This window comes from Arachis ipaensis, chromosome B9, assembly GCF_059453495.1.
Source record: "Arachis ipaensis isolate K30076 ecotype BB chromosome B9, ASM5945349v1, whole genome shotgun sequence".
NCBI classification, from domain to species: domain Eukaryota; kingdom Viridiplantae; phylum Streptophyta; class Magnoliopsida; order Fabales; family Fabaceae; genus Arachis; species Arachis ipaensis.
Window position 1 is genome coordinate 151,132,277 of NC_142444.1, and position 72,089 is coordinate 151,204,365.

Below are 72,089 nucleotides of genomic sequence, written 5' to 3' on the forward strand. Positions count from 1 at the left end.
GCATTTTTTTCTATGCCATTCTTCTTTCCCTTTTGTCACTCCTTTTATGCTTTTTTTTCCCTCACCGATTAGCCTATTTTCTCTGTCTTGTATTTTTTTTCGAGTTGAATGATCAAATACCATTGTCATCCGCTGCTTACCTATTCTCATGAAGAAATCATATAGTTTTCGCTCTCTTTCGGCAGTTCCGTCTGTGTTTTCTCGTGGCAGTTCCTTCTGCGTTTCGTCTGTGTTTCCTTGTGCCAGTTCCGTCTGCGTTTCGTTCCGGCAGTTCCGTCTGCACTTCCTTTAGACAAACGGCAGTTCCGTCTGCGCTTCCTTCAGACAAGCGGCAGTTCCGCCTGTGCTTCCTTCAGACAAGCGGCAGTTCCGTCTACGCTTCTTTCAGACAAGCGGCAGTTCCGTCTGCGCTTTCTTTCGTCAGTTCCGTCTGCACCCGTTTTAGAGAGTTTATGCATTTTTTTTTCTTTTTTCTCTTTATTTCGTTGTTTTAAATAAGTTTCACTTGAGTTTGAGGGAGGATGTTAGAATATAATTAGGATCAATTAGGGTTATTTAATATATCTGAATATTTATTATAGGAGATTACGTCTTTATTATTACGATTCTCTTAGTACCTATAAATATCCTTTTATATTGTATCATTCTAGACAATTCAAATAGACAACTTGAATAAATACACAAATTCTTTCTCCAATTTAATCTCTTATTTCTAACAGTTGTAACCAACTATTGTGCAGAACACGACGTCAAAGTTCAATTCATCCATGATTAACCTATTATCTAACTCTTCAATAGTGTCAAAACTTGAAAAAGGTATCCCGTCAAATTCTTTAAGTGATCTACCGGCGTGTTGGCCTATAATTTTTTCTCTATCTTTAAAAAAATTAGATTCATTATCTTGAATTTAGACATAAATTACTTGCATTTAATAAATTAGACACAGATGTAATAATTCAATAGTTTTAAAGTGATTTACAAATATTTTAAATTTGAATTTGATTAAAATTTTCGTCCAACACTTTTTCAATTTTTATTGTTTTATTAATTTTAATGATGTGTCACATGTTTATATCATATGAAGCTCCACTTATCAATTATATAAACGGCCACTTAAGGTGTGTTTGGCAAACGCGTTGGTGAAGAAAGAAGTGCGTTTGAGCTTCTTGAAAGTTTCATTTTTATGTTTGGCAATTTTTTTCTTTCTAAACGCAGAAACGATTCTGCCTCTAAACCCACGTTGAGAAAAAGCTAAAATTTGTAACTTCTGCGTTTCACGTTTATGGTTGCTGATTACCTTTAGAAAATTAGGTGAGAAAATTTTTTCTTTTTTACCAACCTTACCCTTCATTTTTAGTTCTCTGTAGTTCTTTCTACTTTTTCATAGTTATTCCTTCTATTTTTTTTCATCAAAATTGTTCAGATTTGTTTCAATCACTAGTAAATTGAATATTTTAATTTTTTTTATTATTTTTAGTACTCATTTTCATATTTTAATTTTTAATGTTACGATTTCTAATGTTATGTTTTTATGAGTTTTTTTATCATTTCCTACACTATTTTTTATATGTATATTTTTTATGAATTTTTTTATTTTTGTTTGACTTTGTTTATATAATTTTTTATTTATTTTATTGTATTTTTTTATTCATATGATAAATATTGTTGATTTTTTTTATTTTTTGTAGTGCTATAATTTTTCAGGTATTTTTATTAATTTTTATGATTTTTTAATTATTTTTTGTTCATATAAATTCTTTTTTTTTCTATCTTTTACTACATTGTATTTATGTTGTGTATGAAATTTTTATTATTTTTTATTTGTATGATTTTTTTTCTATTCTTTGATGTACTCTATCTTTGTTTTATATTAATTTTTTTATTTTGTATTTTGACTTTGTAAAATTTGTAATTGTAATTATTATATACTACGTTTATTATCAAAATTTTGTATAATATAAACTATGATCCTATAAAAAAGGACAAAATAAATAAAAAATTAATTATAAGTAACAATAGTGTCATAAATAATAAAAGTTTATAGTCCAAAATAATACTAAATTAAAGAATACGGGTAATATTAGAAAAATTATAGAATATTTTTTTTGTTTAATATTATAAAATTTATAGTACTCTCTTTTATATTTTTTTTATTATATTTATTTATTTATATAATAAATATTTTTTATATTATTTTTGTTAGGTTCTGTTTTTGCATGTATATAAAAAAAATAATTTAAATTGATGTCTCTTTTAGTAATTTTTCATCTAAAAGTGATTTTAAGTAGTATAATACAAACAACATCTATTTTGCTATAATCAATTTTGATACAAATATTGCCAAACATAAATCACATTAACTCAAACTTACTTTTCATCAAAATTAATTTTATAAAATCAATTTTATGCAAACTCACTTTTGCAAACTGAAATCCAAACTAGATAGATAGATTCTCTTTGTCCATATAACCTACCTGAGTTTATGTTTAATATTTTTCATATCATTCATTCGAATTCTTTGGATCTGTGGCTTCAATAATTGTAGATATGTGCTACTTAGAGAGTTTGTTGCAATATGATATATAGATTCTTTGCGATTTGAGTTACGTTATATTAGGTTGAGTTTTTTTTATTTTAATATAATTTTATTTAGCTAATTGTAATTTACATTGTATTGATGTTTTAACCTAGTCTGGTTTAAACTATTACGATATTAGATTGATTTTAATTATATCAAATCAAATTATATTTAAGAAATGCAAAAATATAGAGATCTAAAAATACATACATAAATAAATATGATATTTATTTTATTTATTTGACAAAAAATAATCCTCGTTACTATTCTAAATTTCTAATGGCAAAAGGGAGCATGTTCGGTCAAAGTGTCGGAAATATTCTACATGCATCTGCACAGACTGCACTAGCTTAATTACTAAGATTTAAAAATAATTTATTAATTTGAAGACTATGCTTAAAAAAGTAAATTATTTGTACAGTCAACGTCAATGAATGGAGTTGAATTCTTATCCTACTTTGTAATGTAACGTGCCTTCAATTATTTTCGTGTAAGCCGTGCTACTCATATTAGTTAAAAAAATTATTTAAAATTAAAAAATTAGTAAAAAAAGTAGTGAAAATTGTTGTGAAATAAAAGATATATATATATAATAGAGATGTATAAATAGAAGACTCTAGTATTAAAATAATTAGCTCAATAATAATTTATATATATATATAATAATATTATATGTTGTAATGTATATATATATACAAAGATAGAAAGAAGTATTAAAAATAAAGAGAGAGAGAATCGCATTTGTTTATTGTTACAATCTCAATATAATAAAGATGATTAATATTGCTATTAATATTATATGTAAAGAGTAATAGAAAATAGAATTTAAAATACTTATAAAATAAAAGAAGAGAAATAATTGTGGTAGAAATATAAGGAGAAGAGTATTTGATTGCAGCATAAAAGAGAGAAGTGATTTTATTATTACTTGCTTGTGTATGAAAAGAAAGGGAGAATGGTATTTTTGTTGTGTTACATTCACGGAGGTTCACCTCCTATTTATAGACTTATGGAAGGAAGATTGTCAACCTTCATTTATTTCATTCTCTTTTGAGAATGTAAACTTTATATAGGAAATGGGCATCTACATCCCATTCCTATCACAACAAAAATTTAATTATTATTATTATTATTATTATTATTATTATTATTATTATTATTATTATTATTATTATTGATTTTACAATTTATGTCTTGCGTAAATTTTACTATTTTAATTTAATAATAATTAGTATTTTTTTTTCATTTGATTGACTTTTTTATTTTAGAAAAATTTGATATATTATTATTATTATCCAAGATCACTACGCTACAAGGAATTGCTATATTCTTTTAAATATATAATTAATTATTAGATTGGTATATAACCATTGTGTTTTGATAAAATTATGAAAGAATAACAAAAAAAAATGAAGAATTTTATTGTATGTTGATTGATTGAATTATAAAGGTAAAACTAAATATATATAGAATATTATTTACAAAAGATAAAAATAAAGATAAGATAAGATAAGAAGATAAAATAAAGATAAGATAAGATAATAAAAGGCTAAAACTGTAATTGAATTTATGTATTCTGTTGGCCTGAATTTGTGGGCCGTGAGACTTTTTTATTGTTATCATGGGCTAAGGTGAAATAATGGTTTAATACACCCCGCAAGCTGGAGGATTAAAGATGTTAAAAACACCAAACTTATTGAGATTAAGATAGAATGGTTGATAAGACAAAGACTTGGTGAAGATGTCAGCTAGCTGAAATGGGAAGAAATTTCATCACTCCAACTTAAACTTTTTTGTCGAACCAAATGACAATCAACATCTAAATGTTTGGTCCGTTCATTAAAAACTAGGTTAGCAGCAATATGAAGAGCACTCTGATTATCACAATATAAAACTAGTGGGCGGATATGAGAGATGCGTAAAAATTGTAACATATTTAGTATCCATTGAAGTTCACAAGTTGTGTTAGCAAGTGCACGATATTCTGCTTCAATGGATGAGCGGGTAACGATAGTTTATTTTTTAGTCTTCTAAGAGACTAAAGAGTTGCCTAAGAAGAAACAATAGCCTGTTAAAGATCACCGAGTGTCAGGACATCCGGCTCAATCAGAGTCACTGAAGCCGAGAAGCTGAATTTCTTATTCTCTTGAAAAAAAAAAGTCATTTGCCTGAGCTAGTTTTCAGATATCGTAACACATGCTTGGCAGCTTGAAGATGAGATTTAGTAGGAGATGCCATAAATTGACATAATTGTTGAGTGGCATACATGATATCTGGTCGAGTAGTGGTAAGATAGTTAAGATGCTCAACCAAACAGTGATACACAAAAGGGTCAGATAGTAGGAGACTTTTGTCTTGATATAGTCTTATGGTACTATCTATTGGAACATATGCAAGTTTAGCACATAATAAGCCAAAATCTTCTAGAAGATCAAGATAATATTTTCTCTGAGATAAGCAAAATTTTCTTTGCTGATTGAGCCACCTCAATACCCAAAAAATATTTTAATAGACCCAAGTCTTTAATTTGAAAGTGTTGATGCAAAATAGACTTAATGGCAGCAAGTTCAGAAATAGGATTACCAGTGAGAATAATATCGTCAACATAGACTAGAAGGATAGAAATTTTAATACCAGTGAATTTAATAAATAGATTATAATCAGATAAGGTTTGCTGATATCCAGAAGATAGCAAAAGATGAAAAAGTTTGTCATACCACATACGACTAATTTTTCGTAAACCATATGGTGACTTTAGCAGCTTGCAGCATTGATTCGGTCGAGGAGATGTAAACCCGTGTGGCAAAGTCATATGAACATTCTCAGAAAAATCCCCATATAAGAAAGTATTATTGACATCCAACTGATGTATGGGCCAATGCTTCATAGAGGCCAGTGCCAAAACTAATCTGATGGTGGTAGGCTTGACAACAAGGGAGAAGGTTTTCAAGAAATCAACACCTTCAGTCTGAGTGAACCCTTTAGCCACAAGGCATGCTTTATATCGATCAACTGAACCATCAAGCTTGCGTTTGATGCAAAGACTCATTTACAGCCAATCGGCTTAACGCATGCAAGACAATCAACAAGACGTAAAGTTTTGTTCAAGTCAAGAGCATCCAACTCATCTTTCATACTACTACGCCAATTAGAGTGATGATGGGCATCTTTAAAAGACTTTGGCTCAATATTAGAATGTAGAGATAAAAGAAACTTATGATGAGAAGATGAAAGAGAAGAAAAAGACATAACTAAAGATAGAGGATAACAAAATTTTGAGGAAGAGAGATTTGTGGAGGTGAGAGAGGAATTACACAAGTAATTAGAGAGATATGCTGGAGGTCGGTGAGGTCGGTCGGAAGGACGAGGACGGGGTTGCTCAGGTCGCAAGGAAGGTGATGTGGGATGAAGAGGTGATGGTGGGTTAGTGTCTATCGCAGAAAGAAGGGAGGTTGTACGACTTGAAATAGATTCGGGGGTCATGGGTTCAAGTTGGTCAAGACACGATAGTGAGAAAGAAAGAGGGGTTGTTGGAGAAAAAAAAGAATTGGATGGAAGTGGGTCAATGGGTATGGGTAAGGGTTTAACTGGAAGACTAACTAAATCTTGTTTTTGAGAAGGCGTGTTTGGTAATGTAGGGATGAGTGTATGGAATTAGACATTTTTGGTGGCTAAGGGCAAGATCATTTCATAAAAAATCACATTCCTAGAAATTTCAATTTTTTTATCTTCTAAAACATAAATAATATATTCTTTAAAACCATGTTAAAAACCAATAAACACATCCTTTTTCGCTCTTGAATCAAATTTTGATATGTTTGCCATTAGGGTAGAAACAAAACATAAACATCCAAAAATTTTAAAATCATGATAATTTGGTGGATGATTAAATAAAATCTCAAATGGTGTTTTAAAATTAATTGTGGATGATGGAACTCTTTTAAGTAAATAAACAACATGTTTAACAGCATAAGACTAAAAAGGTGATGGTAAATTAGATTGAAATATAAGAGCACGAGTTATATTTAAAATATGTTGATCCTTATATTTTACCCTTCCATTTTGTTGAGGAGTTTCAACACAACTATACTGATGAATAATGCCCTTTGAATCATAAAAATCATATAAAATGAATTCTGGTCTATTATCGGAACGAATAGCTTTGACTTTAGAGTTGAATTATGTTTCAACTAAAGTAATAAAATTTTTTTATATGATTTTGTCCTTCTCCTTTTGATTTTAATAAAATAACCCATGTAAAGCGACTAAAATTATCAATAGTAAAAAAATATTTATGATTATGAATAGAATTTTGTCAAAATAGACCCAAATATCAAAATGTAATAAATCAAAACTTGCATTGGCTTTGTTAAAATTTTGAGAGAATGAAAGTTTCTTTTGCTTAAAAAGATAACAAATGTCACAAGTTTCATCATGATGCATAGAAATAAAAGGAAAATATTTATATAAATGATTAAGTCTTTGTCCAGAAATGTGTCCTAAACGAAAATGCCATATATTTGAAGGTGCAATGGGTGGGAATTGGATGGAATTTATGGAATGTGTAGTGGATAGATTTTTACCGAAATTAGATTCAAGGACATATAATCTATCTCTCATTCTGCCCAAATCAATCATCCCCAAATTGTTGCTCTGTAGAGTGTAAGAAGAAGATGAAAAAGTGAGTACACATTTGAGTGCTGAAGTAATTTTTGAAATGAAGATAATATTAAAGTTGAAATGAGGTAAATAAAGAACATCATGAAGAACTAAGAATGGTAAAAATTGAACTAGGGCTGCACATGAATCAGATAATATCCGCATATCCGGTAATTATCTGCATCCGATCCAAATTTTACGAATATTATCCGATCTGCAGAGCCATTGGATCGGATCCGCACTATGGTAGGATCGGATTGCGAATTTGGTAGTGATATCCGCGGATCCGATCCGCAGATCCGCATATCCGCAAGTCTCATATAAATAGCATAGTTTAAGAAAGTAAACCCTAATGTGATATGAATTTTAGTGTGTTGTTTTATGAATTTTATAATATCTTGTTTTTAATTTTTTATGGTGTACTTTAACTTAGAACAATTAAACTTAGATCTTGTGTTATTATTTTTCTTTTGTTATTCAAGATAACTTTTATTGATAATACTTTAGGAGTAAATAGGATTAAACAAGTGGAAAAATAGATTTTCTAGCACCGAAAAGGGCCTTAAAATAGTTTTTTTTTTTTAAAATTATGCGGATATACCCGATATCTGATCCGATCCGATCCGCACTTGCGGATCGGATCGGATCGGATCCAACTTGAAAAAACGCGAATATCGTATCCGATCTGATCCAATGAGTGCAGTGCGGATCGGATAGAATTATAGGCTATATCCGATCCGATCCGATCCGTGTGCAACCCTAAATTGAACAATGCCTTTATAAGAAATAGTAATTTGAGAACCATTTGATAAATAAACAATAATAGGAGAATTTTGTGTGTAAGAAATGAATCAAGACAAATTTGATGCAATGTAATTTGTGACACCAGAATCAATGATCCAGGTGTTCAAGAATGAATCTCGATTTGAAAATTTGTTAACAATAGAAAAAGTACTAAAAGAACAAAGATAATGAGTAGTTGGACTTGACAAAAGTCTAAGTTGATTTGAAGGATGAGTTTCTTTATTGGAAGAAAGTACCATGAAAGAAAAGTGTTGGGCTGACGAGAGGTCTAAAAGAGGCTCCTGATGAAGTTGTTGGTGTGTTCTTTCCGCTTGACCTAGGACAGAGTAGGGAGACAGTTCGGTAATTCGAAGAAGACCACTTTGAACTAAATTGGAAGGTACATTATTCATAGTGGAATGGGAGGTTGAAGAGATTTTAGGATCTGACTTGATTGGTTTATCAATGGATGTCAGCAGAGAAGAACTCTGATACCATAATAAAATTACGAAAGAATAAAAAAAATATGAAAAATTTTATTGTATGTTGATTGATTAAATTATAAAGGTAAAACTAAATGTATATATAGAACATTGTCTATGAAAAATAAAGATAAAGATAAAAAAGTAACATAAAGATGAGATAAGATAATAAAAGCTAAAATTGTAACTGAATTTATGTATTCTGTTGGGTTGAATTTGTGAGCCGTGAGACTTCTTTATTATTGTCATAAGTTAAGATGGAAGAATAACTTAATATGCTTTTTATTTAATTGTTAGAAACAAGAGACTAAACTGGAGAAAAAAATTGTGTATTATTGAGTGTATTCAAGTTGTCCATTCAAGTTGTGTATTCAAGTTGTCTATTCAAGTTATATAGAATGATACAATATATAAGCATATTTATAGATGCTAAGAGAATCGTAATAATAAAAACGTAATTTCCTATAATAAATATTCAGATATACTAAATAATTCTAATTGATCCTAATTGATCCTAATTATATTCTAACATCCCCCTCAAGTTTGAAACTTATTTAAAACAACGAAATAAAGAGAAAAAACTGCATAAAGTGATAAAACGGGTGCAGACGGGACTGCCGGAAGGAAGTGCAGATAGAACTGCCGCTAGTCTGAAGGAAGCGCAGACGGAACTGCCGCTTGTCTGAAGGAAGCGCAGACGAAACTGCCAGAAAGAAAACACCAGAGCTGCCACAAGAAAACACAGACGAAACACAGATGAAATTGCCACGAGAGAACACAAACGGAACTACTACGAGAGAACGCAGACGGAACTGCCACGAGAGAACGCAGACGGAACTGCCGAAAGAGAGCGAAAACTATATGATTTCTTCATGAGAATAGGTAAGCAGCGCATAACAACGGTGTTTGATCATTCGACTCGAAAAAAACACAAGACAGTGAAAATAGGCTAGCTGGTGAAGTGAAAAAGCATCAAAGGAGCGACAAAAGAGAAAGAAGAATGGCATAGAAAAAATGCAAAAACTACGGTGATTTCACTGCAAGGAAAACAACCTATCATCTTCAAAGAGGATACCATGGCTCTGATATCATGTTAGATACAAGAGACTAAACTGGAGAAAGAATTTGTGTATTATTGAGTGTATTCAAGTTGTCCATTCAAGTTGTCTATTCAAGTTATATAGAATGATACAATATAGAAGCATATTTATAGATGTTAAGAGAATCGTAATAATAAAAATGTAATTTCCTATAATAAATATTCAGATAGACTAAATAATTCTAATTGATTCTAATTATATTCTAACATTAATAATGTTAGTACTTAAAATCTGTTATTTACAGTATTAACCAAATATATTGACTCAAATTTATATGAAAAATTGAGAAAATTAAAATTTTATGTGAAATAAAAAACATAAAATAAATATACAAAATATAAATTTGTAATCATATTTAAATTGTAAAATTTTTAGATTTAATATTAATATTTTAAAATTAATTCATCTATTTAAAATTATAATATCAAAAGATTTTTAAAAATTGAATTGAGATTTTAACTAATATATTGATAATACACATCATGTAATAATATGAAGTTGAAAGCAGCAAAAATTTTAATAGGTTACATGATAGTTAATAACTTTGGAATACATAATTGTTATAGGAGAAATTGATACGTTTTAATTTAATATAGGTCAATTTTATGGTATTTATGAGTTGATGTTTAAATTTTATTTAACTTATTTTTTATAATAAATTTTAAATTTTTAAAAATTATTTATTTTATATTTGTAAATTGAATATTAATTTTTAATAAGTTAAATATCACCTTTTAAACACTATAGCAATTATTTTTAATATAAATGTTAAAAAAAAACGTATTTTGGAGTTCATACACGTCTTTTTTCCGTGTTGTAAATCATTGATGCATTTGCCAAAGAAATGATTTATTATTATTAGTATTGTTGTTGTTGTTGTACTAATAATAGACTGTGAATAATCATTAAAATATTATTAGAAGTTTCAATTTTGCAGTGTTTTGTTGTAACAAGTGTATTACTCATGAATCATGATCTTTTCCATTATTTCATAGTTTAAACTTTAAATGGATGCTTGAATTATTGGAGGAAGCATCACGTCCTTCTTCAGTTCAGTGAACATGCATTTTGCTTTTGACTATGGTGTTATTACATAAATTAACAAATAACAATTAGACCCTATCTTAGCACGTAAGATTATGGTTAACAGAAGTGAAAATAAAAAAATGTTGCGTGCATAGAACACTTGATTAAATTTCTGTATGTGGGGCACGCTGGACGCGTTCTTCAGATGTTTATTCTCTAAATAATGATAGAGAGTTTTAATTTATTTTTTAGTATTTAAATGAACAAAAATTAAATATATATGTTAATTTTTTAAATATCAAAATAATAAAAAATAAAAACTTTTTTTTAAAAAATTTAGAACATAATTAAAAAGATGAATTAAAATTTATAATTATCTTTTATTCTCAAATTCAGTAGTTCCTCATTGACAAGCTAATATACTTTGTTTTTCCCACAAAATTAAAATCATGTAACAAACCTAAAGATTCACCTTAATCTTTAATTTTAAAATAATATTTTTGTCTTTAATATTTATAAAAAAAATTAAAAAATATTTTTTCATCTCAATATCTAAAATATATTTTAGTTCTACTTTTAGTTTTATGCGATAATTTTGTATCCGTTTAATTAGAAATAATTTTAAAATACAAAATAAGGAATAAAAGATGTTACAAACTTTATGAGTTGGGGACAATTTAAATTATATTAACGGGCTTATCATTAACACATAAAAACAACTATAATTATATGCTGCAGCTGAAACTTAGCTCAAATAGTTATCCATGTATTTCTTAATAGGTTTAATTATTTTGTTAGTCCCTATAATTTCGTAAAATTTTCAATTAGGTCTCTATATTTTTTTTCTTTTTAATTGGGTCCTTGCACTAATTTTTTTTTTCAATTAAGTCCATCTTAGTAGTAATTGACTTAATTTTATAAGGACCCAATTAAAAAAAAAAGAATTGGTATAGAGACCTAAATAAAAAGAAAAAGAAGTGTAAGGACTCAATTAAAAAAAAATTTGGTACAAGAACTCAATTAAAAAAAAGTATAGGACCTAATTGAAAATTTCGCGAAACTATAGAGACCAACAAAATAATTAAACCTTCTTAATATGCTACATTCAGATTATTTAATCTATCTGACAAAAAAAACTATAATTATATGCTATTCAATCAATTTGAAAAAAAATGGTAAATTAGACTAATTCCAAATGGATAATTATATGCAAGTACTCTACTATGCTCTATGCAAAGTTGTGAAGATTAGAATATAAAAGAAATTAGTCTCTAAAATTATATTTGTGCTTTAATCTAATTTAAAAATTTTTAATTTATTTAATTTAGTTTTTTAATTTGACATTAATGATTTATTTTTGTCACACAATTATTAACGACATGTTAAGATAGATCCATAAATATTACATTATATTTTTTATCAATTATCTAATGTGTTAATTAAAACCTTTTACTTCAATTTAGTTAAAATAAGAGTTTTAAATGCTTCGTAAAAAACAAATTGAGATAAAAATAAAAATAGTTTCAAGTGTTTAAAAAATCTAGTAAAGTACTTGTCAATCCATTTTAGTGCTTCGTTGACGGTTTTACAATAAAAATAAGACTAGAAACTAATACAAATTATAAATGCTAAGTTGAGAGACCAAATCAAATAAATCAAAATTAAAATCAAACGAGTGTATGCAAGTTAATAATACTTTCTTAAAAAGAGCTCAGTAGAATTTATTTTTATAATAATATTATTTTAATAATAATATATTTTGATAATTAAAATAATATTTTATTAGCTAAAAAATAATATAATTAATTAATTAATAATATTATTTTTATATAAATATCAGAAGTATTTATTGTATTTTGTATAATGTATGAATGGTATTATTGAAATGTAAATTCTTGACACTATTTTCTTTGAAAGGGCAGCTCACACTGGTGACTGGTCGTTGCATCCAAAATAGTATAACTGTACGACCAATTTTTTATTTTTTATTTAAAATAAACCTACTTAAGTGGTAAAAAATAGAACTGAATAAATAATAATGACTTTCAACGGCTGAGATTCGATTGTTTTATGATCATATGAACAAGAATAAGACACGTGTGCCCACAGTTTCCTTTCTTTCCAGCTGCTAAAGCAAATGCCACTGTGTGTTTCAAAGAAAAAATAAAAATAAATAAAAAAAATGAAAGAAGGGTCAATAATTTTCATGTCTCCCAACACGTTTGCTATCTCTTTTGGTGGGAGAGAGAACGGTGTCAAAAAAACGAAAGACAACAAAAACGTCAGTGCAAATTTGAATTAAAAAAATTCAAACTTTGAAGATTTTTGGAATCTCACAACTGTCACTGCTGTTTATCCGCATAACAGATTAGGGTTCTAGATCTGATCGACGAATGTGCTTCTGAGAGTGGAGAAGGGCTTGTTTTCATTATCTGGGTTCTTCTGGTAAGCAAGTTCAAGATTCTGTTATGGGTTTCTCATGCATTGATTGAAAGTTTTATACTTTGTGTAGAACTTGTGGGAGGTTTTTCAATCTTTTTGAAATTTTCAGGTTGTGGCCATTTTCAGCAACCATGCTGCAGTGCTTGGTTTTTGTGGTTCTTATTTATTTATTTCTTTATCTGAAAAAAAATAAAGTATTTGAAGTTTTATGCTGAAAGTTTTTTTCTTCCTCTTGCAGGGTTTGAAGGAAACTAGCTTCAAATTCAAGATCTTTAGCTGTAAAATGCTGCTGTTGACTTGCTGAGCTTGTTTTTTGGGTTGGGTTGTTTTTGTTTGATATTGGATTATTGGTTTACTGGAGCTTTTAAATCTTCAATAATGGTTTTCTGGGAAGGTTATGTGAGTGATGAAGTGATGGGCACGTTTGCCCCTATTGTGGTTTATTGGTTATATGCTGGTTTCTATCAGTTACTTCCATCTTTGGATAAATATCGGTTGCATACTAAAGAAGAAGACAAGGAGAAGAATTTGGTGCCCTTTGGAGCTGTTGTGAAAGGTGTTCTTCTTCAGCAGCTTGTCCAAGCAATTGTTGCTCTCTTCTTGGTCAGTTATTCTACATTTGAAGTTGTTTATATTGATGATATTTGCTCAATTTATTCATATTATTTTTCTAGTGTCTAATTTTCTTGTTTCGTGTGTTCACATTTGTAGTTAACAGCATGTTTTGAATGAGACACTTTCCATTATTTTGATTTGTCTTTGATACTTTAGGATAAGTTGTAAGCTATACTCCTTGTTCATTGTGATCCCATTTTATCTTAGGTCTTTGCTTAAGGCCCCATACTATGAACTCTAAACTGATATGGCATCACTTCGGAAAGCTATAATTGAAGAATAATATTATCTGGAAAGAAAAAAGGAAGGCGAGGGTGCATTTCTGGGGAAGATAAAAAATTAATGTACACAATAAACTGAAAGATGGAATACAAAATGAGCAGAGATCCAAAGGGAAAACACCTGAGCTATAGTTGGATGAACTACGAAGAATAATGGAGGGAGTGGATCCTATCACTAAAAAGTGTCACTCAAACTCTCCAACATAGCATAGCTTGATCCACTTCACTCCTCCTCCTTGCCTTTCTGTTTGTTCTATAATCATCCAGTCCCTTTGATCTCCAATAAATCTCACAATCTTAGCCTTAAGTACCAATATCTAATAGATGCAAGGATCAAAAGATACACTCCAACCAAACTGCAAAACAACACACTGCCATAAAATAAGGGAGTTTCAACATGTTTCTGAGCTTGATGGTAGTTGGTATTCAGATGTTTTGTAGTGAACAAGACAAAATTAGTTGAGCTTACAACACACTTTATTTGCTTGCCATTCGGGAATCTGGTTAGTTTTGAGTTTACTAATGCACTTTCTATTATTAGATTAGTTGACCATGTGGAGAAGGGAATTTACTTATTTGAACTTTGAGATGTGTTCAATTTTTCTTTTGATCTATTCAAATGGAAAGTACAACTGTATTGAATAACCAAACTATGATGCGGGTTGATAACTGCTTTTTACAAGCATGACATAAACAAGATTGCTTACTTACTAGTCTTCCAGTCCAGTCAACAAGGTCGATCTTCATTTTGAAGTTTTTATTGGTCCTGAGAAACCAAGTCTGTAATTCACATCATTCGAATTTTCGTAGATATATGATTTATAATTTGTATAAATAAGGTTTGGTTGTTTTATTGGCTTTGCCATGGACCCAGGACTAATGTTAAAATGGCATTGTTTTATAATGCAAACAATCCTACCTTAGGAGAAAATAACTTCGTTGTTATCATCATTGTTTTACTACTACTTTAGCATTGTCAAATGCTAACATGTTTGCTTTGATTCTGTAGTTGACCACAACCTCAAACACACCTGAAGCGACGGTGCAGCCTTCTATTCCCAAGCAAGTTTTTCAGATCATTGCAGCGATGCTTGTCATGGATACATGGCAGTACTTTGTGCACCGCTACATGCATCAGAACAAGTTTTTATATCGCCATATCCACTCGCAGCATCATAGGCTGGTCGTCCCTTATGCAATAGGTGCACTTTACAATCACCCACTTGAGGGCCTTCTACTAGACACCGTCGGTGGAGCCATCTCCTTTCTTGCCTCTGGGATGACTTCAAGAACAGCAGTCACATTCTTCTGCTTTGCTGTGGTGAAAACTGTCGATGACCACTGTGGACTCTGGTTACCTGGCAACATCTTCCATTTATTTTTCCAGAATAATACAGCATATCATGACATTCACCATCAACTACAAGGCCTAAAATACAACTATTCACAACCGTTCTTTCCCTTATGGGACATGCTTCTTGGCACATACATGCCTTTCACTCTTGTAAAACGGCCGGAAGGGGGCCTTGAAGCAAGGCCGGCAAAGGACTAGTTAAGTGTCAAAGCCCTCGCATCCGATGGGACTGGTTTCCTGTTTCCTATGCCGGCAAATGCTTTCAGATGATATGTATATCAGAAGCTTTTATTGTGGACATTTCCAAAGTTGGTTGGAGCTCAATGGTGTTTGGTGGCTTGACAAATGACAATGTTTCTCAGTTCATATTGTCACAGATAGCGTTTTTGCCCAGCCTCCTTGTGTAGCATAGACTATGATATGGTTGAGGAACGTTTTCATAACCCGGATTGTTAATTATGATGTATTTAGAATTTTTTGAGATGTAAGTTGCTGAAAGAGTGCCATTTTTTTTCTGCCGATATTTATTTGTTATACTGATTTATTTTTTCTATTAAAATTGTGGATTAAAGTAACATGTATGATGTATTAGCCTTAGCCATGTATGCTCCAATTTACAACCTTCGAATTGTTAAAAAAAAAAAAATGCTAAAGGTTTAGCAGAATTTATTATTTTTGACTAGTAGTTAATTAATAATGTTTCAAAATATGGCTAAAAGTATATTATTGAATTATTAGACTAAAGATATTAGGTTGATAGCTAAAAGTGTTAGTTAAAAATAATAAATTTTGGCCCTTGAGTTTTTTTTTTTTTTTTTTGGGTTAAACTACCAATATAGAAGAAACGGAGAGAGAAATAAAATGGGCATTTAGACTTTCTATTATTGGGGTGTTAAGAACTTAAGATCATGAAATGAATCCATTTTGCAAAAAATATGAAGGCCTATTTGTCTCTTAAATTTATTTAGGGTAAGTTAATAAATTGTATTTGAAAATTTATATCTTTGACAAAATTTTTTAAAAAGATATTAATCATAAATAAGTCTCTAAATAATTTAAAAATATGATAAAAATAATATCATTTAAATTTATAAGTAGTAAAAGATTTATTCATTTGATCTAAATTTTTGTGTAAACATTTAAATAACTATTTAAGAAGTGTATACAAAAAATCAAAATAAAATTTAATTTTTAAGTTCTTAAAAAATATTTATTTTTTTTGTATTTAACAAAAAAAATAAAAAAATATTCAGTTAGCATAAATGATCAAATTTTAAGAATAAAATATATTTTTTTAAAAAAAATACTTGTAAATAATTGTATTAAAATTTCATTTTTAAAACCTATTTTTAAAATGTATATATAATATCTTACTATTTTTATTACATTTTAAAATATTTAAAAAATTTATTTATTATTTGTATTTTTTGAAATTATTTTCTTTTTTATACCATTTTTTTGGTGTCTAGTTTTTTATAGCATTTGAATTTGAATAGTTTACCTTTGGAACTATCATATTAGATAAGGATTAACCGAATTTCCTCATTTTAAATTTTAAAGTGGTGATTTCAAGGTCTATCTTTTTAATTAGTATTGAGATATTGGTGCTATATGAACGAAGCATTGCCGCAAAAAACACAGAATTGTAATCAACCCTTCTACTCTGCTTGCTGAGAAAAACCCACTGTCACTCTCTTGAGCTCTTCCTCTACATTTTCCACACAGAAATCAAACATGAGGTTCATTTTCTTCCCTTCATGTTGTTTGGTTCCCGAGAAAGTGCTTGAAAAACAACATTTATCAATTTATATATAAATGCTCTGTTTGCTTCATTCATCTATGCTATCTTCATCCTTTATTATTGTTATGAATTCCGTTGAGCTTCAACTTGTGTTTTTTCCCCCTCCTCCCACCTTATCGTTTCTTAAAAAATAAATTTAGGGTTTTAGGGGGATTTAGCTGGAGAGAATGCAACCTTTGATTTTTTATTTTTATTTTAAATCGTCGTGCAGGTTGTTTGTGGTGTTCATCAGTTGATTTTAGGGTTTAGGTTACCTTCCCACTCACCATTTTCTTTTTTGTTGATTTCATTTTAAAACCAGGGCCACTTTTACTTGAATGCTATTTTTGTTTGCTCTGCATGTATCATAGTAAAATTTTTATTTTGCACCGTTTTCAGTGTGTGTTTTAACAAAAGGTATCCTGAAGATGTTTACAGTTCTATCATAACTTTGATTTTCCTTTTATTTGAACTTTCAGCTATATAGTTGGTGTTGCAAATTAATTATCTGGCAGAGTGGTGGTGAATTATATAATCAGGGGAAAATCTAAAATCAATGTTGTTTCGGAGTAGAATTTCTGACCTAAATGTTGATCAGCATGTTTCTATTTTCTTTTCACACTTGAGTGCTATCATGTTTTATAGTTTTGCTTCACAATTTTGTGATTGTATTGAATATTTTCAGTATTGGTGCAATTTTGTATGACTGTTTTTACAGCTACTGTATCAATGCTGTATTGACCAAGTGATCTTTTGTTGGTGCCTGTTATTGGCATTTGATACTTGTATATTGTGTGAAGAACTGCATATCCTGTGTTCTTGTGGCAGCGGGGGCCTTGGGATCACTATACTGAGGGAAAATTAGTATTTTAGGTCCCTAAATTCCTTTGATATTTTAAAATGCAGCCGCCATCCTCCTGTCAAGTGGGCTCAGAGGTCTGATGAGGTATACATAACTGTTGAGTTGCCTGATGCCCAGGATGTGAAGCTTAAACTGGAGCCAGAAGGAAAGTTTTACTTCTCTGCGACCACTGGCGCAGAAAAGATACCTTACGAAATTGACATTGACCTGTTTGACAAGGTTGATGTAAATGTAAGAACTACCTATTCCTATAATTGTTCTGATAGAGTGATAGTCATATCTTTACACAATTGTGTATTAATTTTGTATTCATCTTTCTTTTCAGAATAGCAAGGTTAGTGCCGGCTCGAGAAATATCTTCTACTTAGTGGCAAAGGCTGAGGACAAATGGTGGGACAGATTGTTGAAGCAAGGAGGGAAACCTCCTGCCTTTTTGAAAGTTGATTGGGATAAGTGGGTGGATGAAGACGACGAGGTGGACGAAGACGGTAAAAGTAAGTGATTCTGCTAAAATTTCTCAGGATTCGAGTTCAATTTTTTTTTTAAATTTTCTGCCAATGTTCTCATTTGCATATTGTCTTTCAGTGGGAGCCGATATGGACTTTGGCAACTTCGATTTATCTGTATGTATCATAACTCAAGATAGTTTATTACTGTAGTACTTTTTTTTTCCTGTTTTGATGAGTTTCTAACTCGCTTATTAAATTGTTATCCAGAAATTGAGTATGGGTGGAGGTGAGGAACTGGATACCGAAGCGACCAACAATGCTGATGGTTAGAATATCTTGCTAAACCGGTTTAAACCCCATGAAATTGGTGGTGGCAAGCTCACTGTTGTTTTCGTGATTACTGCGCTTGTCTATCTCTTATATTGCCTTCAAATTGGTTTATGGTTTGGTTTAATTGGTCTTTTTTTAAACATAGGACATCATGAGATTGTTTGTTTTATGTTGCTGATTCCTCTTTGGGTCAAGGGTTAGTTGTTGATGTCGGAATTATGATTGATTTTCTTTTCAGATGATGAGAGCGACACCGAAGATGAGGTAACAGGACAAACATCAATTGATAATGAAGCTGACACAAAAGAGAAGGTGGATGGCAGTCCTAGTGCTGCACCTGAAGCTAAAGCTTAAAAATTAGGAGACGGGAACCTTGTCGTAGTAGCTTTCATTGTAAAGACTTGGGAGACTTCTTGTGATCTTAGGTTGCTGACATGTTTACTCTTTCAGCGTTTTGACATTTGGATTCTCATCAAGAGAAGCTAAGTATATAGGAATTGGCCATACATAGTATCTTCAGAGATCAGACAGTGTTATGTGTATTTGGGTTGGGGATGGTCGGTTTGGAAAAATTCTTCGTTTTTGGATAAAGTAGCTATAAGAACAAATATGTTTACGCATTGACCTTTATAGTTGATTTTTGAGCCAATCACACTGTTTTTATTCTGGTGCGGCACAATTTTGAATTACCTGATTTAATTGTGGAGCAGCACCTTGATTTATTTATGGCATACGAAAGAATTGAAGAAACAATTGGTCAAATGTATTTCTTCTCCAGCATCACTTAAATTTCTTGATTAATGACTATAAATGACCATGATATGGTTAATATACTTCAAATGTTGAAAGCTACTAACTTGGAATAAGCTAAAAATTACAGAAAACACCATATCAGTTATCAGTGATTCCATAGTCACCAGTTTTAGAAATTGAGTGTGTTGTGCGGGATCAATTACAGTATCAACCACAAACACAATACTAATTACAGAAACAATACAGCTCACACCAAAACAGCAATCACAACTGCCTCCTTCACAAAACTAAAGATATCCCTGATCTCCAGCACTTCTTGTGAACTGCAAATGCAAGACACAAATTGCCACCCCATAAGCTGTAACATATAAAGAAAAGATAGTCTCTCATCTGCATGTAGTGGCCATTAGCTCTCAGGCATCCTCAGCTGCACCACTTCAGATGGTGGTCTCAGTGTGCAAACCATTTCTCTTGTTTTTCCGAAGTATACCTGAAAAGATTGTTGACAAGATAAAGTATATTAAGGTTGCATTATGGATTGAAATTCTAAAGCAAAGGACACAACTCTTGAATTGAATAACTTCCTGTGATAATCTGAACAAGGAAAATAAAAGTAAGCTAAACTATTGAGTACAGCAAACATGCAGCTGAATTTTCTAAGCAGAAAGTACCTGATCTAGCGAGTTTCTCAGCTTACTCTCCATTTCTTCAATCATCCTTCCCATGTTAGAAAGATGTCCATCAGCAACTGATAGCCTCATATTCATCTAAAACGTAGGAGGAGAAAAGGCATGACTTCAGCAAAAAGCAAGGAAAGTGCATGTACACACAAAATTACACTTTTTGGATTAGAATTACTCGGGAAAATTCTCTTTGCAAAGATTTCCTATCATCATTGCTTCATTAAACAACAACCATGTAACTCTTAACTGGATCTAATCTAATGTTTAACATGAACAAGTTCTAATAGAAATTACCTGTCGCCTAATTGATCCAGACAAACTGAAAGTACCCGATGATTCATTATCTGTAGTCAAAGTCAGCATAACCGTACTGGTTAACCGATAATTTGTGTTTTCGTCCTCTGGTCCCACCTATATTAACATAATTAAGAGTGTGACTGAAACTACTAAAATCAACTTGCAATATATATAAAAACTAAAACTAGAATAAGAGTTTTTTTTTTTCAGTTTTCCACTGGTCATTAGACAACATCTATGAAAGCTTAGTCTTAGACCCAGCATTTTACCTCTATAACATGTATAGCATCCCATGCTCCTTCCTCTAGATAGCCCCGGCGACCTTGCCCTGTCTTCGAACCATCTTAAATAATGGAAACTTCATGTTAGAAAAAGATCAAAAGGATGAAAACTAGTCAACTATAGTCCATTAGAAATTAGAATGTAATCAAATAACAGGCTTACCTTTCTTTATCAGAAAGCAAGCCACGAAACCATCATTGTCATCTTCCCATACATAAACTGATGAAATGCCACCTTCATAATATCTATGACATTATCCATTAATGGTGCATGTTGTTTTAAAACAATATACATAATAAATAAGTAAATGATTACATTCAGATAAGTAGCATATTTCTTGGTTTTCTTTCACATGAAACAGAAGTATGGGAATAAGTTGCTAGATAGGAAAAAAAATCCTAACAAGACATCTTGAAAACACATAAACCAAAAAAGACGTGGTAAGTAAAGGACCTCACTGGTCACGATATATTGCAAAGATATCATTTGCTTCAATTTCAAGGTTCCTCAACTCTAACGAAGGGAGGGAGCCATCTTCAAGTGGTGGATGGTATTTGTTCGACCAAGGTGATCTGCAGAAAGGAACAGGATAAAATAAGTTTAGCATTGTCCTTAACCTTAACTAAAAACTATACAAATTAACAGAGAAAACAGAAAGGGAACACTTCATCAGAACCAAATTACAGATCTGCAATCTGAAGTGAACTCTTTAGCCATAACCATCTAATGAATTAGCTACTTGTATTGATCATTTGATCTCCATTTCAGGATTAAGTTGTGCATAAATATACTGGCCAAAAGATAACAAACTGAAACTGATTTTGCTCAAAGGAAATAAAATTCAAGATAAGAATACCAAAGAGAACGAAAGAAGCATGATTCACAACAAAAGACTTAAAAAACACAATGATAACAACACAAGCAACAAGCATAGAAAATCAACCTGTAAGAGTCAGCATCTCTATTATATTCACACAGGATGAATTCCTTCCCACAGTCCACATCACACATAACCTGCATTGCCATCAGAAATTTTAGAATAAATAAATAAAAATAAAAAATTTGAAAAACAAAATGGCCACACAAAAAGTTATGGATAAATAAATAAACTTTTAAAAAAAGACACTATTTTTGTCACCAAACCATTCTGCAAACTGATCAAAATCCCATTTCCCCTGTAATTTTCTGCACCTAATTCTCAGAATCTAGAGAGAGAGAGAGAGGGTTACCTGAAGGGGCTGATCAACTTGAGAGAGGAGATCGGAGGAGTGATGAGGCATTAGGCTGAGAAGCGCAGAGAGAGCCGTCTCTGTGTGCTTTGGCGGAATCCTCCTCATCAATCCCATAGCTGCGTCCATTTTCGGATTTCCCAACAACCACCACAAGCAACTTCTTCTTCTTCTTTCTCTCTCTTCGGTTTCTCTCTCTGAAGAGCGAGAACAATACGCAGTGCAGTGCAAAATCAGAATTTGGCGTTTTATGTTGGTTAAAGAGATTTTTGTTTGGAGCCTGGTGTTCTTTTCTGATCCGACTTTCCCTCCATCTATGCCTCTTTTCCCTTTTCCGCAAATCTTATATCCAAAAACAAATTAATATTCAAATGCAATGAAATTTACTAAATTATTAATTTAAAATTTATATTGCAGGTAGGTTAAATGTAATTTTTATTTTATTTTATTTTATTTAGAGGTTATGTTTTATCACAGAATTATTATTTAGAGATAGTCATTTTTAGTTCTCTCAATCCTCTGTTTTATTTTGAAGAATAACAAGAAATGACTAAGAAATAAAGGTTTAATTAATCTATTGATTTTTATAATTTTATTAAATTTTTAATTGAATTTTTATATTTTTTAATTGAATTATTATATTATTTTTAATTTTATAATTAAATTTTTTATGTTAAAATATTAAAATTAACAGAATATTTTTTAAAAAATATATATAGTTAAAAATTTAATTAGATTTTTAATAATAAATATATTCAATTTGTAAAAAAATATTCAACTAATTCTAATATTTTTGTATATTAAAAACGATCTAATTATAAAATTAAAAATAATATAAAAATTTAATTAAAAAATAAATAAATAGATCTAATTATAAATTTAGTAAAATTACAAAAAATTAGTGACCAACACAATAATAATAATAATAATAATAATAATAATAATAATAATAATAATAATAATAATAATAATAATAATAATGTGTATAGATTTTTCGTTCATTGATACGATTTGGCATCTCATATTAGGCCTTAAATTTAGCTATTCCTTTTCATTATCCAGAAAGCAGAAACCATAATAAGCCAGTTTGTAATATAGTAATTATTTTCAGAATCAATTATAAGGCACTAAGAAACCGCCATTCTTAATGCTTAATGCGAATAACTTTGAAGTGTGAACGGTCATGTCTTCAAATTTGTCTCAATGTGAAGCAGACGGTCTTTAAAAATTATATACTCAACAAAAAGATGTGAGAGAGAGACGGAGAGCGTGTGAGGAGGGGAAACACAGGGGGGGAAGATCCTAGGGTTTGGAATCATGCAGAGTATCTACAATTGGAGTTTGAGTCTTTCTCTCTGTTCGTCGATAATCTACCGAAAGATATATCAAAAAGAGAACTTTTTCATATGTTTAAGTGGACAGTTAGAATAATCGACATATACTTGTCGCGAAAGAACAAAAATGGACAGATCTATCTATTTGCGTTTGTGCCGTACACTACTAAAGGAAGAGCTTTAAAAGCTATTGCAGATATGAACGGTATGGTGTTGAGAGACAATATAGTGTTTGTCGGAGAAGCGAAGTACAGAAGGGGAGCGGTGAGCCAGAATACAAGGGGCAAAAAAGTAAAGGACACCACCAGGGATGATGATAGACGAAGCAACCCACAGACAAGGAGTGTGAAAGTAGCAGAATAGCGAATGGTAAGGCAGCAGGCTGATGGCAACCTCAAAGATCCAAATAAAAATGGATGGACAAAGAAGGTAGAAATACCTATAGTTAATGAGAATGTTGTTTGGCTACAAAGAAGTATCGTTGGAGGTACGAAGCTGGCGATCGATTTTAATGCACTGCAGCAAAAGATTCATAACATATTGCCAGGTGTAATACATGTAAGGGAACTGGGAGCATATAAAGCAATGATAACGTTTGACTTTGTGCTCAGTGCTGAAGAAGCTTACACCTTTAGAATGAACGATTTATTAAAGATGTTTTATGTGGTATGGAGATGGGACGAAATGGAGAGAAGTGAGTCTAGAAGAGTTTGGTTGGAGTGTTTTGGAGTCCCATTACATGCATGGTCAACAGTCACTTTTCGCAGGATTGGGGAGCAATGGGGCGAGGTGGTGGAGTGCGATAAACTGACAGAATCATGTAAATCATTTAGCGTGGGCCGAGTACTGATTGATACGTGTGTCTTTGATATGATTAACGAATGGATATACATTACAATAGGTGCAAGTGGATTTGACATCCTTGCAAGAAAAGTGGGGGGAGAGGTATATCAAGAGGAATGCTTTCGGAAGAGTGAGCATGTGACAGCGGATAGGTATATAGCAGATAGAGGAGGGTTGCAGAATCAAGAGCTTGGTGGCACTCTGACCAAGAGTCATAAACGACCGGAGGTGGCTTGGGACCAGGTGGCAGTACTGATATCGGTGGACAATAGGTCCGTTGAAGAAGAAAAGGGCAGATTGGTAAATTCAAGTGTAATGTTAAATGAATGGAATTTTAAAAATTCAAATCCTCAGTATGGAAACGATAATTATGCTGCATTGAAGGAGGCTGAGGATTCTCAGGGATCCTTTCATATTAATGGCAAGGCAGATTCGGAGGAAACAACATCTTTTGATTATTATCCACGTAACGGAAGCCAAAGCTGTGTTGGTACAAGGTATGATTATGGGCTAGTAGTTACCAGGCCCATTAAGGGTAGCAAAGGAAACGGACCTAAGGGAGCTAAAGGGGAAGTGTTGGCCCATTGGAATAGGGCTTCCAAGGGTTTCCGGGTAGCAGCTGACCCGGCTTCCTTGCTGACTCGGAATGAGAAGGAGAGGCTAGTGCATAGTTCAGTCATCGCGGCACGCCCATCTTCGTTTGCAGCTGATCTTGGAATGTGACACAGGTGGGAGGATAGCCACGGACAACCCAATTCGACGGCAGGGGAATTCGCCATCTTGTTGACTCGGCAAGGACATCAGTTGCAGATCGGTGCTGTGGCGAGAGAGCAACCTGGTCGGGTGAGGGATGCAGGGGATGTGGTGAGAGAGCAGCCTGGTCGGGTGAGGGATGCAGGGGATGGATCGCGACAAGTTATGGATGAGATTTCTGGCCTGCAGCTCGCACCGGAGGAGGCCACACGGGAGGCGGAGGTGGCGAGGCTTGCGGGAGGAATGGGTACCGTTGGGGAAACCTTGAATGATGAGGGAGAAAGAGGGCGGTGGAGGCAGGAAATGGAGAAGCGCACAGAATCGACCCAGGAACAACGACGCTACGACTCGCAAGAGAGAGTGCGGCTACTTGAAGATGAGGGATATGGCATTATGATGGGTTGCAAGGCATCAGAGGAGGATCAGCACTCGAGAGGCGTTACAGGGTTGGGACCGGAGGATGGGGAAATCATGATGGAGAGCGAGGAACGGGGGAATGGCAGGGAACAAGATGAAGAGCATGCTATCTGTACACACAATCAGGAACAGAAAGGGGAGCTGTCATAGATGGTGGCACTAATGTTCATAATGAAAATCAAAGGCCGAGTTGGGAAGAGGAGATGACTGAGAATAAAGAGGCTTGAAAACTAGCTGTAGAGTCAGGTGCTCAATGCAGTGGTGAGGAGTATATTATGGCCATTTTGCAGGAGCAGAATGAAGCGATTGCTCTGAAGCGAAGACATGCAAAGCAAAAAGAAAAAGTTCGACGAAGCAGGCCAAAAAATTGAAAGCAGGTGTGTAATAATTTTGTGATATGATTTTAAGTTCCTGGAATATTAGGGGGTTGGGAGGTAATGGAAAAGTTAATATGCTAAAGAATTTTATAAGTAAGCTTAGATTGGATATGCTGGGTTTGATAGAAACAAAGAAAGAGCTTGTGACTAAATTTGATGTAGCTCGTATCTGGGGAAGCAAAAATGCTTGTTGGGAGTTTGTGGGTTCCATTGGGGCCCTGGAGGGTTATTATTAATATAGGATGAGGCGGTCTTTAAATTGAATAATTGCTATAAAGGGGATGGATGGCTCTGTGTAGAAAGGGTTGTGGTAAAGGATAATTTTCACTGTGCTATTTGTCTGGTGTATGGACCACATGAGAGAGCTGAGAAGGCCTCTGTTTGGGAAGAATTTTGTTATATTACAAGGCTGTGTCAGGTGCCGTTTTGTTGTTTGGGAGATTTTAATGAAATTTTGCGTCTAGAAGAAAGAAAAGGAGTGACTAGTTTATCAGCGTCTGCGGAAGATTTTAAAGTGTGGATAAATGATATGGAATTAACTGATTTGGCACTAAATGATCGTAAGTATACATGGTTTAGAGGGCAGTCGTGCAGTCGTATTGATAGGTGCCTAGTGTCTTTGGGGTGGCTTGATGAGTACCCGAAATTGCATCTTAGGGGAGGTCCAAGAGGTTTATTGGATCACTGCCCATTGATTATGGAAGACAGCAGAAGACTTGATGGCCTAAGACCATTCCGCAGCTTAGACTCCTGGTTCACACATGAAGAATTTTTGAGAATGGTAAAGGAAGAATGGAGGGAATCGGGTGATGTACACTTCTTAGAGAAGATGAAAGCGCTGTCAACACCACTGCATAAATGGCATAAGCAGCATTTTGGGAATATAACTGAGAAGATAAAGAGGTTTGAGGAAGAAATACAGAAGGTGGATGATATGGTCAGTAGTAGTCGGTATGATAGTATAATGGAGGCAAGGAGGAGGGCGCTTGTGAGGTGCTGTGAAAAGTGGTATGTGAGACGGGATCTACACTGGAAGCAAATATCTAGATCTCGGCATGCTACTGAGATGGATAGAAACACAAGATATTTCCATAATATAGCTTCGGCGAGAAGAAGAAATAACAGGATTGAGTCCTTGGTTATCCATGGGAGGCTAGTGAGGAATCAACCAAGAATTAAGGCTGCGGTTCGGGACTTTTATAAACGTCTGTACCACCAGGAACATTCTCCAAGGGTGAGCTTTAGGGACGGACTAGTTAATCGACTAGAGAGAGGAAGCTGAAGCCCTAGAGGTGCTATCGTCAGTGGAAGAAGTGAAGAAAACAGTCTGGGAGTGTGAATCTTCTAAGGCTCCAGGAAGCGACGGGTACAACATGAATTTTATAAAAAAGTGTTGGAATGAAATTGGAACGGAGTTCACTGCAGCTGTTATGTGTTTTTTCGAGACAGCAACATTACCAGAGGAATCCAATGTCACATGGGTAGCGTTAGCTCCGAAATTCGTTGGGGCGAAGGAGATAAAGGATCTCAGACCTATCAGCATGGTGGGGTGTGTCTACAAAGTCATTTCTAAATTGTTGACACAAAGAATGAGGAGTGTCATGCCAGGTTTAGTTGGGAAATCACAGAGTGCCTTTGTGAAGGGGAGGAAGATACATGATGGAGCTTTAATCGCATGTGAAACAGTGTAATGGTTGAAACTGAAAAAGAAGGCGTCAGTAATTATTAAACTGGACTTTCAAAAAGCCTATGATAGAGTTAAATGGTGCTTTATTGATACCGTGCTAGAGAAGATGAGCTTCGGTAGAATATGGAGGTCATGGGTTAGGGAGTGTGTCAGAACGGCTTCTATTTCTATTCTGGTTAATGGGTCTCCATCGAAACCCTTCAAAATGGAAAGGGTGCTTCGTCAAGGTGATCCGTTATCACCGTTCTTGTTTGTCTTGGTGGTAGATGTGCTTAACAGGATGATCGGGGAGGCGGTAAGGAACGGTCGAATCTCTCCACTCCTAGTTGGTCGGGATAATATATAGCTATCACATTTACAATTTGCTGATGACACTATATTATTCTGTTTATCGGATGAGAAGACAGTCAGAAACTATAAGAGGTTGTTGAGGTATTTTGAAATGATGTCTGCCTTGAGCATTAATTTTGAGAAGTCCAACTTGATACCAGTGAATTGTAGACAGGAGTGGGTTACCCAAATGTGTCAGCTATTGGCTTGCCAGGAGGCGGCCACGCCGGTGAGGTATCTTGGCATCAATCTAGGAGCGAACCCGAGGCTGGTAAAGACTTGGAAGCCGGTCATAGACAAGGTGGAAGAGAAACTCAACTTGTGGAAAGCAAAAGTCCTTAGTAAGGACGGGAAGCTGGAAATCATCAAGTCGGTAATCAATAGCCTGCCAATTTATTACCTGAGTTTGTATAAGATGCCAAATGCGGTTGCAAGAAAAATTATCTCGTTGCAGAGGAGGTTCTTCTGAGAGAAGGATGATGGGCGACCAGGCATTGCTCTTGTTAAGCGGGAGTTGATCCTAGCCCCAAAGAAGTTAGGAGGGTTGGGGTGGGTGATGCAATGGTACACAATACTGCACTACTGTTTAAATGGTGGTGGCGGTTCTCTAAGGAGGACTATCCTCTATGGAAGAAGGTTGTATGCTCCTGTAATAACATGAACCCAAATCACCTGTTGTCAACTCAGACATTACCGAAGAGGGGGGGAGGGGAACCGTGGAAAGACATATGTCAAGTGCCAATAAGGGAGCAACATGTCAAGTAGAAGATGATTGATGGCCTAGCTATGGAAGACCCACTAGATTTTGGGAGGATACATGGTTACAAGTGGGAAAGCTGAAATACTCCTTTCCGAGACTCTTCTTGATTTCAAACCAAAAAGGATTAGTGATCGGGGATTGTGGGTTCTGGGATGGGATAGAGTGGGTTTGACACTTTCAATAGAGAAGGAAACTACGCCAATGAGAGACAGATACTTTGAACAAACTGCTTCATGTGTTGCAATCTGTTAGACTGATAGTGGATGTGCAAGATAGAATGGTGTGGAAATTTGATAAGGAAAGCGTTTATTCTACTAATTCATTTGTGCAGGTTTTGCAGGAAGAAACTTTGGATGAGGAGCTTCTAAGATTAAGGTTCACAAAGGAGATATGGAAAGGTCTAGTTCCGCCTCGAGTGGAGCTATTTGTGTGGTTTGTATTGGTAGGCCAGGTCAACACAAAGGACCGACTTAGTAGACTGGGAATCCTATAACAGAATGATGTGGTGTGCGTGCTGTGTAAGAAAAAAGTTGAAAATTTACAACATTTATTTATTACATGTGAGTACTCTTGGCAGGTGTGGTGTGCTTGGATCTCGGCGTTTGGACAGACATGGATTGTCCCTGGTACGTTGAAAGAGCATTTTGAGAGTTGGAGATCCATGCCAATGAGAAAAGAGAGGCGCAAGTATTGGCTAGCTGGATTCTTCTCAGTTATATGGATTATTTGGCTACGCAGAAATGATGCCATATTTTACTGTAAGACAACAGGAATTGGTGACTGTGTAGAGCAATCATTTTCATGTGCTAAAGAATGGTGTTGTAAATAACTCATGTTGTTAATGGCTATGCCGGAGATGACATAGGAATTGCTATGCTTTTTTATTCTTGTATTTGTTTACATTGCTCCACTTGAGTGTTGAGCTCTTACTTTAAAAAAAAAATAATAATAATGATGTGTATAACTTTTTTTTTTTGTTGAGTCATGAAAATGGTATACTTTCAAATACGGTATTTTGTATGGTCGTTTGTGGGGTATCCGACATGATCTAGCTAGGACCGAACTTGGGTTAGTTATTTATGTGATTATAATGGGATAGTTTTCCATTATAAATTACAAGATACTATATCGAGATCTTTAGATCTTATTTAGGCAGTAGTTAAATTGGGTAGAACTCTTTTAAAATGAGAGAATTAATAAAGTGACAAAGTATAGAGTTAATTATTTTTAAATTCAGATAATAAAATTTATATATAGTAAAAGTTATAAAATTAATAATAATTAATCTCTTATATTATTTTATAATTTTTTTAAAAAATTAAATTCATTCAAATTACTCGTTATACGAACAAATTGTGTATTTTATATTGGAAGTCCTAAATTGTTTTTAGCTATCCTTTTTTAGTTTTTATTTGAAAAAAACAATTTGAATTTATTGTACGTTTTGAAAAATAATTTATCTTTAAATTTTTATTCATTTAAAAATTAAAAAATAAATAAAAATTCTGATCATTACTCTAAATAAATATATTTAAGTCAAATATTTATAGTGCAAATTTTTGTGCAATGTAGCTGTCATCCTAAAACTCGAACTTTGTTTAAAAAACCCTAAACTTTGGATGGATGGTAGGGTCAACTAACCCTAACCAATCATTATTGATGTTAATGGATTGCATTTTCAATTTAAATAGTTGGCGTGAAATGTATATCCCTTCCAGTTCATACATATACATGATAACAATTAACAAGCATAGGGCCATTATTATTATCTTATCCCACCAATCCACCATCATCGAGGAAAAGGTAAGGAAGGGATTTAAGTTGTTTAGGGAATTCAACCTTTTTCCACATGCTGAATTGTCGGTTTGGAGGAGTTTGATTGAAGCCTTCAAGGCACCAAATATTGGAAACATGGACAGGCAAAGTATTTTAGAAGTAGCTTTTGTCTTTTTTCTTTCTTTTCCTCCTAAAGTGGTCATAGGCTCATAGCAAGTTTATTTCGACTAATTTTTTTTTATATGAAAAAAATATTGGTGTTTTTATTAAAAATGAAAACTCCGCCTATGTTATACTTGCGGTACATAGCCGGTTTCAAGCCTGGATAAAGGAGGAGGGTTGTGTTAGGTCTTCGGCAACCAACATAAAAATATAGCCGAACCCTCATGACATGAATCAAAGACATTATTGCGCTAAAGCTAGGTCGTTGCCCGGAAGCAACGCGCCGTATGGCTCGAGTACGGTGTCAAAGCAAGAGCCGCTGCATCGGTGCCCGGATGTAGTGTTAAATGAGCAAGGGTTCTCGCGTTTTCGTGAACGGACGAGGGTAAATAAGCTAGTTCACAAAGTAAAAGGTAAAGGTCGAAGCGACAGAAGGTTGAGATTTGGGACATGGAACATAGGCACTCTAACAGGAAAGTCCATGGAGGTGGTGGATACCATGACAAGGAGGAAGATTAACATTATGTGCCTACAAGAAACGAAATGGGTTGGTGCAAAGGCTAGGGAGTTGGATACTTCTGGTTTCAAACTTTGGTATACAGGAAAGGTGAAGAATAGGAATGGGGTTGGAATAATTGTGGATAAGCAGTGGAAGAAGGACGTAGTGGATGTCAAGAGGGTGGAAGATCGGATCATCTCTATCAAACTTGTGGTGGAGGGAGGTGCTTTCCATGTGATTAGCGCCTATGCACTGCAAGTGGGTTCGGACGAACAACACAAGATAAGGTTTTGGGAGGATCTAGAGAGTTTGGTTCAAGGCATACCTTTGGGAGATAAGATTTTCTTAGGAGGAGATTTAAATGGCCATGTTGGGAGAGAAGTGACTGGATATGGGAGTATTCACGGAGGCCATGGTTTCGGGGTGATCAATGCCGAGGGTAAAACTATTTTGGACTTTTCCTCAACCTTTGATCTTCTCATCGCAAATACATGTTTTAAAAAGAGAGACGAACATCTTATAACCTATAAGAGTGGCATGACAAGCTCTCAAATCGACTTCTTCTTGTTGAGGAGAGTCGACCGGAAATTTTGCATTAACTGTAAAATTATCCCGGGAGAGAGTTTGACAACACAACATAGGGTGCTCGTCATGGATTTCCGCGTTGAGCAAAAGTTGAGGAAAAGACATCATACGAAGAACCCAAGGACGAGGTGGTGGCGGATGAAAGATGAGGAACAAAGAAGCTTCCTAAGACGGGTAGGAGAAGAGGCAAAGTGGGATGGAAATGGAAGCGCGGAAGAGATGTGGAGGGAGATGTCAGAAGTTATTAGAAGAACAGCAAAAGAAAGTTTTGGTGAATCTAAAGGAATAGGACTAAGAGACAAGGAGTCCTGGTGGTGGAATGCGAGTATACAAGAAAAGATAAAGATAAAAAGGGGATGCTTCAAAGAGTGGTCTTTATGCCGCAATGCAGATAACTGGGAAAAATATAAGGCGGCTAAGAAAGAGACAAAAGTGGCTGTAAGTGAAGCAAGAACAAGAGCATATGAGGGTCTCTACCAGTCTTTGGGCACGAAAAAAAGAGAAAAAGGTATATATAGAATCGCAAAGAGCCGGGAAAGAAGAACGAGAGATTTGGATCAGGTTAAGTGCATAAAGGATAAGGATGGAGAGGTGTTGGCTCAAGAGGAGAAGATTAATGAAAGGTGGAAGAGCTACTTCTACGAGTTATTTAATGAGGGACAGAAGACTCTTCCGAGCCTTGGTCGTTTATGCACAAGGGAAGAAGATCAAAACTTTGACTACTATCGAAGGATTAGAGACTTCGAGGTAAAAGAGGCTCTAAAGCAGATGAAAAATGGCAGGGGAGTAGGACCTGATAATATCCCGATTGAGGTTTGGAAGGGTCTTGGAGAAAAAGGCATCAACTGGTTAACCATGCTTTTTAATGAGATTTTAAGGTCTAAGAAGATGCCTGATGAGTGGAGAAAGAGCACCTTGGTACCTATCTACAAGAATAAGGGGATATACAAAGTTGCGAAAACTATAGAGGGATTAAGCTTATGAGTCATACTATGAAGTTGTGGGAAAGGGTGATAGAACGGAGGTTGAGAAAAGAGACACAAGTAATAGAGAACCAATTTGGATTTATGCCAGGCAGATCTACCACTGAAGCGATATACCTATTAAGAAGGATGATGGAGAGGTATCGTAGTAATAAAAGGGATCTACATATGGTGTTTATTGATTTGGAAAAAGCGTATGATAGAGTACTAAGGGATGTCTTATGGAAGGTTTTAGAAAAGAGGAGAGTAAGGATCGCATATATTCGGGCAATTAAAGATATGTATGATGGGGCCACAACTAGTGTGAAGACTCAAGGTGGTGTGACAGAGGAATTTCCTATTGGTATATGATTACACCAGGGATCATCCTTAAGTCCATACCTTTTCACATTAGTCTTGGAAGTACTCACAGAGCACATCCAAGAGCCTGTGCCATGGTGCATGCTTTTTGCCGATGATATCGTCCTTATGGGAGAGTCAAGGGAAGACCTAAATAAGAAGTTGGAGTTATGGAGAGAAGCTTTAGAAGTGTATGGTCTGCGCATAAGCCGTAGCAAGACGGAATATATGGAATGTAAGTTCAGTCTGAGAAGGGAAAACCCCAATATAGAGGTGAAGATTGGAGAAAACACCCTACGAAAAGTTAAAAGTTTTAAGTATCTTGGGTGCATCATACAGGACAATGGAGAGATTGAACAGGATGTAAATCATAGGATCCAAGCAGGTTGGTCAAAATGGCGGAATGCATCTGGTTTTATATGCGACAAAAAAGTGCCTTTAAAACTTAAAGGTAAATTCTATCGCACCGCTATAAGACCGGCTATGCTGTATAGTACGGAGTGTTGGGCGGCTAAAGGGGAGCACGAACATAAGCTGAGTGTGGCAGAGATGAAGATGTTGAGATGGATGAGTGGTCATACGCGATTGGATAAAATAAGGAATGAAGATATAAGAGAGAAAGTTGGAGTTGCACCAATTGTGGAAAAGATGGTTGAATCGCGTCTCAGGTGGTTTGGACATGTGAGAAGAAGACCGATAGAACATCCAGTTAGGAGGGTGGATGAGATGGAAGATGAACAAAGGGCGAAAGGCAGAGGAAGACCTAAGAAGACCATTCATGAGGTGGTCAAACGAGACCTACATGTAAACGGTCTCTCTGTAGATATGATACATGACAGAGTACAATGGTGTCGTTTGATTCATGTAGCCGACCCCACTTAGTGGGACAAGGCTTTGTTGTTGTTTTGTTGTTTTTATTAAAAATGAAATTATTTGGTGTAATTACAGGTGAGTGAATTTTGCAAGTAAGAACTCAACACGCAAGATGCGTGCTGGACACGTGTCAACACCTTAGCAACACGCAGGATGCGTGTTGAACACTTTTTTTATACATCTACAATATTGTAATACACTTCAAATATCAATATTCAACTAAAACATCATCTTTATCTCCATATTAAAAATAATTTCTGGTTTATTTCCACATGGATTGAATTATTTTTTTTCATAACGGAAATCAAGCAAAATTTGTAGTTTTTTTTCCATAAAAGTTTCAAGTAAATTCAACATTTTCCATAAAAGTTTCAAGTAAATTCAACATTGAGCATCCTCTCAGGAACTGAACACTAACTCTAAGCTCTTCCGGTATTTGTATACAAATATTTATAAATCAACTATCAAAAGACAATTTTAAAATGGTGATTATTTCAATAAAGTCATCTTTATATAAAAAGATATTGTGAACTATTAAATAGTTTGACATATTTGACTAAACTATCTAACAGTTTACAACATCATTTTGTCTTTATGGAAGTAGCTACCTTTTAAAAAAGTATCTAAAATATATAATTAGATCCGGCATAAAATTGAAAGCTGAAAGTGTCAAAACCAAGCAAACTGTTGTTCACCTGCATTCAGTTAAGGTCATTACTCATTTCAGTTAATCTCATTTGACTCATTTCATTTACTCACAAGAATGAAAGATTAAATACAACAAAGTGCTAGTATCCAAGTAAATAGCAGGTTAGGGTGAGTAATTTTGCATCAACAATTGATAATTAATTATCTTTGGCTCTTTTGCTCACAATAAAATCTCGGAGGGGCTTGAATAGCCCAGATAAAAAGATTGCAATCTACATCAGAACTTTCAATTAGGAAAAAAGTGATCACTTGATAATACAACCTATGTAGGAAGGCCTACAATGTTGAGATGAGCAGTATGAATATGATCTTCATGTTTTGAGTTGAATTTGGAGCGGCGCTCTTCATATGATGCTGCATTTAGTTCAGTAAGAATAAGTCAGTAAACAACATCTGGTGTGAAGCTTACAAGAACTAAATTCATAAACATTCCAGACACATGCATTTGAGTAGATTTCTATGCAAACTTTAAAATATGGGTGACCGAAACTCACGCTCAGTTGGTCGCAACATAATAGGGACATGTGAAGGTTTCTTTTTGATTTCTCGAGTAGGTTGATCTGGAAAAGGATCAGTTATCAGCATTAGACCACTGTAAACACAAGGAATACGATATTAATTCGGGAATGCATTTTGCTGTACCTTCTGATAAAGGCACATAATTAAGAAGTGCCTCATGAAAGATAGCAGCTTCAAGCTGGTAACTTTGGCATTCGTTCACCAAGTGTGCACGCAGTGCTTCTCCAGAATCTATATACGAGACAAATTAATGAAGTGATAGTATCAAATTTCTCTAAATAAAATTCACAACTAGGCAAGCGAAGAAGAAAAATTTGAAAGACGATGCATCTCCAATATGCTAACTGGTACTGGACTTCTAGGAAGAATCCAGTGAAACAGCAAGTCACCATGTTCCGTAATCTAGGAAAAAATCAGAACTACCTGATGAGCATATAAACTTAATATCTTCAAATTCACATGACTGAAGAACCAATGGAACCTCCGAAGCCATGGTGTACTGAGGTTTCCTTGGGATACTAGTAGTGTCCAGTAGCATATCAATTACCTACAAAATTTAAGCAGTGAAGTGTTTAGCTCAAAGTACTAAAAAGGATGAACATTCCTAGGATCTAAAATTGGCTTCGGCAAGTAAAATTGGAAAATGTCATATAATACACATACGGCCATCAGTCATCTGACAGGAATGGCTTTACTGGACACACTTAAAGGACGAACAAGGCAACAGCAAAACATAATTTTAAAGTGATTTAGTTGAGAGTTTTAGGTACCCACATTTGGAGATTCCAGGCCTTTGCCAATCATGAATAGAACAGCAACCATGCAGCGAACCTGGTGCCATAGGAAAGCACTGCCTCTGATTTTAATCACCCAAAGTTCATTATCACCATACCTGCAGATAAACATGAAAATGATGCACAAACTTCAAGCCCAAAAACACTGAATTCTGAAATGAAACAGAATTAGGGTTCTCTCCTCGTATTACATAGGGTCTACCAATTGCCAACAAAAAAGTCTCAGCTTGTTCTACATCTTAGATTTTTATCCTATGTTTTCCTAACCTTAGGATCCACTCACAAACACACAAACAAAAACACATATAAGGGTCAGAAAAATTGTCTACCAATCTTAACCTCACATCTGTGGGAGACATCTCAAGTGATGTGATATTCCTCCTGTAGTTGTGCACATTTGCAGCATCCATTTTGCAAAAGTTTCTAAAGTCATGTTCTCCTATCAATTTCTTCCCGGCGCTCTCCATTGCCTAATGGACATGAACCAAAGAAAAATGTATAAAATTCACAATTTCACATGTCTATAGGAATCAGAGAAAAGGCGGTTTTGATATCTAAAAAGATTGCAAAGGGGTAATGTTTTCCTACCAGGATATTCAAATTTTCTTTCCAAAAGAAGTATTTATACTGCCTACTTAAACAGCTGAACCTGCATCCACAAATAAGCAAGGGACATGATGAAAAAATACTATAATTCAAAATATCAAGCTTAATTATTTAATATTTTAAAATTTGATTTACTGCAAGCCCGTTTCAATTTGAAGGGTAAGTAAATGAAAATATTCCAGCTACTTCATGATTCAATAAATCTGTTAGAGTATGAACTTCACCACAATAGTATGGTTTACCTAACCATATCAAACCTACTTCCCCAATCAGTTGTTCCCCGTTGCTCTCAAACTCAGTATAACTTGATATTCATATAGAAAATGAAGTTAGAGATACAAACCTTGCATGGAAATTGACTGGAACAGGACACCAGCCCATAATGCGAATATCATTTGGAAGGACTCGATTGAGCACCCTCAGATAATCAATTTCCCCTTCTGCAGTTTAAAAAAGAAAAAAAATATATTTGTTTTACAAAATGGGGGAAAAGAAATCTGTACAATTGTCAAACTGTTATAGTTATACAAAATAGTCAAGAGCATGGTTCAATCATCAATGATCAGAAAACTCCCAAAAACCCATAACATAAAAAACATTATAAAGAAAACCTGCTAAAAGCATTGAACCCAAACCTATTACAACAAAGCAGCCTAATAAGTAATCCGGTTGGTATCTATGCTGGGTACAAAATATGTTAATAAGAGGTGGTAAGAGGAAGGGAAGAAATCAAACTTCATACACCAATAGAAATAACCCTATGCCATCCACATAAAAGGTTAATGTTAAGACTTTAACTGATGTTGTAGTCAGATATATATAGTTTGGTTGTATGCTTAACACTTGAAAATTTAATTTCTAAAGGTATTAATTAGTAAATCCTGGGAAATTTTTATGGAAAAAATTGTTTCATGGTGATATCAGATCCACCATTAAATGTCTACTTGTGTAAGCTCTAAAGATTGTTCTGCTAACCATATTGACTTTCTAAAGCAATTTCTCCAGAACCTACATCATTTGCTCCAGATATCTTGAGGTTTGATCTTAGGAAAAGAGCTATCACCTGCATCAAAACGTTACCAAATGAGAGAACCAATAAAGTAACAAGTTATTAATAGATCACATAAATCCACAAATCAACAGCATAATAGTCTTAATCATAATTAGAAATTTGATGCTGATACATCCTCTTAAAATAAAAATAAAAACTCGGATAGGGTGCCAAGGAAGGTCTTACGGAAGATTTTGGAAAGGAAAAGAGTAAAAATCACATATATTCGTGCAATTAAAGACATGTACGATGGGGATACAACTAGTGTGAAGACTCAAGATGGTGTGACAAAGAAATTTCCTATTAGTATAGAATTACACCAGGGATCATCCTTAAGTCCATACATTTTCACATTAGCCTTGGAAGTACTCACATAACATATCCAAGAACCTGTGTCATGGTGCATGTTTTTTGCCGATGATATCATCCTTATGAGAGAGTTAATGGAAGACCTAAATAAAAAGTTGGATTTATGAAGAGAAGCTCTAGAAGTGTATGGTCTGCACATAAGCCGTAGCAAAACGGAATATATAGAATGTAAATTCAGTCGTCGAAGGGAAAACCCTAATACAGAGGTGAAAATTGGAGAAACGTTAAAAGTTTTAAGTATCTTGGATGCATTATACAGGATAATGGAAAAATTGAACAGGATGTAAATCATAAAATCCAAGCAGGTTGGTCAAAATAGCGGAGTGCGTTTGGTTTTATATGTGACAAAAAAGTGTCTTTAAAATTAGAAGGTAAATTCTATCGCACTGCTATCAGACCGGCTATGCTTTATGATACAAAGTGTTAGGCAGCCAAAAGGAAGCGTAAACATAAGTTAAGTGTGTGTCAGAGATGAAGATGTTGAGATGGATGAGTGGTCATATGCGATTGGATAAAATAAGGAACGAAGATATAAGAGAGAGAGTTGGAGTAGCACCTATTGTGAAAAATATGGTAGAATCGCGTCTCAAGTGGTTTTGACATGTGAGAAGAAGACCGACAGAGCATCCAATCAGGAGGGTAGCTGAGATGGAAGATGGATAAAGGGTGAAAGGCAAAGGAAGACCTAGGAAAACTATCCATGAGGTGGTCAAATGAAATATACATGTAAATGATCTCTCTGTAGACATGATACATAATAGAGTTCAATGGCCTCGTTTGATCCATGTAGCCGAACCCCACCTAATGGGACAAGGCATCGTTGTTGTTGTGACAAAAACTCAAACAATTTGAATTATCAAGGATTGCATGATAAAACTATCATTGTTTCTAGGGAAAGTAAGATATCCTCCAAAAATGAAAAGGCATCAGACAAAGGAAAAGATAGGAAAACAAAGTAGTGAAGGACTGAAAGGAGCTCTTCAGTCCCTCTGTATAGATGCTAAAGGAGTTTCCTAGAAGAAATCACATATGAACTCTATAAATATCTGTGAATCTCATTCAAGCCAAATACATCAAAGGATAGCATATAAACGTCAATGTATTAGTCATAGTAAACAGAAAGCACACTCCCTTTCTTCTTCCCCCTTTCAACATTAACTTACTTGTCCAACAGAGGAAACACCTTTGTCTGTTCTACCACATCTTGAATACTGTGACTCCTTCCTGTCACCAACCAAAAGCCTAGTTTTCTCTAAAGCTTTGAAAATTTCAGACTGCAAAAAAATGTTCTAAGTTAAATAAAAAATAAAATCGCACAGTCAATGCCACGCTGATATTTTTTTTTTTAAATAACTATCCACATGGTGTACATCCAGAACAAATAAAAATCTTTATGAGCATCGGATGTTTTGTTGTTAGTTCTCGATCAATTTTTTTTCCCCAGAAAATTCAGAATTATTTTCTTGTGTATCTGCAACATAACAAACCTCAACAGTAGGTTCCATTTGTGCCTCTGAAGCAAAACCATAGTACCTGTATTTAGCCAATACCAAACTGTTAAAATGCCTTCATATTCATTATCACATGAAATCTATATGTTTCTAATTCAAGGAATACAGGTAAAAAAGTGAAATAAGAAGAAGGAAAAACACAAAGGTTATACATCCAATGCTCTGAGGATGTACAACTTATTAAAACAGCTGTCTTTTCAGTAAAGATGGGCAAATTGTCCAGAAAAAACAAGGCCAGATGTAATAGTGACGATACATATACCTTTTTCCAAAGTACATAACTTTTAAAGCTACATATCTCTTGCTGTGATGACTCATAAACCTCGAGTTATAGCCTGCACCAAGATGCAGAAGTTAATTCGAAATGCCAAATTGTTTTGCTAAACTCATCTTGCTCATGAGATTAAAAACAAATTAGGTCCTTTGTCATTTAAATTTCATTACAACCTACAACTTGTGATGTGGAAGGGGCAAACCATGTATACAAATCAATAAATCGCTGAATTCATTAAGTCCATTAAACACAGCTGAGGCATTTACTGAAGAACAGAAAGTGAAGCTTTCAGTTTGCAAGTTAATTTTTATAAAAAATTTCAAGCCATCATGTGTTTGAAGAAAAGAAGTAAAGCCTTGGAGCAACCATTGAGCTTTGAGGTCACCCATTCAAGCCATGGAATCAATTACTAATGCATTCAGGCTACTCCTTGGGTGCATCCCTTTCATTGATCTTGTGTACTAGGTGGCCATGTGTTTGAAATAAACTTAGGATGTAGAAAAAGAAACCTGGCACATTTTCTATCTTTTCTCCTGATTTCCTGTTGCCTTTTCTCGATTTTGTTTCTTTAGCATCAGTGCCATGTAATTTCTTCTCCACCTGCTTCATATTTACACAAAATTTCACTCACTTTTATTCTTTTTTTCATAGGTGATTTCCTTTTTCGCAATCACTTCTCTTTGTTTAGTATTTCCTACATGAAAACTGCCACTAGCTCTAACTTCCCAGGAGACTAAACAAAGAGCAAACTTTAAAAAAAAAAATGAAACAATTTACTAGCTAACCTCTTGAATTTGACAATTAGCAAGTTGAGATAACAGCCTTGCATTCTCAGCCTCTAATTCCTGATTTTATAAACCGCAAATCAGTTAAAAACACACACACACACACACACACACACATATTTAGTTGCAATGTTGATTCTAAGTCCAGAATTCCAGATTAAACCCTCATCCCAGCAGAACTATTGAAAAAAAAATAAAAAAATAAAAAAATAAACATAACATAATATCAGCAAATCCTTTAGCTCAGTTCACTGTTTTCATATCTAAATGTCTACAAAATACAATGATATCTTAAGTGGGTCTAAAACTACAAAAAGAATTCCATCTATCCGAGATGACACTCATGAAATATTATTTTCCTGAAAAATAGAATCGGAGTTGAAAGGAAATACCTTGACCCTGGCCTGCAAAGTGGCTATGAGGTCACTGTTGTCACCACCATTCAGTTGCGTCGCCATGCTTAAAGCACAGTTAGAGTTATGTTAATAGTGGCAATGATTAAAACGAAAGAAACCAAACCAGAGCGTGTAGGTTTGGTGCAGTTTCTGAAGCCTAAACCGTAACGGGAACCAATCTCCGCCGCTTCTTGTTTTGTTTCAAATTTCTGCACACTGAAAACAGAAGCTGAGAAAATTTGTGAATTACAATTTACAACATCGTTTTCGAAAATTCCCCTTTGAATGAAAAATGGGTAAAGTGGTAAACCGACATTTTTTCACTCGGAAAATTCTTATCGTTGCAAATTATTTTGTTGAGAAATCAAAGGTCAACACGTTTCATTTAGGGGGGTGACAACATTCGGCGGGAATGTATTCTCTCAATTATTAAAAGAAAAATATATGGAAGCAATTTTTAATTAGTTAAAAATGAAACAACTTAATTAATTAAGATGTCAAACAGCGTTTGAATGCTTATAATCCGGATTTGAATGCTGGAGAGAGTTCGGGTTGGTCGTGGGGTGTGGCATCTTCTAGACTTTACTCAGTTAGGAGTGGGTACAGTTGGCTAGCCAAAAGAAAGTTTGACTGGAATGAGCATGATAATTGGTTGTGTGTATGGCGACTGCATATTCCTGAGAAGTACAAGTTCTTGATTTGGCTCAGTCTTCATAATGCTATTCCTACGGCAGAGTTTCGTTTGGGTCGTGGTTTAGCTTTATCTAGCACCTGTCATCGGTGTCAGAAGGGTTCTGAATCAATTCTTCATTGTCTTCGGGAGTGCCCTAGTGCCAAGGAGGTCTGGAACCTTTTAGGCCTGTATTCAGATAACTCAAATTTGCATGATTGGCTCTATAGAGGTGCAAGGAGTGAAAATATTTTTCTTTTCTTTTCGACCATCTGGTGGATTTAGAGAAGCAGGAATCATGACTTATTTAATATAGATGATTCATGGAGTGCTAGTAAAGTGGTGAGTTTGATTCGTAGTTCAGTAAGGGAGTTTCACACTATTTTTGCTATGCATCAATCTCTGTCTCCTCCTTCACTTTGTTTGCATTGGGTTCCACCTCCAGTTTATTCTGTTAAATTGAATTGTGATGCTAGTTGGTTTGCTCCTTCTGGCTATGCTGGTTTTGGTTGTATCATTCGCAATCCTGATGGATGTTGGTTGAAAGGTTGCACTGGAAAAGTCGAAGTGTGCAGTGTTCTTTTTGCTGAATTGTATGCAATTTGGAAAGGCTTACTTCTTGCTTGGGAGAGTGGATTTCGTGAGGTTATTTGTGAAACAGATTGTTTAGAAGTTCTTTTCTTGGTAAACCAAAGAATGCTTGGTAAGGATATTCCGGAATGGGATTTGGCAAAGCATATACAGGAGGTTATGAATTGGAATTGGAGAGTCTCTATTCTTTTAATTCAGAGGACTGCAAATAGTGTTGCAGATTGTATGGCTAAAGCAGCTGCTTCTGTCGCGGACATTCATTCGAATTGGAGCCAACCATGGAGTGAGCTTCAACATCTAATAGATTTAGATATGACCCTAGCCAATTAATTTGGTTTTGTCTCTTTTTTTTTCTTTCTTTTCTATTTAGTCACCAAAAAAAATATTAATAATTAATTTTAAAATTTAAAATTGATTAATTAAATCTAATTAAAATTTATAAAAACTTTCATCTCTTTTCTCTCACATTAACCTACACACCTCTAACAATTACACACAGACTCTCTCTCACCGTAAGACCCGCTCTGTCTCCCTACTGCGATCCACTTCTCTTCTATCACCGACATTTGACTCGTCGGATTCGCCACCGTCAACAAAGACCTCTTCCCTTTCGAATCACTGCCCGTAGATCTTCACGTCAAGCATCACCACAGGGACCGCGAACAACCACTACAGCACCAGGTAAGAGACGGTTTTGGGTGTCATGAAGGGTGACGATTCAAGAAGGAAGAGCCACGAGATCCATGATGCAAAGAGATAATTAACTCCGTGCAAGAACTCGGTTTTTACCATCTTAAAGAAAAACAAGCACCTTAAGATGTAAAGAAGAGAGAGTAATATGAGAATAAAGAGAGTCACACACCAGAGTATAGGAAAAATCGGCGGAGAGTAGTAATCAATGGCGAGGACAAAATCGTTATCTAAGAATGCCTATTTGGCTTTGTTCTCAAGTTTCTTCGTCATTTTTGAGACTGCAAACTACACACTTGATCTTAGCCAAAAGGAGTAGTGGATCACGGATAAGAAATATAAAAAAAAATATTCATTTAATATGAAAAAAAATCATCCTAATACCTAACAAAAGAAATATACAGTTATATTTTAGTAAAAATAATTAAAGATCTATAAAATTTTTAAAAAAAATTATGAAATTCTTAAAGAAATAGAGACATTCATATTTTCAATACAAAAAAATTCGAAAAATATATAAAAGAACATCCATTTAGTATGAAAAAGAAACATTCTGATGCTTAGCAGAAGAAACATCCATATATATTAACTTATTTTTATTAAAATGAGTTTTGAGGTCCAACCCATTAAAAAGTTGGAGGTCCAACCCATTAAAAAGTTTGTAGGAATTGGCTGAATCCCTCTTGGTTCCTAGCAGAATTGATTGTTAAAAAAAATTGGGAGTGTAAAGTGTGATTTTTAACCCTTTATTATTCTCTCTTTCATATTTATTGTTGATCTCACCTATAAAATTAATGGTAAGAAAGTACATTTTACTTTCTCAATTGTTAAAAAAATTGAGAAGATCCATTTTCCTACCTGTGGGTATTCAACCCGATTCGTAACGAGTAGGATTTTTGTGCGAATCGGATAGAGTGCGAGTTGAACTTTAAATTTATCTGATCAACTCACACTCTATACATGTATATGTTATACACTTATATAAAAATATTTTTTAAGTGGATGTTGAACGAAAGACTTCTTAGCGACTAAAAGAAGATCATTAATTGATAATTTAATACTTTTTCTTTTATATAAAAGTTAATTTTATTTTAAATTATCATCAAGTTATATAATAATGTTACATCTTTTTCTTTTTTGTAACATAATCACTATCATTTTTTTCCAATTTTCAAATTCTAGCTCTCCAAATTATAGTTTAGAAATTCTGGTAAAAGAACTTTGTCTTTCTACCTCCAGCTTGTAATCATTTTATTTTGGATTTTTTCTTTCAATAGCTCTCTTCTATAGAAGTTTTTGCTTCAAGTTTGTGCTCAAGTTCAATTAGTTCATTATATTCCCTCCTTCAAAACCAACCTCTTTTGTGCTTCAATTTGTCTTTCTATGTCATTAATTTCAATTCTGAAATTTGACTTTTAAGCTGCTATTATTGTATAATACGATGTCTATAAACTTTTAATTTTTGAGCCAGATTATACATAATTGATCCTTTAAAATCAGACCTCTAGACATTAATAATGAAAGCTCTAATATCATCCAATTTACATCATCACTCCTGAAATTTAAATAATTTTTTTGTTCTTTTCAATTACAAGTTTGATTCTAGTAACAAAGAAGCATAATCTTATCCATTTTCTGATAATCTAAAGACTCTGGTTGTAGGATATGAATTAGACCAAGGAAGATTAGTCGTACATCTATCTAACTGTTCCTTTATAAGCTCAGTCCCACTTCTTCGATTAGACCACGTAAACAGTTTATCAGACATACCAAGATTTATGAAATTACAATCATCAATAAAATTAATGTTAGAAATGGACGAAAAAAATTTCTCACGTCCTCCCTCCTTCTCTTGTTGATTAGTGATAGTGTTGAAATCTCACATAATCAAAGCCTTCTCATCAATTTGCGGAATTAGGCCAGAAATTTCATAGAATTGAACTGCCTACATCTGATTTGAGCATCTCAAATGAAAACATATAAGAAGACATTAAAGGATGAGTCTTTACCATTTGCAGCGACATAATAATCATCAGCCGGAATAACTTGCATCACAGTGCCTTCTTTCCAAGTCAATATTAGTCCTCTTGTCGTACCATTAGGTTCCACTATTTTCCATTCTCTAAAACCACAATTTCTAACTGTTCTTTCCACCAAACTAGAGATTGATTTTTAGTTTCACAAATAAACACAATCTTAAAAAAGTGAGATTGATAGATTCCTTTAAAATTTTATTGTTATAGGTCTTTTTAAATTTCAACCATACAAGAAGAGGACTCTCATAGATTCAATGGTGTCATCAACACAACAAAGTAAAATCAGCCAAAATTTACTCTATATGAAAATAATAAATATATGTACATAAAAATCATCCACCATAAATTTATATATATTATATATAAATATATGTATAATTTAATTTAGTTTTAATGTATATTTTATATTAAATATTAATTTTAGTAGATAATTTTAATATACACCTAATATCATTATATGAAAATTAATTTTCTGTTAGTTCTTATATTTTTATTAACTACACGGATAAAAGTAGGGGTGGCAACGGGGCAGGTAGAGGCGAGTTTTTGGCTTTTTGCTCTACCCGACCTCGCCCCGTCGTACAATAACCCGCATAGAACGCGTAAACCTTAACCCGCCCCTATAATTATTAAAATCCAATAAATAAAATTAAATTTCAAAATTTATATAACTATCATCACATACATAACATAAATTAAAATAAAAATTTAAATATGATACAATATTATTAATCATTTACTAATTATTTTACATATATTATACATATTATATATTAAAATTATATATATTATATATATAGCGGAGCAGGTAGGGGCGGGTATTACCTAAACCTGACCCCGCCCCGCCCCTCCCAAGAACTCGCCCCGCTAAAAACCCGCCCCGGTGCGGGGCGGGTAATTACCCGCTCCAAGCGGGTAGGAACGGGATCGAGTTCGGGTGGTATTGTCATCCCTAACTAAAAGCCGGGAAATGTTAGAATAAAGAAATAGACAACAAAATTTTTTTTTAATAGAAAATAGACTTTAATCTGACTAGTATTGATTATTTTTAAATATTAATTATTATTATAGGTTTAATTATTTTATTAATTTTTATAAATTTATTAAATTTATAATTAAATATTTTTTAATTAAATTTTTATATTATTTTTAATTTTATAATTAAATTTTTTTTGTATAAAAAATATTAAAATTTATAGAATATTCTTTTTAAAAATATGTGGTCAAAATTTAATTAGGCTCTCAAATGTGGATATTTTTAATTTGTGAAAAATATTTTATTAACTCTAACATATTTTATACTGACAATGATTTAATTATAAAATTAAAATATTATAAAAATTTAGAAAAAAATATAAAGATTTAATCATAAATTTGATGAAACTATTGAAATCAATAAAATATAAAATATTATTATGTAAAATACAATAAAATAGAGAATTAAAATACAATAATAATATGAAAAAGCAAATTATCTCTAAAAATTACACGATGTTAAAATAAATATTTTTTAGGTTATTTTACCAAATTATCTCTATTTTTTATCTTTTATAGTCATAGAAGTATTTTTTTACAAAAACAATTTTAAAATAATATATAATGAAAGAATAATATTATCTATTAGAGGAAGTTATACTATTTTATATGCAAAATTATTATAATCTTTCTTGTACAACTGCTTTATACCAAGATTTTTTTTGTAATAAAATAAAAAAAATCATTCTCACATTTTATTTGCGAGAGAGTCTAAATATTTTTTTTGCACCGATAACAAGTTTGTTGTCTCTCTCCTCAAAATTAGTAAATTTCATAAAGTTTGCTGTATGTTTGGACAAACTTAAAAAAAAAATTGTAAATTTTAAATGTCAAATTTAATGATGTCACCTTACTTAAACTTTATAACTATTTTTTTTAGAGTCACCAAAAAAAACTATTTTTTTAGCGTTGGAGAGCACAATTCTTATTACATTATTATTTTTGGCAAGTATGTACACCGCACACAATTAACAAAAAATAATTTGAACATATAATTTTATCCCCTTTTTTAGATTTTCAAGAGTACGTATCTTTAAAAAAATTAATGCAAAAGTATAAAATATAATGTCATTTTTAAATACAGTTTATTTTTATGTATTTTTATGTATTTCTAGACGAAGACAATAATAAATTGATAATGCCAATATCATTGACCAAAAATATTAAAAAAAACATTCTTATTGTTTGTACCGTTCAATTTGTATTAGTACGACAAATTTACTCTAATAAAAAAAATCAGTTTAATTTTTTAAATTAAATATTTTTTATTTTCTTTAACAAAATAACCTTTATATTATTCTATATCAAAATTAAATTCTTAATATATAAAAATAAAAATGACAAATGAGCTTATTTTGAGTTTTTTTTTTATAACTTTTCAAAAAATATATTATGACTAATTTGTCTATTTAAAAATTATCCAAAAATTAAGAAAAAAAATTTTTTGATGGGCCTATTTTAAGTTTTTATCCGTCCATTATATAGACCTAGGTGGAATAAACGCTTCAGCCGCACTTTTCCTCAATAAATAGCAGCTTTATTCCACTGCTTATGATCATATTGGTGAATTGATTTGATAATAGTACCGGTGTAAAAGAACTTGGTGACTCTATTCTATGCAATGATCTTTAACAAACAGTGAGTAGGGATTAAAAGTTATCAATAAAAGCGGTGTTGTTATTTATATCTTATTTTATTTTATTTATTTTATTTGTGTTCTAGTATTTCTTGTTTGAATTTTTTTTTTTATTTTTTTGTGTCTTTAATATTCTTCATATAATTCAACCAGCAAAATTCCCAATTCAATTCCCTCTTCTTTCTTGTATTCAATCTAGAAAGAGAGTGGATTATCAAATAATATAACAGAAGTTTATGCCAATTATTTTATTTGACTAATTTATAATTCTTTTTGCTCTTTAATAAAGTTTGATTTATTTTATATTAATTTTTTTAATAAGAACAATACAAATTTAAATTTTATAATATTTTTATTTGTATTTTAGTATTTTTTCTGAGTACTTTTTTTATTTCTTTAATATTATAGTACGACTTGGTTAAATTGAATTTTTTCTAAAGTATAATACGTCTCTTAAGTCTTAATTGATAATTTTGAGATTGGTGAGGAAAAAAAAATCTAAAATTTTTGAGCGAATTTATGCTTATTGTCTTATTAAATTTATTTACGATATTTTTTTGTTTTATGGTATCTACAAATTATACATCTTTTAAATTTATATCAACACTTGTATATAGACAATTTTATAAGCACTGGAGAATTATTTTTTTACTAATCAATAAAGTTTTTCATATCTTGTTAATGATATGGCACCTGTAGCTGCTGCTGAAGAAGTGGGTGAAGAATAACAGTTTACAAACTAATTATTTATGGTTCAAATTTAGGATTTCAGTAAATTTATTGGTTAACTTTAATAATTAAAAAGGATTTGAATTGCTTTGAAATGAACGTGTATAAGGCTATATTTAATATAAGTCAAATTTGCATTAAGTTTATTATTGTTTTTGTCATCTGTTTTGGTAATTGGTAACTCTGTGTTAACTTTTAACAATGGTAGATTGTTTTTTAGTTAAAATTTTATGTTGAGCATTAATTTTATTTATGGTATAATTTGGATTGAATGATTTTTTTAAAATTTGATCTAATTTCAAGTTGTTTTTATTAGATTAGATTTACAATTTTATAAATTAAATATATATAATAAGTCTCAACATCAAATTGAATGTGAGAATATAATTTAGGACAAATCTAAAATTGGAGATTAAGGTTTTCCATGACTTGCAGATGGTCTTGAGTTCCAGAAGGTTCCTTGCCGGAAGCCTGAATAGTATTTCGGCGATGAGATCTTCAGACAGTGTGTTGATTTTGGAGGTGGTTTCGAGTGGGTTGCCCTCAGCAATAAGTGGGTGCAATGCCGTCGTCATGACGACCGCCCAAGGTGTTCTTGAAACGCCGGTGCCGCCGAACTAAGAACGTCAGGCCGCTGAGGAAGTGAGTGAAGAACCACCTTTACAAACTCTTTATTTATAGTTCAAATTTAGTATTTTAATAAATTTATTGGTCAACTTTCATTAATTACAAAGGATTTAGATTGCTTTAAAATGAGTTTGTATAAGACTGTGTTTAGTAATTCCGCATTAACTTTTGCATTAATTATATGCTAGATTATTATTGAAAGTTAATGCAAATATGCCAAAATAGATGACAAAAATAGTAATAAACTTTATTGCAAATTTGACTTATATTAAACACAGCCTTATATACGTTCATTTTAAAGCAATCTAAATCCTTTGTAATTAATAAAAGTTGACCAATAAATTTATTGAAATCCTAAATTTGAACTATAAATAAAGAGTTTGTAAAGGTTGTTCTTCACTCATTTCCTCAGCGGCCTGACGTGTTCTTAGTTCGGCGGCACCGGCGTTTCAAGAACACCTTGGGCGTCGTCATGACGACGGCATTGCACCCAGTTATTGCTGAGAGCAATCCACTCGAAACCACCACCACAATCAACACACTGTCTGAAGATCTCATCGCCGAAATCCTATTCAGGCTTCCGGCGAGGAACCTTCTGGAACTCAAGACCGTCTGCAAGTCATGGAAAACCTTAATCTCCAATTCCAGATTTGCCCTAAACCATTTTCGACGCTCAATTGCGGATCCAACCATGACGAATCCTCGATTGGTCTATTCCACTCGCCATTTCGTTGACTGTAATATCGGATTCTTCCCCGTACAGCCATTATTGAAGAACACATCATCTCCATCATCAAACCCTACGACTGTCGTTAGCTTCGAGATGAAAGATTGCCTCGAAATTCTTGGCTCCTGCAACGGCTTACTCTGCTTGCTCGAAATTATATGTAATTTTGTTCGGCTGTGGAACCCTTGCACCGGAGTCGAGTCCGATTGGATTGAAATTGAGCAAAGAGGAGTAGAAGTTGTGAATCACGGTTTCGGCTACGATCATGTGCATGACAGGTACAAGCTCTTGTTGTTTGTTCAGAAACGTCGCCAAGAACCTACAAGCCCAATGGTTTTGACGTTTGGCGCAAATAATTCTTGGTCAACAATGCCGGATTTCCCATTTTACCCTCAACGATGCAAAGGGGAATTCGTGAGTGGCACTCTCAACTGGATTCATAAGGTGCCTGTCACTCTCAATTCTTGGATGATAGTTTTCTTTGACTTGGCCAGGGAGAGTTTCGGTGAAGTATTTCTGCCTTTTATGAATGGCGAAAACGTGTGCGAGCCTGTGTTGCAAGTGGCGAGGGAATGTCTTTGCGTTTGTGTTGACCATCAGAAAAGTCATTTTGATGTGTGGATAATGAAGGAGTATGGAGTTCAAGAGTCTTGGACTAAATTGATTGTGATCTCACATGTGGAACTCAAGCATTATGAACCCCCTTATCCTTTGTACCTGGTGTACATCTATGAGAATGGTGTTGTTTTGACCATTCCTCCTACAAGTTACAAGTTAGTTTTGTATGACCCAAATGATCATAACCGGTTACATTATCCTTTGTTTGACAGCTCAAGTGATGGCATGACAAAATTTCCCATGAGTGAGAGAGCAGCTCCTAGGGGCTTTCATGTTTTCCATGAAAGCTTGGTTTCACCCTCACATCTTGGCCTTCCAAGTGAAGTAGCTTATTGGGATTGACAGCTGATTATAGCCGTTACTTATTTGATATACTTTTCTTCTCATTCACTCTATTAACTAGAAGATTAGTAAATCATTCAGTTAGAAAAGTGAATAAGATGAGATTGTAAGATTTATGTAATTGATCCCATCTAATAAAATAAATTTTTTTAGTTATTATTGTTATTGTTGATGGTGGTGACGACCATAATGTCCAAATAATATAATTTTAGTTATTTAAATTTTTTAAAACTATTAAAGTATTTATTTTTTATTATATTTTCTTTCAATTTTCATTCTTCGTAACCTTCTTAATTTAACTTTTTTTTCAATAGAATCATCTCTCTTTATTAATTTTTCTCTAATTTTCTCTTATTATTTTTTATTTTAAAATATTTTTTTAGAAAATACTAGTATTTGTATCTGTGCGATGCATAAAAAATATTTATTTCTTTATATTTATATCTAAAATATATTTTTTAAAAAAATTATCATAAATATATTTAACTTAAATAAAATAATTTTATATTTTTTTGTCACTTATACAAATAACAAACAATGCTATAATAATAATAATAATAATAATAATAATAATAATAATAATAATAATAATAATAATAATAATATATTAATTACACCTTCAATATTTTATATTTTATGTGTTACAAAAATTTATCCACTAATCTCTATTTTATTCAATGATTATTCTATCTTATTTTCATTTATTATTCATAGTCATAATGAAAAGGTATTCTATTTATAATTTTATATAAAATAATTTTAGAAATGTTTAATATTATGAAAAATATTTTTTTTGAAAAAGAATTATAATACTTTTAAGATTAGAAAAAAAAATTATTAATTAATAATATAATAATTTAATTTTTTGATTTAATAACAAATAATTATATATAATTGTAGTATAATTTATATTTAGTGTAATTAGCAACAAATTAGAATATCATTTTTTTCTAATAATATAATCAAATATATTTCTATTATTAATTAATTTAAAATATTATTACATGCATTCTAATCTTAAATAATATATACATATTTTTTTTCTCATAATCATATATTAATATACGCGTTCCTTCCATAAGTATAATATTTTTGAGATTAAGAAAGAAATTATTAGTTAATATTATATTAAAGAGTATCATAATAAAATCATACCCAATGTATTAAAAAATAAAATGTCGAAGTAACTACCTTAAACAAATTAATCACAAATTTTTTAACAATAAAAAATATTTAAAATATTATTTTATTCATAAAATTCAATTTGAAATTTATTTTTAATAGACTAACATATTTACCCATTAATTAGCGTCTATCTATTTAATTATAATCATTTTAAAATTAAAAAATAAATTATAAATTAATAATATACTAATTTAATTCTCTAATTTAAAAACAAATAATTTTGTACATTTATAATATAATTTATGTTTGGTATAATTAGTAATAAATTAGAATAATATCTTTCTCCTAATAATATAGTAATATAGATTGCTACTATTAATTAATTTAAAACATTAATACACAAATTTTAACTTTAGTAATATATAAATATTATCTTTCTTAAAATCATATATTAATATCCAAGTTCTTTCCGTAAGTATAGTACTTTTAAGATTAGGAAATATATTATTAATTAATGATATATATAATAAAGAACATCAAATAAAATCATATTCAATACATTAGGAAACAAAATCTCAAAATAATTACTTAAAATAAACTAATCATACACGGAATTTTCAACAAGGAAAAAATTTAATATTTTATTCTCAAAATTTAATTTGAAAAATATGCTTTATAGACTAATTTCCTTAATTAAAGTATATGCATTCAAATATAATGCTTTTAAAATTAAAAATAAATTATTAATTAATAATACAATCATTTGATTCTATAGTTTAAGAGCAAATAATTAATTATGTAAATCATATTATAATTTGTATAATTTATATTCAGTAAAATATTATCTATCTTCTAATAGTATAATCATATATACTCTTACTATTAGTTGATTTAAAACATTGTGAACAGAAAACTGAACATTGCTATTACAAAAATTGCAAACCCTTATGGACATCCTAATATTCTTGCAGAATTTATAGCCGGGCAATTAAAGAATAGAGTTAGGGTTGAGTCGAGCGGGTCAGATTAAAATCCAAAATAAAAAGTATTTTACTTCTCGTTTAATACCCACATTTTGATTTTAATAATATATAATTATTATCTTTTTCATAATAATATATTAATATACGTAAAGTATAATGTAAAAACGTATTTAAAAGCATTTTTTTCTCATAAACATTTATTATTATTGACAAAAAATATTATTATTATTTTAAATAATTTAATTTTTAATTATTGATAGATTAACTGTATATCAAAATTATATGATATATTATTTAGTTTTAAATTATTTTAAAACTAAACTAATCCAATCTTAATATTAGAATTAAGTTATTTAAATAATATTTATGATATTCAATTTTAGATTTTAGATGCATATATATTAGAATCATTTTTGTAACGATAACTAACAAAAATAGTTTGACCAAATTAAATAGGTAAAATCGACGCAAATTCATACCATTTTCTTTTTAAATAAGATCCATCATCTATTGTTCGTATAATGTGACAAGTAAGAATAATCACATTTAGTTCAAAATTTAATTTAAAAATTCTATTTAATAGACTAACATATTTTTTCCTTTGTCAGATTCTATTCATTTAATTATAATGTTTTTAAAATTAAAAAAATATTAATTAAGGATGATGGTATAATAATTTGATTCTCTAATTTAAGAATAAATAATTATGTAAATTTTATGTATAATTTGAATAATTTATGTTTAGTATAATTTATAATAAATTAGAATATTATCTTTTTCTTATTAATATAAATACATATATACATATGTTCCTATAATGTAGTGATTTAAAATATTAATACACGCATTTTAACTTTAATAATGTATAAAATATTGTTTTTCTCATAATTATGTATTAATATCTATGATTCTTTCAGAATATTTTTTATTGATATTATATAATATATTAATATGTGTAAAGTATTATGCAAAACACGTGTTTAAAGTATTCTTTTTCTTATACATAGTTGGTACTTTCATTGAACACCATGTTAAATTATCATGGTGATTCTTCGAACATCGAAATCAGATTAAAACTAGTTAAAAAACTTGAATCCAAATTATCAACTGCTAATGTGTGCTTTTCTTGATGATTTATCTATCCTAACCAATCCGTCATTCCAAAAAAAGAGAAATTTCTACGAAAAAATTAAACAAACTTGCATTAAAATTAGTGCAACTTTGAGGATAAAATTGTTATTAAGGAGGATGTAATATAATGAGTAAAAAAGGGTTAATAATCCAACAAAAAAAATTCTCATTAAGAGTAGAATTTAGTATAAATATAATAATAGCGATAGAGTCAATAAAACAAAAAATTAGTAATTGTCTTTTTTTCTCTTTAAAATTTTTTAATGAAATTATCTCTCGATTATTTTTTCTCTAATTCTCTTTTATTCTTTTCAATTCTATTTTTTTTTTTTTAGAAAGTAGTAGTGTATTGTGTATATATATGTGGGATGCACAGAAAATATTATTTCTTTATATTTATATCTAAAATGTATTTAAATTTTTTTTGTCAAAAATATATTTAACTTATATAAATAATTTTATATTGTTTGTCACTTATATATACAAACAAGTGTATTAATCCGTGTTATGCACGTAATAAGATTGAAATTATAATTTTAAATTATTTTGTTAAGATTAAATTAAATTATAATAATTTGATTAATAAAAATATAACATGTTATGTATTATTTGTTTTTTCTTAATTTAATGTTAAATATATTAACTCTAAAATAGTTATTAATTAGTTTTAGTAATTTACTTTCTTCAATAAATCAAATATATATACTCAATGTGACGATAAACAATTTAATAATACTTAGACCCACCAACAAATTTTTATATGTTTTACTGTCAAGTAAGAACATATTAAAATTAGCTCAAAATAAATAATAAATTATTAGAGAATTCTAATGCACAAAATTCGCTAATAAACAATAAATAATTTAAATCTACTAAAAAATAACTCAACACTTTTCTTTGATGCCTGCAAAATATATACCTGAAATAATATTATATCAATGTTAGTATACTGTTTTACAATCATCGACCGTATTTACTATACATTACTCCTTAAAAGTTATTCTACACACATGTGCAATTGAAAGATAAATTACTGGACTTTATTTTATTTTTCTAAATTATTATCATTATGTATTATTCATTAAATGCTAATTGTAATATTGTAATTTAATTATAATAAAGATATTTTTTTAAAATAAATTTAGAAGAGAGAATAGTGCTTTCATTTTGGAGGAAAAATAAATTCATGAGAAATTGACACCTCATTTTATTAGTTGATAATGTATTAAATATTGATTTTATATAATTATAATAAAAATATTTCTCTAAATTAGTGTAGTCATGCATTATTTGTTAAATGTTAATTGTAATATAATTATAATAAATATATTTTTTAAAAATAAATTTAGAAAAGAAAACAGTGATTTTATTTTACAGAAAAAATGAATTCATGAGGAATTAACACCTCACTTTTATTAGTTGGAGAAAAAATCCAGTTTTAGTATATTTTGTCATTATTATACATTTTTCTCTAATCATATATCTACTATTTTCTTTTTTTTGTTTCAGCATTTTGAACCTGGGTTTAACTTCTCGTAGTTCTCACTTCTCAGTCATTCTATTAGATGTAGTTGATAACTATTGAAATTCTTCGATTAATATAGGAAAAAAAAATATTATTATTAAATAAATAAAGTTAATATAAAATAAAATTACACATAAGAAAAAGCAAAGAAAATAAAATTAAAATAGCAAAAATGATAAAAAGATTATTTTTATAATTTTGTTTTGTTATTTTTATTTATAGAAGATTAGAAAATAGTAAATTTTTAACTAAATTAATTTATATTTATTGTATTCAATTTAAATAAGTAATAAATTATCTTATTTTAATTTATTCCTTAAATTTATATATCATAAAAATTAAATCAAATAATTAATATACATAATTTTAAATTGTGTGATACTTAAATATCTATTCAAATCAATTAGTTGATATAATTAATTCATCATAATGAATTGTCTTTAATGAGTTAAACAAAATAAAGCAGAAGCATGCTACGTTGATTCTATCATTAAAGGTAAAAATTTGATTTTTATATAATAGAATAGATAGAATAGATAATATAATAAACAGCGAGAAAGAGAAAGATAAACATTTTAGATCCTAAGTTGTTTCATTTAGATGTTGCAATGTGGGTATCACATTATTTTATTTATTCCACCCTATGGACCCTTATGTAACTTTATTTCAGTATCAATGGAATTTCACTATCTTTGAGTACTAAATTAAAATTCAAAATGAAACTGAAAAAAAAGTAAAGAGTATAAAATTATTGGTTGAAAAATACTCTAAATAATAAAAAGCCAAATTAACTTTAATATTAAATTCATTAATACGATTTTAATTTTTATTTACAACTAGTGTATGTTCCCGTACCTTGTACGGGATAATACATAAAATTATATTAAAAATTATATTAAAAATTAAATAATATATATAATAATAATTATTATAAATATTTTATAAAGTTATAATAAAAATCAAACTCTTAAAATTTTTAATATTAAAATATTAAAAATAATTAGTATTTATCTTAATCAATTTGAATTTGTTAAGTGATCATCTCACTCGTCCGCTTAAACAACTATTAGGAGTTAGAATCTCGCCTTGTGTATATAGCAATCTATTGGCTAGCGATAAACCCTTAATAAAAGGAGTATCAATACGTGGTTAGACTTGGCAGGAGTTTTCGAATACGCAGGTATCCGACCCGTCTATACCCGAATGAAAAGGGTAATAACTTGACTCGAGTCGGGAAAGATTTTGCTTAAGACAGGTATCGTCGGGTTTAGGGTGTATCCGCCCCGAATATATACATATAAACACTTTTTAGTAATTAGGATTTGCCTCACATCACACATGATTCATAACTTTAGTCTATACTCTATAGCCATGCAAGATAAACTCAATCATCCTCACCTAAAATCTTATTCTTCTCGACTTCTTCACAAAAAAATCGCATAGCTCCTGTCATGTTGTTGCTGAGTCCATCGCCGCTTACCTATTCACAACTCCCATCTTCCTTCACAGCCAGAGACGAACCCACATTTAATATAGAGGGGGCATTTGCCCCCACAAATTTTTTTGAAAAAAATTAATACTTATATACATATATACCACTTATTATATTATATTTGTCTCAAAATAACATATAAATAGTTTTTTTGTATTTTATGTTAAAAAATATTTTATTAAACTTAACACATAATAATAATTATATTATTAAATTTGATTTAGTATGAAAAATAAATAAATACACTCAAAAATTAGTGATAATTAATTATATTATATTAGTTAATTAATTAAAATTAAAACTTAGTTTTCTAATTAAATACCACTTAAATTATTAGTGATTTTTTAAAATTTGTTTAAGATAAAAAAATATATATTATCTATGTATTAATATACTGTAATTATTTTGGTTAAAAAATTTATTTATACTATAAAAATTATAATAAGTAGATTTGACAATTATAATATACTGTAATTATTTTGGTTAAAAATTAGTTATACTATGTGTATGAAATTATATTTTTATTATTTTAAATATTGTAATAATGATTGTGTGTATATTTCTAGTTCTTATCAATATGTATTAGATAGTTCTAATTTTAAATTTTGAATATATCTAAACCAATTTAGATTGATCAAGTGATCAACTTAGTCGTCCGCTTAAATAAGTATTGAGGGTTCGAATTCTGTCTCGTATGTATAGCAACTCGTTGCCGGCCAATTGTAGATTCTTAAATGGAATTCAAATTCATGACGGATTAGTCCTTAACTTGTTGAATATCGTGGGAAGCAAAAAAAATATCTATACCTAAATTTTATTATATTTTTATCCCCATTACTAAATTTTTTTGGGTCCATCACTGTTCACAGCTTATGTCATCATCGCTGCTCATCTCGTTACTGTCGTTGTTGAGCCCGTCGCCACCATTCTCATGCCAAGTTTCTTTTCTCTAGGTAAATTTTTCTCCCTCTCTCATTATGAGTCTGTTAAATTCTTCTATTCAAACATTGATATTTAAATTATAAAAAATTGATTTTCATATTTTATAAAATATTATACTGGCAGTAATTGTAAATATGACGCTACTTAAAATTAAATTAAGTAACATAGATAAAAAAAATAAAAAATTACTTAATCTTATATAAAATTTACCTATAAAATTCTGTACCAAAAAATAAATTTAATTTTAGTATATTAATTATATAAACAATTCAATTAGATTTATCTATTTAGGTCATTATTGAAAATAAATTTAAGATACTAACATACAATTATTTTAAATTAAGCAATAATTATCAATACTATATAAAGGACACACTATTCTACTAAGAATAATTGCCATAAGGAATAATTTTCCAATTTTCTATACTAATATTAGAAAGTTTATATAATACTATATAATAATATTATCATTATTAATACTATATGATATCAAAAGAAAAAAAAATCACCGTGCTAATATAATATTATTAATATTATATAAATCATCTTTGTATTTATTTTTCTGTGCGTATATAATATTTAATTAACACATTAAGACATATATAATATTTTGTTAATACATATATAATATAAATTGATTTACAAATTATTATTAATTCATATATAATGTATAATTAAATTTAATGAATTCAATTAGAATAAATAATAAATTATTTATTTTATTTCAGACTTTATAAATGAATAAATTAATTAACTAATATAACAAATTATAATTAATGTAGTAAAATTAATTAAGTAATATATATTATAATAAATTATATTAATATTTAAATATCTAATCAATTCAATTAGCTGATATAATTAAGTCATGGTAATAAATTGTATTGAATGAGTTAAAATAATTAAATCGGGAAACACTCTCCAGAGCATGCTACGTCAGCTCCATCGTTAAATGCAGACATCCGATTTTTATATAATAGAATAGATTATTTGATTGATATAAATTATAATAAATCGTGTGATATTTAAATACCTAATCAAATCAATTAGTTGATATAATTAATTTACCGTAATAAATTGTATTCAATGAGTTATAAAAAATAAATTAAGAAACACGCTAAGAAGTATGTCACGACCATCATGAAGTGCGGAAATTCAATTTTTATATAATAAAAATATACATTCTTATATATGTTATAGAAATATGATTTGATTCCATTAACTTGCTTTTTTTTTAACTTGCCACCTATATTCAGTATGGAATTTTAATTTTTCTAAAATAAATTTAGAAGAGAGAATAGTATTTTTATTTTGGAGAGAAAATAAATTCATGAAAAATTGACACAACGCTTTCATTAGTTGATAATGTATTAAATATTAATTTTATATAATTATAATAAATATATTTTCCTAAATTAGTATAATCATACATTATTCATTAAATGTTAATTGTAATATAAATATAATAAAGATATTTTTTTTAAATAAATTTAGAAGAGAGAATAGTGCTTTTATTTTAGAAGAAAAATGAATTTATGAAAAATTGACACCTCACTTCAATTAATTAGGAAAAAATACAATTTTAGTATATTAAGTAGAAGTATATTATTATTATTATTATTATTATTATTATTATTATTATTATTATTATTATTATTATTATTATTATTATTATTATTATTATTAAAAGAATTAAAAATATTTCTGATTGATAATTGATAAGTAGTTTAATAATGTATTAAATATGGATTTTATATAATTATAATAAAGATATTTTTCTAAGTTAGTATAATTATGCATTATTCATTTAATGCATTCATTTTGGAGGAAAAATGAATTCATGAGAAATTCAAACCTCACTCTCATTAGTTGAGAAAAAACCTAATTTTAATATATTAATTAAATTATATAAATAGAAATACTTGCTAAGTATATATAAAAGAGGAGATATATAATTATATATAATATAATTGTTATATTTGTAACAGATATAAATTATTATAATTATAGAGACTTACTATAATTATATTAAATTTAATTATAAATGTAAATAAATAAAAGTGATAATAATTACTATTATTTTTTTTTCTTTTTTATATTTAATATTTACCGTAAATATAAAAATATTGAGAAAAAAAGTAGATACTGACTTTATTTTATTTTATTTTACGTCATGGATTTCTTTACTAAAATTAATGAAGGAAAAAAATATTTATGATTATATATCAATGTCAATCACAATAAATAATTAACGGGTAAATATTATTTTTCATTTATAGAAAAAATGAGGTAACATGCATGCGTATATTAATATAGGAAGAATATATACTCACAACTTTAAAATCTTCAAGAATATTCGATTGTATTATCCTTCAAGCCAAAAAATCTATCATTTATTTTTATTAAATATTTATATTAATTCAATTAGATGAGTATTTTAATAAAAAAAAGATGATTATTATTATTATTATTATTATTATTATTATTAAATAATAATAATAATAATTATCGTTATTAATATTAAATTAGTTATTAATATATATCAATATATATATTTATTTATTGTTGCTTCTAGTGCAATGATATTTCCTTTCATTTGTTAATTAATTAAACTTGGTTATTTATATTAAATATATTTAATGATTACTAAAAATTAATCATATAATTATCATTATTAATAATCAATTATTAATAACCAATTTATATTTCTTTAAAATATAATTTTCTATCTTTTTATTATTATTATTATTATTATATAGGTCACCATTAAGATAATAATTTGTCACTAATAAAATTTTAAGATAATAAATAAAAATAGAATTATATCAATATAACTAAAATCAATATAATTAAAATAGTTAAAATTATTTTTGATTGATAATTAGGTTAATAATGCATTAATTATTAATTTTATATAATTATAATAGAGATATTTTTTTAAATTAGTATAATTATAAATTATTCATTAAATGCTAAGTATAATATTGTTATATAATTATAATTAAGATAATTTTTTGGAATAAATTTAAAAGAGATTAGTATAATTATGATAAAGAGATTATCTTAAATTAGTATAATTATGTATCATTCATTAAATACTAATTATAATATAATTATATCAATTAAAGATAATTTTTAAAAATAAATTTAAAAGAGAGAAATAGTACAATCATTTTGGAGGAAAAATGGATTCAAAAGAAAATGACACATCACCATCATAAGTTGGGGAAAAACTCAGTTTTAGTATATTAAGTAGATAGATAGATTGGTATAAAATAAATTGAATGTGGGAGTTTTTTTTTTTGTATATTTCATGTCACATCCGTTTCAATAATAATAATAATAAATAAAAATATGTCAACTTGATATCTAAGAAAAAATGATGAGATAAAATCATAATACAGTTCTAAAGTAAAAGCTTAAATTAGAACATAATATCATTACACAACACATATTAGAAAGTAATTTCACACTACAATATACCACAAACAGGTAAATGACTTAAATTTAAATACGAAATATTTTTTATTTATGCATACATGATAACACCATGATCTATAAATATTTCATAGATAACATATCTTATATAGCTCCGAATGATGAGCACGAAAGTTGAAGAGTGTGGTAGTTTGTGTCTACGATAGTTGCCTTCTTGCAACGACGCCTCATAGAAAGAAAAAGAATTACTGTAAAAGTTATCAAATGAAAGAGTAATTGGTAAACGAATAATATTTTCTCCTAGCATACATGGTCTTTTATAGTGGTAAAATAAAAATGGAAAGAATTAAATTTTATATTTTTATATTAGGAATAGAATTTGATATTTATCCTAATAAAATTATTATTATTATCAATATGAATGGATTAACAACTTGCTACTAATAAAATTATTGGACAATGAATAAGAATTAGAAGGATATCAATATAATTAAAATGAATATAATTAAAATGTTTAAAAATATTTTCGATTGATAATTAGTTTAATAATACATTAAATATTGATTTTATATAATTATAATAAAGATATTTTCTTAAATTAGTATAATTATGCATTATTCATTAAAATAATTAAAAATATTTTTGATTAATAATTAATAAGTAGTTTAATAATGCATTAAATATTGATTTTATATAATTATAATAAAGATATTTTCCTAAATTAGTATAATTATGCATTATTTATTAAATACATTCATTTTGGAGGAAAAATATATTCATGAGAAAGTGACACCTCACTTTCATTATTTGAGAAAAAACTCAATTTTAGTATATTAAGTAGATAGATACCAAACAATGCTATAAAATAATAATAATCATAATCATAATAATGAGGATGATAATGATGATGATATATTAATTACATCTTCAATGTCTTATATATGTTACAAAAATTTATCTTGATTATAACAATTCGACTAATATCTATTTTATTCAATGATTATTTTATCTTATTTTTTTGTTATTCGTAGTCATAATAAGAAGGTCTTTTATTTATAATTTTGTTTAAAATAAATTTTAAAAATATGTAATATTATGAAAATATTCTTTTTTTGAAATAGAATTATAATACCTTTAATATTAGAAAAAAATTATTAATTAATAATATAATAATTTAATTTTCTAATTTAATAACAATTAATTATGTATAATTGTAGTATAATTTATATCAAGTGTAATTAATAATAAATTAAAATATTATTTTTTTCTTAATAATATAATCAAATACATTTTTATCGTTAATTGATTTAAAAATATTATTACACGCATTCTAATTTTAAATAATATATAAATATTGTTTTCACAATCATATATTAATATATACGTTCGTTCCATAAGTATAATGTTTGTTAGATTGGAAAAGAAATTATTAGTTAATATTATCTTAAATTAAAGAGTATCATAATAAAATCATACCTAATATATCAGAAAATAAAATGTCGAAGTAACTACTTTAAACAAACTAATCACAAAATTTTCAACAATAAAAAAATTTAAAATTTATTTTAATAGGCTAACATATTTACCCTTTAATTAGCGTCTATCTATTTAATTATAATAATTTTAAAATTAAAAAATAAATTATTAATTAATAATATACTAATTTAATTTTGTAATTTAAAAATAAATAATTTTGTACAATTATAGTATAATTTAAGTTTAGTATAATTAGTAATTAATTAGAATAATATCTTTCTCATAATAATATAATAATATAGATTGCTACTTATTAATTGATTTAACTTTAATAATATATAAATATCATCTTTCTTAAAATCATATATTAATATCCACGTTCTTTCTGTAAGTATAGTGCTTTTAAGATTAGAAAAAATATTATTAATTAATGATATAATAAAGAACATCAAAATAAAATCATAGCCAATAGCCCAATACATTAGGAAAACAAAATCTCAAAATAATTACCTAAAACAAACTAATCATACACGAAATTTTTAACGAAGAAAAATTTTTAAATATTATTTTATTCTCAAATTTAATTTAAAAAATATATTTTATAGACTAATTTCCTTAGTTAAAGTATATGCATTTAAATATAATGTTTTTAAAATTAGAAAATAAATTACTAATTAATAATATAATCATTTGATTGTATAGTAAGAGCAAATAATTACATAAATTGTAGTATAATTTGTATAATTTACGTTTAGTATAATTAGTATTAGAGAAAAGGACAAATAGGTCCCTGACCTTTTGTCCTGTGGACATTTTTGTCCTTGACCATTGAAAAATACTTTTATGTCCCTGACCTTCACAAAATTTGGACGGATTAGTCCCTCTGTCCAAATGCCTCCAATAGGGAGTGATCCGTCCAAATGCCTCCGTCAGGGACTGATCCGTCCAAGTTTTGTGAAGGTCAGGGACTTAAAAGTATTTTTCAATGATCAAGGACGAAAATATCCGCGGGACAAAAAGTCAGGGAACTATTTATTTTTTTCTCTTAGTATTAAATTAGAATATTATCTTTTTCCGAATAATATAATCATATATGTTCTTAATATTAGTTGATTTAAAATATTAATACCAACATTTTGATTTTTATAATATATAAATATAAATATTATCTTTCTCATAATAATATATTAATATACAAAACGTATAATGTAAACATGTATTTAAAAACATTCTTTTTTTCATACACGTTTATTATTATTGACAAAGAAATACTATTATTATTTTAAATAATTTAATTTTTAGTTATTGATAGATTAACTGTATATCAAAATTATATAATATATTATTTAGTTTCAAATTATTTTAAAATTAAAATAATCTAATTCTAATATAAGAATAAGTTATTCAAATAATATCTATAGTATTTATTCATACCCTGACCCAATAGTAAGGCCCAAGTCCAAATAAGATAAAAAGGCCCCATTCATAGATTGGCCTCCCCGTGTAACCGACCTCCCTAGAAGAGGTCGGATACGACACGGACTCCATCACAAGGAAGTCGGGATATCAGATTAGCTGGCAGATAACATACAAGTAACTGCCCCTAAAATCTCTCAACCCACTTCCAAGAACCATATCTCAACTTCCCTAAGATAAAGGGACGGTTATCCTCCTTAAAAAGTGGAACTACTCCAACGGTGGTTATTAGTTTACCACTATAAATATACTGACACCCCTCAAGTATCTCTAAATTCTAATACTCTCTAAACTTGCTTAGACCCTTGCTGACTTAGGCATCAGAGTGTCTTTGCATGTACCACCCCCCATTCCTTCACACACACAACTCGGACGGCGGCTCCCTAACGTGAACCTAGTCGGGGACTTCCTCCTTCAGACGATTGGGCCAACCTTACAAGTCCAGCCCATCAATCTCCGGTTACCCATCGTAACATTGGCGCTGTTGCCGGAGACCCGAGAGATCAACCAGTAATGGCGGACGAATCGCACGAAGATGGCCACACAGCGTCCGATTCTGAACAAGAAAATCAGGACGCTGGAAACAACAATGAGGATATCGATACTCACCAAGGGGTGACCAATCAACATAGAGAAGGCACCTCAGGGTTGAAAAACCCAAAGACAAACTCCTCTGAAGGGCGCGAATCAGGAAAAGAGGGACAACCCCATGCAGCTGATTTCATGGGATTGTTCCACGGCCACCAGGAACGACTGGAATAGTTGGAGCAAGAGCTGGAACGACAACGAGAAGCAAAGAGAAATCTGACGAGCGAAATCGAGCGACAAAAGGAGCTTGAGAAAAAGCTCCTAAGGCTAGAGTCCGCTCTCAAAAGTCGGAGCTCTCGCAGTGACTGAGAGGACTCTCCCTTGGGAGGAGAAGATCCATTCAGTGAGGACATTATGAGGGCAAAAGTACTGAGGAACTTTAAAAGCCCTGATATGGACCTCTACGATGGAACCACAGATCCAAAGCATCATTTGAGTAATTTTAAAAGTCGGATGTACCTAGCCGACGCTTCTGATGCTACTCGTTGCAAGACTTTTCCGACGACTCTTACTAAAGCAGTGATGAAGTAGTTTGATAGCCTCCCCCCAAGGTCGGTCACTAGTTTCGACGACCTCTCGCGAAAGTTCCTCATGCGATTCTCAATCCAAAAGGACAAGGTAAAGCACGCACCAAGCCTCCTAGGAGTAAAACAGGAGGTCGAAGAGCCTTTAAGGGACTACATGAAAAGGTTCAATAAAGCGTGCTTGGAGATTCAAGACCTGCCCATGGAGGCAGTGATTATGGGCCTGGTAAATGGACTCCGAGAAGGCCCCTTCTCTCAGTCCATCTCGAAAAGGCACCCGACCTCCCTGAGTGATGTACAAGAGAGAGCTGAGAAGTACATCAACAAGAAAGAAAATGTCAGGCTTCGAGAGCCAAGTTGGCGACCTGGGCACTCTCACTCATCAAAAGAAAAAGAGAGAGAGAGCTCAAGAAAAAAGAAGAAGTCGGCCCTGAAAGGCCTAGGAGATACCACTCATATACTCCTCTATGAGTTTTCCTGGTGGATGTATACAGAAAAATTTGCCATACTGAAAGACTACCACCCCCTAGGCCCATCAAAAATAAAAGGGGGGGGGGGGGTCGTGGCGACTATTGTGAGTACCATAAGCTATATGGTCACTCAACAAATGATTGTTATGACCTAAAAAATTTGATAGAAAAGCTGGACAGAGAAGGTCGGCTTGATAGATATCTCATGGAAAGGTCGGACCATCATGGCAAAAGGAAGCGAGATGACGAGGAACGAAGAGATCCACCACCACAAACCCCGGAAAGACATATACACATGATGTCGGGAGGATTTGGCAGAGGTGGCCTCACAAAGTCGTCTCGCAAGAGACACTTGAAGGAAGTCTATCAGGTCGGAGGCGAAGCTCCCGACCTACCAACTATTTCTTTCACAAAAGAATATGGGCAAGGAATCATTCCTGGACATGATGATCCAGTTGTGATAACTATGATCCTTGCCAACACCCATCTTCACAGAACCCTGGTAGATTAGGGAAGCTTAGCCGACATCCTTTTCAAACCAGCATTCGATAAGCTGGGGTTAGATGAAAAGGAATTAAGGGCTTACCCTGACACCCTATATGGGCTAGGGGATACACCAATAAAGTCACTGGGATTCATACCCCTTCACACAACTTTTGGAAAAGGGGCAAAATCCAAAACTCTGAGCATCAACTTCATAGTCATCGATGTGGGTTCAGCCTATAATGCCCTAATCGGCAAAACCACTCTAAATAGGCTCGGAGAAGTGGTGTCCACTCCCCACCTTTGCATGAAATTCTCAACACCAGAGGGAATAGCAACCATTAGGGGAGACCAGAAATTGGCGAGGAAATGCTACAATGAAAGCCTAAACCTGAGGGGAAAGGGCAAGGAGGTGAACACTATTGAGCTAGGAGGAGTCCGAGCTAAAGAAGACTTGCCACCGCAGCCCGGTGGAAAACCTGAAGAGGTACAGGTCGGAGAAAAGGAAGGAAAAAATACCTACATAGGAGTCAACCTGAAAGAAGATCTGAAATAGAGGCTCATAAGGCTCCTACGAAAGAATTTCGACCTCTTTGCCTGCCTCCGACATGCCAGGGATAGATCCCGATCTCATGGCACATAAGCTGTCAGTATACCCTGGGTCACGACTTGTCCAACAAAGAAGACGAAAGCTCGGACCAGAGCGAGCTCGAGTGGTAGAAGAGAAAGTACAAGCCCTCCTAGAAGCCGGCTTCATCAAAGAGGTTAAATATCCAGCGTGGCTGGCAAATGTGGTGCTAGTCACAAAGCAAAGCGGCAAGTGGAGGATGTGCGTCGACTACACCGACCTGAACAAGGCGTGTCTTAAAGACCCATATCTCCTTCCAAACATTGATACCTTAGTGGACTCCAGCTCAGGGTATCAATACTTGTCGTTCATAGACGCGTACTCGGGGTACAATCAAATCCCGATGTACATGCCGGATCAAGAAAAAACATCTTTCATCACGCCAAGAGCAAACTATTACTATGTAGTCATGCCTTTCGGACTGAAAAATGCAGGAGCCACATATCAAAGGTTGATGAATAAGGTGTTCGGCCCCTACCTTGGAAACCTAATGGAAGTCTATGTAGACGATATGCTAGTAAAAACTAAGGATGAAGTCGACCTCTTAAGCGACCTCTCGCAAGTCTTCAACACCATTAGGATGCATGGGATGAGATTGAATCCCACAAAATGCACCTTCACGGTGGAAGCAGAAAAATTTCTAGGATTTATGCTTACACAAAGAGGGATTGAAGCCAACCCCGACAAGTGCAAAGCAATCTTAGAAATGAAAAGCCCGACTTGTTTAAGAGAAGTCCACCAGCTAAATGGCCGATCCGCCGCCCTCTCCAGGGTCTTGGCAGGATTAGCATTAAGATCCCTACCACTTTTCTCTCTACTAAGAAAAGGATGCCAGTTCGAATGGACTCCTGAATGCGAAGAAGTGTTACAGGAGTTCAAAAGATTTTTGAGCCAACCTCTCATTCTAACCCTATTTGTTCGTAGCCGACAAAGCTGTAGCATCAGCTCTAATACGGGAAGATGAGGTCGAACAGCATCCCGTATACTTTACCAGCAAGGTTCTACAAGGCCCTGAATTAAGGTATCAAAAATTCGAGAAGTTTGCATATGCTTTAATAGTAGCCTTCCGAAGGCCACGACCTTATTTTCAAGCTCATACAATAATAGTTCGAACGAACTAACCCATGAAGTAAATCCTCCAGTAGACGGATATTGCGGATAGAATAGTTCAATGGGCCATAGAGCTATCCAAGTTTGACTTAAAGTACAAAATTTGGACGGTAATCAAAGCCCAATGCTTCACCGACTTTGTGGCAGAATATGCAGGAGATAAGAAGAAGCCTCCACCACATGGGAGCTATATGTAGATAGATCCTCTAACAAAGTCGAAAGCGATACAGGTATAATACTAGTCAACCAAGAGGGGACTCAAGTGGAAGTCTCCCTCAAATTTGAATCTCTAGCTTCCAACAATCAGGCAGAGTACGAAGTTTTGATTGTAGGATTAAAGCTGGCAGAAGAAGTCGGTACAACAAAAGTAGTTGTCTTCAGCGACTCTCAGGTGGTGACCTCCCAAATAAACGGAGAGTATCAGGCTAAAGACCCCAACATGAAGAGGTACTTAGACAAAATCTTGGAACACCTTGGACGATTTGCTGAAACCGAGGTCAGACATATAACTCGGAATCTCAACAGTAGAGCAGACGCCCTTTCCAAGTTAGCTAGTACCAAACCAGGAGGGAACAATAGAAGCCTGATCCAAGAAACTCTCCAAGAACCCTCAGTTACAAAAATGGAGGGAACAATAGAAGCCTGATACAAGGAAGTCAGAATATCAGATTAGCTGGCAGATAACATACAAGTAACTGCCCCTAAAATCTCTCAACCCACTTTCAGGAGCCATATCTCAACTTCCCTAAGATAAATGGACGGTTATCCTCCTTAAAAGGTGGAACTACTCCAACGGTGGTTATTGGTTCACCACTATAAATACACTGACACCCCTCAGGTATCGCTAAGTTCCAATACTCTCTAAACTTGCTTAGACCCTTGCTGACTTAGGCATCGGAGTGTCTTTGCAGGTACCACCCCCATTCCTTCACACACACAACTCGGACGGCAGCTCCTTAACGCGAACCTAGTTGGGGACTTCCTCATTCAGACGATTGGGCCAACCTTACAAATCCAGCCCATCAATCTCCGGTTACCCATTGTAACAGTATTCAATTCTAGACTTTGGATGCATATACATTAGAATCATTTTTGTAATGACAACTAACAGAAATAATTTGATCAGATTGAATATGTAAAATCTATGCAAATTCACACTATTTTTTTAAAATAAACTCCATCATTTGTTGTTCATATAATGCAGCAGATAACCATATTTAGCTCAAAATTTAATTTAAAAATTCTATTTAATAAACTAACATATTTACTCCTTGGTTAGAGCTTTTGCATTTAATTATAATGTTTTTAAAATTAGAAAAAATATTAATTAAAGATAATGATATAATAACTTAACTTGATCCTCTAATTTAAGAATAACTAATTATGTAAATTTTGTGTATAACTAGTATATGTTCCCGTGTTCTACACGGGATAATACATAAAATTATATAAATTTTTTATTAAAATTTAAATGAAAAATATCTACAGTAATTATTATTATTATAAATATTTTACAACTTAAAAATATTAAAAATAATTAATATTTGTTTTAATCAATTTTGATTGGATGAATGGTCATTTCATTTGTCTGTTTAAGCAAGTATTTAGAGTTCTAATCTCGCCTTGTGTGTATAACAATCCATTAGTTAGCGACAGACCCTTAATAAATAGAGCATCAATATGTGGTGGATTAATCATCCACTTGTCGAGTTAGAAAATCCGTAGAAAAAAATTGCATTTGTCTTTAAAATAGATTAATTTTCTATTAATAGCAATACTTATGGACTTTTGTTTTGTTGAAATTTACTTGGGACAATTTTATTTGTTGGTATCATATTCATTCTTGAAGTCAAAATAATATAATCAGCACTGTTACTTGTTAAAACTTCACATTTTATAAAATGATTTCTAAATTTTCAAATTCATAAACTTATGTCATTACAAAAGTTATTAGATTGATTGATTAATATTTTTTGGTAACATAGTGTACCAAAACACCATCGTTGAGTATTAGTTAGTGTGAAGAGAAACCAATAACAACTTTTGTTATTCAATATATAATTTATTCTATTGAAAAATAAATTAATATTTTCTAAACTTGTAAATACATTTTTTCTAATTTCTTACACTATTTTATTTGACAATATTTACCATTAAAAAATAGCAAATGACCATACTATTTTACAATATATATGATGTACAAAGTAATTTCTTATCTTGAAATTAATTCTGGTTAGTGAGATAAAATTTAAAATATTTTTTAATTTTCTTACTCAAATTTAAATTTAAATTTAGAATTGATTAATAACTCATTTTTTTAATTTCAATAAAAAAATAAATTGGTTCCATATAAAATATTGAGCATTTAATAATTTCAACCATTTAAATTTTAATTACCAAAAATTGGATTAAAAATTAATTATAAAATTAATAATTGGTAATATATATATATATATATATATATATATATATATATATTAGTACGTAAATAATAATATTCAATATATTAATTATTTATTTTTTGACAGAGTTAATGTATAATCTATTGAGAATTGCTTTATTATCCAAATTTTTTTTCATAAACTTTATTTTTAATATGTAAAAATAGTGATCTTATTTTTATTATTATTTAAGAAATTTTTTATAATTTTTTAATTATGTAATTAACTTAATTCATAACCTTTATTATTGCTTTTATACTAAAAAAATATTAATTTATATTATTTATATTTTTTTACTACTAATAAATAAATAAGTATTTGTACTATTATACTTATTGTTCTAGATAATGACTTAAATTACTTATTTTTGTATGTTAAATAATATTTTATATGTTAAATTTATTAAATATTAAGATGAAAAAAATTGTTCAATAAATTATATAAATAGTCATTATAGAAAAGAAAAAAAAGTATGTATCATATATAATAATCCTTGATATATATAGTGTCATGTATATATTAAGATTATCTATTTTAATTATGTGAGTAATTATTTTTATTTTCACTTTTTTGTTACATTAGAAAATCTTTATAGTATACAAATGGGAAGCTCATTTGCTGACGTGGCGCTCATACGTTGAGTCTGGGAGTTTATTTGCTTACGTGTCGTCACTAGAAATTTTTAGATTTATATTTATAAATTATAAATTATTATTTACTTAGGTTGTTATTTTCAAATTTTAAGTTTGGGTTGTTTTACTTAGGTTGTTATTTTTTAAATTTTAAATTGTTTTATTTGTTTGGGTTGTTTTACTTAAGTTGTTATTTTTTAGATTTCAAATTATTTTATTTAAGTTGTTATTTTTTTAATTTTATTTAGATTTTACTTAGATTGTTCTTTTTTATATTTTAACACTATTTTTTAAAAATCTGTTAATTCTTTTTAGCATTATTTTTAAAAATTTTATTGATTTTTTTTTAAAATTGCAGCTACATAAATTCTTTTAAAGAAATTTAGAGTTTTAAAAAAAATTACGTTAATTATTCTTCGGTTGTTACATACTAATATTACTATAAATAAAGATTTACGTTAGTTTAGAATTTTTAAATTATTATTTGTTTAGGTTGTTATTTTCAAATTTTAAGTTTGGGTTGTTTTACTTAGTTTGTTATTTTTTAAATTTTAAATTAAAGTCAACCAAATTTAAAAAATTTTAGTTATGATGCAACTATAAAAGGATAAGTTATGAGAGATGTAAAGCACTACAATTTACGTATACGAGTGATACGGTTATGAACACTATCAAGTTACAAAAATTCTCCATTGCCATACTCAATTGAGATGGTTTGACTCGATGAAGACACGGGTTTTCTACTAATATCCTTTTATCCATAACTCCAAGGTTATTTATTTATTTTTTTAAATTAAAGTCTATGTATATTGGATTAGATATTGAATAAGTCTATATTTAACTTTTTTTTATGTTATTTTCTTTTTTAAGCAGGTATCGAATAAAGTTTGGTGTCACTGATGATTCTGACTGTGCATGTAATGTAGTCTTTGACAAGGAGGCAAAACAAGTTTTGGGAAAGAGTTGTGTAGAGATACTTGATCCACTCCTATTGGTAAGATCTAACCAATATTTATTTCTAAAAATATTAGTGAAGATATTTTTATTGGTACTTTTTATATTATTTATTATTAATATATTATGTAATACCCTACAGAAAGGAAATCTATTGGATACACCTACACTTTTGCTCAACCTAATTGATAAGATCTTTCTCTTCATCGTTGAAGTTCACATATATGATAATCCACATTTTTTCACCTTCTTATA

The 72,089-nt window shown here is 31.0% G+C and overlaps 6 protein-coding genes across 12 annotated transcripts; 4 read left to right on the top strand and 2 right to left on the bottom strand.

Moving 5' to 3' along the window:
• The first annotated feature begins 12,819 nt into the window (after window positions 1-12,819).
• On the top strand, window positions 12,820-15,895 carry LOC107618853 (very-long-chain aldehyde decarbonylase GL1-9). Its single transcript, XM_016321026.3, has 3 exons — window positions 12,820-13,073; window positions 13,309-13,673; window positions 14,976-15,895. The coding sequence occupies exons 2-3, from the start codon at window positions 13,449-13,451 to the stop codon at window positions 15,516-15,518; spliced, it is 768 nt and encodes a 255-aa protein (XP_016176512.1). The 5' UTR covers window positions 12,820-13,073; window positions 13,309-13,448; the 3' UTR covers window positions 15,519-15,895.
• A 974-nt stretch (window positions 15,896-16,869) lies between these two features.
• Window positions 16,870-19,390, top strand: LOC107618333 (co-chaperone protein p23-1). Of its 2 annotated transcripts, none has more exons than XM_016320360.3 (6): window positions 16,870-17,059; window positions 18,007-18,193; window positions 18,288-18,456; window positions 18,548-18,585; window positions 18,679-18,736; window positions 18,980-19,390. In XM_016320360.3, exons 1-6 carry the CDS (start codon window positions 17,055-17,057, stop codon window positions 19,093-19,095), a joined length of 573 nt encoding a protein of 190 aa, XP_016175846.1. In that variant the 5' UTR covers window positions 16,870-17,054; the 3' UTR covers window positions 19,096-19,390. The 2 variants fall into 2 exon arrangements, with proteins under 2 accessions (XP_016175846.1, XP_016175847.1); XM_016320361.3 differs by having other exon boundaries at window positions 16,898-17,059; window positions 18,679-18,697.
• A 191-nt stretch (window positions 19,391-19,581) lies between these two features.
• Window positions 19,582-22,316, bottom strand: CPB (Subunits of heterodimeric actin filament capping protein Capz superfamily). The gene is made up of 8 exons (XM_016320359.3): window positions 21,986-22,316; window positions 21,700-21,770; window positions 21,215-21,328; window positions 20,919-21,001; window positions 20,744-20,817; window positions 20,472-20,588; window positions 20,166-20,261; window positions 19,582-19,984 (listed from the first exon to the last, which is right to left on the bottom strand). The coding sequence occupies exons 1-8, from the start codon at window positions 22,112-22,114 to the stop codon at window positions 19,901-19,903; spliced, it is 768 nt and encodes a 255-aa protein (XP_016175845.1). The 5' UTR covers window positions 22,115-22,316; the 3' UTR covers window positions 19,582-19,900.
• Window positions 22,317-25,656: 3,340 nt separating this feature from the next.
• On the top strand, window positions 25,657-26,991 carry LOC107616310 (uncharacterized). The gene is made up of 3 exons (XM_016318286.1): window positions 25,657-25,709; window positions 25,756-25,934; window positions 26,009-26,991. The coding sequence occupies exons 1-3, from the start codon at window positions 25,657-25,659 to the stop codon at window positions 26,989-26,991; spliced, it is 1,215 nt and encodes a 404-aa protein (XP_016173772.1).
• Window positions 26,992-34,412: 7,421 nt separating this feature from the next.
• Window positions 34,413-41,091, bottom strand: LOC107618776 (Pseudouridine synthase family protein). 6 transcript variants are annotated; one of them, XM_016320927.3, is made up of 15 exons: window positions 40,713-41,091; window positions 40,321-40,380; window positions 40,045-40,138; window positions 39,524-39,596; window positions 39,238-39,283; window positions 38,914-39,024; window positions 37,306-37,393; window positions 36,674-36,770; window positions 36,313-36,373; window positions 36,064-36,194; window positions 35,705-35,822; window positions 35,354-35,477; window positions 35,054-35,161; window positions 34,906-34,971; window positions 34,413-34,765 (listed from the first exon to the last, which is right to left on the bottom strand). In XM_016320927.3, the coding sequence occupies exons 1-15, from the start codon at window positions 40,776-40,778 to the stop codon at window positions 34,674-34,676; spliced, it is 1,335 nt and encodes a 444-aa protein (XP_016176413.1). In that variant the 5' UTR covers window positions 40,779-41,091; the 3' UTR covers window positions 34,413-34,673. The 6 variants fall into 6 exon arrangements, with proteins under 6 accessions (XP_016176413.1, XP_016176414.1, XP_020966413.1 ...); XM_016320928.3 differs by having other exon boundaries at window positions 40,045-40,135; window positions 40,713-41,070; XM_021110754.2 differs by lacking the exon at window positions 40,321-40,380 and having other exon boundaries at window positions 40,045-40,135; window positions 40,713-41,070.
• An 8,110-nt stretch (window positions 41,092-49,201) lies between these two features.
• LOC107616309 (F-box/kelch-repeat protein At3g23880-like) lies at window positions 49,202-50,416 on the top strand. Its single transcript, XM_016318285.3, has one exon. The coding sequence runs from the start codon at window positions 49,202-49,204 to the stop codon at window positions 50,414-50,416; it is 1,215 nt and encodes a 404-aa protein (XP_016173771.1).
• The last annotated feature ends 21,673 nt before the right edge of the window (window positions 50,417-72,089 follow it).

Bases quoted from the DNA above. Each gene is read 5' to 3' on its own strand.
- CPB (XM_016320359.3), bottom strand. From the start codon at position 22,114: ATGGACGCAGCTATGGGATTGATGAGGAGGATTCCGCCAAAGCACACA. The intron at 21,771-21,985 runs GTAACCCTCTCT...ATGGCAATGCAG, and splicing joins AAGTTGATCAGCCCCTTCAG to GTTATGTGTGATGTGGACTG. The intron at 20,262-20,471 runs GTAATTTCTATT...CCTACGTTTTAG, and splicing joins CTGGATCAATTAGGCGACAG to ATGAATATGAGGCTATCAGT.
- LOC107618333 (XM_016320360.3), top strand. The intron at 18,457-18,547 runs GTAAGTGATTCT...ATTGTCTTTCAG, and splicing joins GGTGGACGAAGACGGTAAAA to TGGGAGCCGATATGGACTTT. The intron at 18,737-18,979 runs GTTAGAATATCT...TTTTCTTTTCAG, and splicing joins AGCGACCAACAATGCTGATG to ATGATGAGAGCGACACCGAA.
- LOC107616309 (XM_016318285.3), top strand. From the start codon at position 49,202: ATGACGACGGCATTGCACCCAGTTATTGCTGAGAGCAATCCACTCGAA.
- LOC107616310 (XM_016318286.1), top strand. From the start codon at position 25,657: ATGCAAAGCAAAAAGAAAAAGTTCGACGAAGCAGGCCAAAAAATTGAA. The intron at 25,710-25,755 runs GTGTGTAATAAT...CTGGAATATTAG, and splicing joins GGCCAAAAAATTGAAAGCAG to GGGGTTGGGAGGTAATGGAA. The intron at 25,935-26,008 runs GTTATTATTAAT...GGCTCTGTGTAG, and splicing joins TTCCATTGGGGCCCTGGAGG to AAAGGGTTGTGGTAAAGGAT.
- LOC107618853 (XM_016321026.3), top strand. From the start codon at position 13,449: ATGGTTTTCTGGGAAGGTTATGTGAGTGATGAAGTGATGGGCACGTTT. The intron at 13,674-14,975 runs GTCAGTTATTCT...TTGATTCTGTAG, and splicing joins CAATTGTTGCTCTCTTCTTG to TTGACCACAACCTCAAACAC.
- LOC107618776 (XM_016320927.3), bottom strand. From the start codon at position 40,778: ATGGCGACGCAACTGAATGGTGGTGACAACAGTGACCTCATAGCCACT. The intron at 39,284-39,523 runs GTATATGTATCG...GGCTAAATACAG, and splicing joins GTTATGTACTTTGGAAAAAG to GTACTATGGTTTTGCTTCAG. The intron at 35,823-36,063 runs GTTAAGATTGGT...GTTTATCTGCAG, and splicing joins ATGTCTCCCACAGATGTGAG to GTATGGTGATAATGAACTTT.